The 55,725-nt window shown below is 43.4% G+C and overlaps 2 protein-coding genes across 2 annotated transcripts; both read right to left on the reverse strand.

Annotated features, from left to right (window-relative positions):
• Positions 1-6,843: 6,843 nt before the first annotated feature.
• Positions 6,844-11,898, reverse strand: LOC146420644 (cerebellin-4). Its single transcript, XM_085048056.1, has 3 exons — positions 11,030-11,898; positions 9,646-9,762; positions 6,844-7,163 (listed from the first exon to the last, which is right to left on the reverse strand). The coding sequence occupies exons 1-3, from the start codon at positions 11,300-11,302 to the stop codon at positions 6,966-6,968; spliced, it is 588 nt and encodes a 195-aa protein (XP_084904182.1). The 5' UTR covers positions 11,303-11,898; the 3' UTR covers positions 6,844-6,965.
• A 7,623-nt stretch (positions 11,899-19,521) lies between these two features.
• On the reverse strand, positions 19,522-48,274 carry LOC146420645 (uncharacterized). Its single transcript, XM_085048057.1, has 17 exons — positions 48,056-48,274; positions 40,188-40,292; positions 39,575-39,652; positions 38,481-38,654; positions 37,533-37,681; positions 35,627-35,803; positions 34,592-35,045; positions 34,229-34,391; positions 32,185-32,296; positions 28,170-28,260; positions 27,447-27,533; positions 25,934-26,086; positions 24,005-24,134; positions 23,495-23,527; positions 22,017-22,120; positions 21,118-21,201; positions 19,522-19,970 (listed from the first exon to the last, which is right to left on the reverse strand). The coding sequence occupies exons 1-17, from the start codon at positions 48,089-48,091 to the stop codon at positions 19,866-19,868; spliced, it is 2,235 nt and encodes a 744-aa protein (XP_084904183.1). The 5' UTR covers positions 48,092-48,274; the 3' UTR covers positions 19,522-19,865.
• Positions 48,275-55,725: the final 7,451 nt, after the last annotated feature.

The following is a 55,725-nucleotide window of genomic DNA, read 5'->3' on the forward strand; positions in this document are numbered from 1 at the left end:
AAATGAGAAATGAGGCATCTTTAGGGAGATCTGTGCCTCGGGTTATCTCCTGTCCTGGCTGTAAATCTGAGCTGCACTGAGCAGTTCCACCTGGGCTCTGATTCCTGCAGCTCTTCTGGATTTTTTTTTCCATTTTTCTGGTGTTGGAAGCTTCTTCAGGCAGCTGGTGGCTGTCTTTATTCAGTGCCTAGGGAGGTGAATTAATGAAAATAATTCATTAATAAAAATAAAGGCCAAAAAATCGCCCAACAGGAGCAAATTTCAGCAGGACCAGCACACTGCAGTGTTGGCTAACTGAGCTGAATTGGCTAAATTGTACCAATAACTGCTGGACTAAGCCATGTTTATCAATATTTCAGTATTGATTTAAATATTTCTGGCTGGCTGCATGTCCAGAGAGAGGACAGGAAAAGGTGAAAGGAGCAGAGATCCTCTCCCAGTTTTGGGGGTCTGGTGACACTTCTGGGTCACCTCTGAGGAGCTCACCAGACCTCCAGAATTACAGTTGATAGGAACCTTTAATTAACAAATCACATTAATTGCCCATCACCATCCTATCAGCAGGGACTGACAGGGAAGGTTTTAGGCACAGAGAGAATCCTCTTTGATGTGAAACCTGAACTTTCCTCCCACACCCTGAAGTGTCCAAAATCCTCCTGGAAATTCCCTGAGCTGGGTGAAGCTCTGGTGAAACTGATGACCAAAAAAATCCAAACGAACTTTCAAAGTTGTACCGTTTTTCCCTTAGTTAAATTTTGACAGCAAAACCCACAACACTTTGGAACAGTCTAATTGTTCTGTTTGCAAATACGTACTTCAAAACTTCAAATGTTTTATTTCAGTGTTAATTCTTCCCCTTTTCTCTTCGAACCAATGCAATCTTTCAATTAAAAAGCGAGTTTCAAATTAAACACAAATATTTTTGGATCCAAACCAACTCTCTCCTTCTTTTTTTTTTCTCCTGCAAAAATAAAAATCCATTTTTTTCCTAATGCACCTGCTTTTTGCAAACACTAATTGAATCCCAGTGGCATTTCTTGGTCTGGAGTGGTTTTGAGTAAAATTTTACAGCCTGCAGGAGGTAAGGACCTTGTGAGGGTTGCTCAGGTGCTTGGGAGGCTCTGGAGGAGGAAAATGGAAAATATCCCAACTCTGGTGCTGATCCTCCTCTCTGAAAATGCATCTCTCAGCTCTGTTTCTTTATATTTAGCAGCATTTATATACATATATATATATATAAATAATATATATTATATATATACATTCTATCATTTATATCTTTATATATGTGAAATATATTTATTTATATTGTGCAGCAGAGCACAGACAAATCCTCCTTTTAATTCATTTTGCTACTTAATTGCACAGCTTCAGAGAAATTCAGCCTTGCTGGATCTTTGGGACTTTTCCTTCCATTTATTTTAGGACAGTGTTCATTCCAAAGACAGCCTTTGTTGGGAAAACCCATTTGTTCACTGGAAATGAACTCCCTTTTACAAAGAAAGGGATGAAATGGAACCCCAAACATTGATTTTTGAATTCAGTAGGACTCCAGGATGGCTAACTGATGTCTGATTGCCATTTTCAGGCTTCCACACATTTTAACCCTTTTTTTCCTCCCCACAGCTGCCCTTGGCCCCCAGTGGGGTGAGGGAGCTGCTGTGGGCAGGAAATCCAGGCACTCTCAGGAATTCTGGGATAAATCTGATTTATTTGCTGTCCCCAGGGCTCTGCACCACCCTTGGATATCTCTTTTTCTCCAGCAGGAACACAATCCATGAGTTGGTGGTTGGAGCAGGATGGGTCAGAGCCATGCACTGCAGAAAATGGACAAAGAAAACATATTTAGGCAATTCAGTGAACTGGACAACAGGTCAAGAATGTATTTAGGTTAAATTATTTGTTATTTTGTCCTTCCCACCCCTCCACTTGGGTATTTCCCCCACATCAAATACCAGCAAATAAAACCCAATAAATCAACCTGTGCCATCCCTCTCCAGAAGTGAGATTTTCTCAGATCCTTTCAGATCCCTTTGTTCTTCTGCAGCAAAGGAGAAGCACGAGGCTGAAGGGAAATGGGGGGAAGGAGGGAAGGCAAAGAATTTGTTAAAAATGATGCAACTCTTCCCTTCCCCCAAACTGTGAGGATTAAAATAGTGATCACAACTTCCATGGAACTCCTCAGATCACAGCTCTCACTAATCCCTCCACTCCAGCCACTTCCCCATTAATCCACCAGCAGTTATAGAGCAGTGGCTGATTTTATCATTATTCTTTATATGAACTCCCTTAGGGCACAAAAGGGCTTCATTCCCCTTCCCATTCCCATCCAGATAAATAACTTCAGCTGAGGGTCTGAGACAATTTCTTTTCTCCAAGGAGCCTTTTCTGTCTGGACAGCAGCAGCACAAAAGAAATGTAGTTGTGGCACATGCCAGGCAATAAATTCCATCCCTGGGCATCCTCATTTATTTACATCATCTGGGCAAAGAAGACAAAGAGTTTGAATATTTTAAAGAGGTCTTACAACATCAAGGGCAACAGGCATGAATTTGTAAGGTAAAATGTGCTCCCAGCTCAGAACCTCTATGAGCATAAAAGAGGAGGAGAACAGCTTTCTGGTTTCTTCAGCCCATATTTCATGTGAATGGCTTGGCTCCCTTGGTGTGATTAGGACAAAGCTCCTGGCATTTATTTCTCTATTCTAAACCTGCTTGTAAAAATACTCTCTGTGCAGATGTGTTCTGCTGGGGGATTAAAATAGAGTTGGCAGATAATTGTGGATTTCTTAGGGCGTTTAAAATTGTTTAAACCATTCCACCTTTCTAGGAATGTTATTTTGATATAGTATGGAAGGGGAATATAGCAGAATGCCATTAACTCCAAAACCTTTGTATTTAAAAAATGATTTGTGTCAGAGAAAGGATTGATCCAGGAACTGAGCAGGACCAGGGTTGGATGTGTTGCCACCCTGGGAATCATTTCCCAAACTCTGTCTCCATTTTCTCAGCAGCAGCAGTGAGGTTGCAACACTTGCTCAGCCATAAAAAGGCCAAAGTGATTGAATTACCACTCATAAAATCTTCATGTGCTGCTAGAAAACGATGTAACATAAACCACACACAAAATGTTGCTTTAAAAAAAAAGACAATCTCTTTTCCCTCCATCTGCTTCAAAGTCGGTTTTTCCTTTTTATGTAGAGACAAAACAGCTTGTGAGAATTTCAAAGGTACCTTTTCCAAACCCCCTTGTGCCACCAGGCTCTTTTGAACAGGATTTTTTGGGCTCTGCAGTTATTTGGCAAATTCCTCACAGCACAGAGTCAACACACAGAGCAGATTTCTACTCTGGGTGAGGAGAGGTGAGCAGGGAGACCTGGCTCTGTCAACATTTACACCTCTGGGGAGGGAAAGAAAGGGAAATGGGGGGTTTTCCCTTCGTTTTACAATAAAATGTGGACAAAATATGAATAAAACAGATGAAAAAGCAACAGTGCTGATCTTGCTTGTAAAGAATTCACTGCAAATCACAATAAATCTGTTATTCTCAAAAAGTAACTTCTTCCTTTTGCCCTCACCACATGGGGCTAAAAGGTTTTCTTGCATGATTGACTTTGTCATCTAGAAAGTTCCCTGCAAAGTGGGAAAAGGATTTGGATATGGATCCTGATGTTGTGGAGCAGGAAGACACAGAGGGAGGAATTCTGCCCTGCCCAAAACCAGTGAGTCTGCTGGAGCTGAGGAGGATCAGAAAGTCAACTCTGATCGTTTTGGTGCAGCTCGGTGGAGGTTGAGGTTCTTTGGGCAAATCAAACCTCTCATCTGAAATACCCTTTAAAAAGTGAAATATCCTCTGAGCTGCTGCTTCTCCACTGCTGGGGCAGGACAGGGGAAGGGAGGAGGAGGAGAAGGAGGAGGAGGAGGAGGAGGAGAAGGAGAAGGAGAAGGAGAAGGAGAAGGAGAAGGAGAAGGAGAAGGAGAAGGAGAAGGAAAAGGAAAAGGAAAAGGAAAAGGAAAAGGAAAAGGAAAAGGAAAAGGAAGAGAAAATAGAAAGGAAAAGAAAAGAAGAGGGAAGAGGGAAGAGGGAAGAGGGAAGAGGGAAGAGGGAAGAGGGAAGAGGGAAGAGGGAAGAGGGAAGAGGGAAGAGGGAAGAGGGAACATTTTCCAGATGTGGCTCCATCCAGCTTGGCTCATCCTCTCTCCTCTGGAGCAGCTCTGCCAACCCAGCTGATGTGGGACAACACAGTAAAAACAATAAAAACAAAACAATAAAAACAATAAAAGTGAGGGCAAGATCTGGGAGCTCAAGTTGTGTCCAAGCCCCACAGTTTGTTCTTATTTCATTGTCTAAAGGTGACCTGCCTGTCCCCAGAGTCACCTCTGAGTGCTCATTGCTGGGTGATGACAGCAACTGCACTCCAACTCCTCCTTCAACCAGCAAAATAATTCTGATCTGAGAAGCTGAGCAGCAAAATGTAGGGTATTCCCATCAAAATGCATCTCCTTAATTGGATAAGTTCCCAGTCTCTCCAGCTCAAGTTTAAATAAGCATTAATGACTCTGAGGAAATCAGAGATGTTTTGCCGAGGGGAAATCAGCTCTGCATGGAGAGAGTTCAGGATTATTGCTGGATGCTAAAGGCAGCAATTAAAGATCATGTGTTTGCAGATTAAAGAAGTTGGATACATTCGATCATTCTGAAATTAAACTGACACCTTTAATGCCATTTTTCTCCTGTCTGTGTAGCAACATTTCTTTGACATTACAGAGATATCAATGGGCAAGGTGAGATTGCAGATTTTACCAGTTTTGTACAAAATACCGATGATCCCCTCTGAAATAAACTCTTCTCACAAGTAATCTCTTTATAACGTCATGCAAACTATGTTCTGCAATTCCAGGGATTTCAGAGATACATATATTTATATACACACATTTTGGGGGTACAGCAGGAACACACCTTGATTGGTCATCGTGAATTTTTTTAATATTTTTCAGCAATGTGAACCATTCACCTTCTCACCACGTCCTTCCACTTCTTCCCCAAGTGCAGTGTTCAGTACTGAAACAGAGTTTTGTCCAAAAAAAATCACCTCCTCATCTGATTTACCTCCCAGGAGTGCAAAGGTAACTCACCTATTCTCCTGAAAATGCCCCAAAAATCCTGTCTGGTGGGTGCTGAACAATCGGGAATTTGGGCACAATGCTGTGCCACCTATTCCCTGATATTTTCACGAGGAGCACCAACCTCATTTCAAATCTGATTTTCAAGATTTTAAAACATTTTAAAGATGTTAAATCCATGGAGTATCACCTGGCAAACTGCACCTGGGGAACAGCAAGGGAAGGAACTGCAAAGAGACCCCAAAAGCAGCAAATCCCAGCCCAGAGTGGCTCTAGGGAAGCTCCTGCAGGTTCTCTCACCCACAAACACCTTCAAGTCCAGAGAATATTTGAATTTAGAACCACATCCTCCGTGATCTGCAAGGCACAAAGATCCACCAGTTCCTGTATTAGGGGCATGAGGGATGAAGGTTTCCTTAGCAGCTCATGAGAAAATCATTTTATTCAACATTCAGTTGGATGGCACTGGAGTTTGATGCTGATGGCAAAACCTAAAGCACAGTTTTCACCCAAAATCCTTGGGAATCAATGGGATTCTCACCACTGACTCCAGTGAGGCCAGGATTTCTGCCTAAAATTGTTTAAAATGAAATGCATAGGTTATTTCTAGATCGCTCTGATTGCCTCTAGGATTCTGCCAGACTAACCCATGGCAGTTTTCCTGCCTCCCAGGACAGTTTCTGTGAATCCCAAAAGCTTCCAGTTTGCATATAATAATTATATCTAATAAAAAAATAGTATGAAGCGACTTCCAAAATCCAAAGGTCAAAAATTCAGCTAACATATATTACTCTTTATTATGTAACAATGAGATAATAAATAAGTTTATGAATTCACATGACCTGTACAAGGAGCTGGGAAGCTTTTGTACCAAGTTAGGTACAAAAGGTTATTTGGATTTCATATTCGTTAAACACACCATCTAAAATTATGTACAGTTGTGGAATTAAGGCAAAACCAGAGAAGACTTTTAACACAACAGAGGGTTGGAAAACACACAGAAATACAAACAAGGGGATCTCATCTCCAGCTGACAGGGGTTGTGTCTGAGGAAGGAATCCCTCCGAATGTGAACAAAGCAATTATTATGGATCATGTTAATTAAAATGGAAGAACAATGTGAGGTGTCCTGCAGGGCAAAGCTGTGCTGAATGATCACCTCTAGCCCTGGTGAGTTTGGTCTGTGTGGTTATAATCTGCTTTGTTCCGAAATCAGCACACGGAAAGGAGGAACACCTTCCCCATCCAGCTGGAATGCTCCACAACCCCTCAGACTCCTGGAGGACTGGATTGTGGCTGAGCTGGAGCCTTGGGGTGAACCATCTGACACACAACACGCAGAGGAGAACTCCAGTCAGCCACTTGGCATCAATAATGACCTTTCTCAAGACAACAGAACAGCTCACGGCAGTCAAACCCCAGGGACAGCACGTGTGACCAATATATCAACACACAGTTCTTTGGCAGCAACACACCAGTTCTTGATTGAAGGCTGAGCTCAAACTCCTTTCAGTTAAAGATTTGGGCGCCAGTCTTTCCTCAGTTGGAGAAAATCCCATTTTTTCACGAAGTCCAGGAAATGAAATCAGAATAAATCTTGCAGGCAGCTTTAGACTGTAACCCTAAGCACAGATATCTGTTGTCTGCTTTAGTCTCAGTCCAAAGATATCAGCTTTGAACACACAAAATTCTGTGGGGCTTCTGATCCAAAATCCATGGAGAGAGAATCCATATTCACCCACGAGGAACCCATGAAGAGCCATCAATCCCATGGTGACAGAATGATCTTCGTGTGACAGAGGGTGAGTCCACACCTGGATGAGTGTCACGGGAAAAGTGACTTTACAGGGGAAAGACCAGAAAGCCAGAGAATGTCGAGTACTGCCATCCACCCACCAGATTGCCTTTCTCCAGCTTCAGGTAGACCTTGTCCTCCTTGTCCAGGTAGAGCAGGACCCCGTTGGTGGCAGCTTCACGGGTGACGTCCTTGTCCCCAGCGAAGGCAGAGATCACTGGCTTCCCGTTCAGCATCAAATTCACCTGGGAGAGAACCACCCCAAAGAGCTCTAGTTAACAGAAAAACATCAAGAACCACCCCAAAGAGCTCTAGTTAACAGAAAAACACTGAGAACTACCCCAAAGAGCTCTAATTAACAGAAAAACATCAACAACTGCCCCTGAATATGAACTGCAGTGCAAAGGCTCGATCCTCAGTGCATTTTTGGGTTGTTTTAAACTAATAATGACATTTATTTGGCACAAGCACACTGATTTTCCATGGGTTGAACCTGAGGCATCACCTCAGTTTGGATCGCTTTGCCTGTCTCAGGGGTTATTCAGTCACACAGGAGCAAAAAAAAGAGATTTTCAAGGAATGTGGTCACCCAGAGGTGTGACATGAGGTGTCAGAGGCACCTCAGAGGGCTGAGGGCTTACACTGCACTGGGAATAAAATGTATTTCCCTCCCAATGCTGGTGGCAGCTCAGTGCTGAGGTTTAGAACAGATTTTCAGCTTTATAAACTGACTCTATTTTTCTATAAACACTTGTGCAAGGCAGCACAGCCTCTGCTCTGAGAGCAGCATCTCTAAACAAAGCTGGGCAGGGCCTGGGGGAATGGGCAGATCCTGGCATTTTGCATTTCCCCCATGGCAAACTGTCAGCTTTCCTCTGTTTTTCCCTCCTGAGCAGCTCTAATACAGTCAGAGGGGTGAATTATGGAATTCCTGCCCATCCCCACTGTGCTGGCTTTGCATTTTCTCCCATTAATTTTAATCACCACAGAATAAATTAATGCTCAGCAGAAGTCAGGGCAGCAGAGCCTGGTATTTATTTGGGATTCACCTCTCTGGGAAATCCACTTAATCAGCCGTTTCCAGGGAAGCAATTGCAGTTTAATGATGTTTAATGGCCCCAACAGATGCTGTGGGGGCAGAGGAACATCACTGGTGTAGGAAGCCTGCAGGTGATTTAGTGGGGATTCAGTCTGGATGTGGCTGAGACTCAATCCAGTTTGATCCACTCAGTTATCAAACACACAGGAAAAGGGCATCAGGATAAACCCAAACTCGTTGCTTGGTTTGGGTTTATCTCACTCCTTCTGGGTCATCTCTTTAGGTCGGGTTGTCCTGCAGTGATCTGAGAGGAGTTTAATCACAGCAGAAAACACAGCCCAGGTTTGTGAGGATCAGGCCTCACACTGATTATTGCAAAAGGAGCCAAGCAAACCCATCCATCACTCCAGAGTCTCCTGTCCATGAGGGATTCCAGGCCATGGCATGGGTTGGGACATTCCCTGGCAGGAGCCCCAAACTCCCAGGTTTGAGTTCCTGCTTTGTGGAACACCAAAGCCTGGAAGAGCTTGAATTCCAAAGAATTGGAATGTCTGGAAATTGGAATTCTGAAGTCTGGAAGACCTGGACTTGCAGAACCCAAGGCTTGGAATCTTTCTTGGTAAAGTGCATTTTATTTCTTGGTAAAGTGCATTTTAAACCAAGTGGCTGACATGCAGTTATTCAACCCTCAGCACTCAAGAGAGTGAAAAAAACACATTCTGAGCACATCAAACACCTTATAAGCTCATCATAGAGATTTTCATGAGGCCAATGTTTCATTTAAAGCTTTGCCATTGACCTGGTTGGAATTAGGATTTTCCATGGTAAACTGAAGGGGAATTTCAGTGAAAATCAGGGATTCTCAGGGAAAATCAGAGATGGGATTGTGGTTTCCACCAGCTCTCTGCCATCTCCACCATTGCCACTTTTCCCAAGAACTTCACCAGGAACCCAGAGCCAGAGCTGCCACAGAGAAATGTCTGATCTCTCCATCTCAGGAGGTGTCACAGAAACTGTGTGACTTGGCAGGAAAATTGAGGAATTACTTCAAGGAATTTGCTGTTGGCTCAGCAGGAGGATGTTCAGGAACTTGGAGGCTTTTCCCTCTTGCATTTAATTATTAAGCTACAGGAGAAAGTGCAGAATTACCCCTTTTTTCTATGATACATCTTTTATACCTTACGTGGTGGAAAAAAGGGAGTTTAAACAGCTATAAGGGTTCCCTAGAAGACATTCCTGTTGGGTTATAACCACCCTTGGTCCTCAGCAGACTGAGGTCATAACCAGGTTCTCTTCACCAGGAGCCAGGGCACAAATTGTTATAAAAATACTGAAATCTGGTACAAATCCCCAGAATTCCTCAGCTTAACCCGTAGCAAAATGCGACTCTTCAACAGCAGTGAGGTGAAATTCAGAGCTCTCTTTAACTCATTCATTCTGCTTTATGTCACCTCAGTTATTCATGGCACAGAAGTGATGCTCTGGTGACTTATCTGAGGTGAGGATGCTTTATTTCAGCTGTTCTGTTGCAATTATTGACTCTCCTGCTAGGAAGCCAACACCACAGGTTGCTGTAAACGAAGCTATTTTTCCTTCAAATCATGCTAAATGCTCCTGAGCTCAGTGAAGATCCTACCCCAAATAAACAATTTAAATAAAGGTTTTATAATCATGCTCGATCAACCTACCTGAATCGTTTGGCTCTGGTAGACTTTAATGACGTGAAAGTTGAAGCTGTAAATTCCTTTCCTTGGTGATACAAAGACAGACTCCAAGGTGAAAAAATTGCCCACGTTTACTAGGATCTACAAACAGAGAAACGTAGCATGGCAATGAGTACAGGTAGTGAGTGCTGAATAAAAATACAGATTATTAACTTTAGAAACTGTTCACCCATGGAAAAAATTTAATCTAGATCTATGCAGGTTTGTTAATTTTCTCTCAATTACTTTGGAAAAACTCAAAAAATGGGTATTTAGTTGTATTTATAGTACAACTTCACTACAAATAAACTAGGGTGGGAATTATTCCTTACTTTGCTACTATACCATGCCTTCAAGTCCTTTCTTCTATATGTCCTAAAGGAGTTTTTAAAAAGGCATTTTTGTCCATCATTGCTCCAAAATGACCTCCAAACACCAATTCTGGGAATGGCACACAGCTTTTGGCTAAAAAGCAATGGTCAAGCCAACACTGCCTTCCCAAAGGAGTGAGTGGGAGGAAGGACTACGTGAACAACACGAGACATTCCCGATTTTCAGCCAGCCTGGGTCACTGGAATACCTGGCAGCTCCCAGCAAAAACTGCCTGTGAGCCTGCAGTTGTTTTTATGAGCACCAATCACAATTTGGGTTTGATTAAACAGAGACAAGTAACAGAGGAGAACTTATTAATCGAGTTCATCATCCATATGCTACATATCCCTGCAATGGCTCCATTTGGCTTTTTTTCCCCTCAGTTATGCTTTATTTTTAATTGATATTTCCAGGCTCCTCCACGCCAGGCACAGCCCCAGGAGCCACCAGGGCTGCCCATGGAGTTGGGGTCACTGGCAGTGCCAGCACCGAGCTGGGTGACACAGCTGGCTCCAGCTGTCACCTCAACTCGCTGTTCGCTTCAGGAACCAGAGGAACCATCAGTCTCGGTGACTCCAGACTGTCCCAGGAGGTTTTCCACCCCAGCTGGTGTTCAAAGCTGTGTAGGCATCTGCACTTGGATATCGGCGCTGAGCGGAGCTGGACCGTGAAATGTGCTGGGAAACTTAAAGGATTTCCCCTTAAAAATCTCTCTTCTCCCTCCCAAAAAGCCGCACAAACCGTGAAACCCTCCACAGGCTGAGATCCCGCTGTCCCCAACCCCTCGGGGCGATGTCACCCGGCGGTGCCACCGAGAGCCGCCAGCCGGGCACCTCCCTGGCTCCCCGGGGCTGGGGGACAAACGGGGACCTCTGCATCCCCCCAGCTCCAGCCGCCCCGGGGCGGATTGCCTCTGCACCCCAAACTGAGCCGGGATGGGGAAGGGCGAGGCGGGAGGCGACACCTGTTGCTGCAGCGACATCCCCGCGCCGCTCACCTGGTCGAAGTAGATGATGCGCGTCTTGTTGCTCATCTCCGAGGGCTCGTGGTTGGTGCTCCGCACGGCCGAGAAGGCCACCTTGGAGTTGGCCGCCCGCACGGAGATGCCCAGCGGCGAGGAGGACGAGCCCTTGGCGTCGGGGGCCGGGTTGGAGTCGCACACCACCAGGCACTTGCCCTCCAGCACGATGGGCTCCGTGTCGTTCTGCGCGGAGGCGGCGCGGCAGCCCAGCAGGGCCAGCAGCAGCGCGGGCAGCAGCCTCCAGCCCATGGTCAGCAGCCGCCAGCCCACTGTCCGCACCCGCGGCCGCTCCGCGCCCCGCTCCGGCCACCGCGGGATGCTCCGCGCCGCTCCGCACTGCCGGCTCTGCGCTCCGCTCCTCTCCTACTCTTCTCCTTCTCCCAGCGCCACCACTTCTTCTTCTTCTTCTTCTCCTCTTCCCCCTCTCTTCCCTTTCTTTTCCTTCCTCCCTTCTTTCTTTCTTTCTCTCCCTGCCTTCGGCGAGCTCTTTAAAACGCGCCGCGGAAAGCCGCCGAGCGCAATCCGCGCTGCCCGCAACGCCCTTCCCTCCCCTCGCTCCGCATCTGAAAACAGCGTGAGAAGGGGAGGTGGGGGAAAGAAGGGGAAAAAAAAAAAAAAAAAAAAGCCTTCAGGTGAATTTATTGACGAGAGAGAGAAAGGAGAGGTGGCGAAGAAATAAACCCGTTCGGCGTTGCCATGATTGCCGCAGCTGGAGCAGGAGATCCAGGATGCTCGGAGCGGAGCGGTGGCACCTTCCCCAGAGCTGCTCTGTGCTCTGACAGCTCCGACAGGCTGCTGCACACTCCTCTCTCTCTCTCTCTCTCTCCTCCTCCGCCGCAAATCCCCCCTCTCCGGCAGTTATGTCATGACAAACCTGCCCAGCTCTCACCTAGCCGAGGTTTCGTTCCCTCCTCCCCGCGGAATTGCCCCCGACTCACTCACTCACTCACTCACTCACTCACTCACTCACTCACTCACTCACACACCCTCCTGCCCTCCCAGGCAACTTCTGCAGAGACTGCAAAGCGCCAGGAGCAGTTCTGACAGCGCCAGAACATCGCAAATCCCCGATTTTCGGGAGGAGGAGGAGGAGGAGGGGGAAAGCTCTGCAGCTTGCCCAAAGGCAGCACCTGAAGCTGCAGGAGTCTCCCGGCTCACGGAGCTGCTGTGCAGCTGTTTGCAGCTGGGATTTGGGCAGGAGGGAGCAGCTCTCCCCAAATCCCTCACGCCCTGAGGTCACCGTGAGCACTTTGCTGTGTGCTCTTTGAGGATCAGCCAGGTGCCACCCGATGGTGATGCCACGGGGCAGCTGCTGGCTGTGCTGCGATTGAACAGCTCTGTCTAGGATTAGTTCATTTTTGTAATGTGTGCTGGAAGGATTGGAGACTGAACAGGCACCTTAGCTCGGTTCTCCCATGAATTTTGGGGTTATTAAAACCACGAGGGGTTTGGTGCTGCTGATCTGGGTGAGATCTTTCCTGCATCACCTGGTTATTTTGAAATAACCTCATGGGAAAACCTAAATCCACTCCAGGGACTTGCAGAAATGGCACAGAGCTCCCAGAAGCAGAATTTCCACCCAACAGATTTCCACCCAAACAAAAAAAAGTGCCAATGGTTTGTAACAAATTGAGCACATGATTTTTAGGTGATGCCTTTCAGTACAGCAAATTTTTTGTGCCATCAACAGCTTTGCAAAAAATATATATCCTGAGTCAAAAACTAGCCAGCAGCAGCTTTCATTCATGCCCTGCTTGCCCAGAGGCATCTCGGGGTGCAGACAGAAGAAATTAAGCAACAGGAGACAAAAAGGAGGAATAAAAAGCACCAAAATCCACTCTCTGCTGGACACCAAAGCTTTCTGTAGGCAAATGTGAGCTGGGGCTAGTTTTGGCTGATGTGGAGAACTGAGGGTGAGGCATTAACCCTGCAGAACTCAGCAGAGCCTTTGAGAAGCCACAAAGCAGCCAAAATTCCTCTTAGCAAACACCAAGTGCAGAACTCTCCAAAATTCAGAAGGCCAGACTCAAATTTTAAGGAATGCCATTGATCAGGCAAGAGGCAGAAAGACACCACAATGGAAATTCAGTTAAATTAAGCTCACAACCTCTTTCCATTTCTGGACACATCCTGTGGAAGCCTGAAAAGTCTCCAGCTGGAGGAATTTTGCTGTCTCACAGGGAACTTCCAGTATTTCTGGCAAAGGGAAGAGCCACGGGGAGAATGAGGATAAACCACCACGTTTGCATTTACATTTTCTTTTACCTCCCGCCTTGTAAACCTGCATTAAATACAATTTCTGCATCAATATTGCATGATGCCTCCCGAATCTCTTTTGAAACAGAACATCTTGCTTTGTGTAATTAGTCATTTGCCTCACCAAAGGCAGGAATAATCTTCCTCAGACTTCCTCTCCTGCTTTTGAGCTTCACATTTGTGTCTGGAGGCTTCGGAATTGTTCAAACCCCTCGGTAACAGAGCTCTCCTTCCTCTCCTTTCTTCTTCAGCCTCATTATATTTTATTTCTGTCAGGCTGAGCTTTGTCTGGTGAGTGTGGAGAGGTTTTTCCAGGGAGCTGAGCACCCCCAGCCCCTCCCAGGATTCCACCCCAAGGAGGAGATGTGGGGATTCAAACCCCCAGTATTGATGTCAATCCCAAGCTGTGTTCCTGGAGCTCCCTGGTCAGGCTTTTCCCTGGGTTTTGACATCGTTCCAGGCTGGAATTGCAATTCCTGAGCTGGCTGGCGTCTCCATCTGGCTGCTGGCTCTGGGACAGCTGGCCTGCAGTGCTGTGCTGCTGAAACAGTTTGTTGGCCAAACCCGAGACAAATTCACCTGGCTAATGAGCCTGATGGGTCTGGAGAAGTAAATATTGTGTAAAGTAAATTTCACTTCATTTCTGTGAGTGTGAAGTGTACAGAGATCCTGTAGGGATAGAATAAAATCTTCAGCATGCATGTGACTACAATGAATTGAAATTTTTGGTCTTGAATTCACACTGATGCAGAATCAAGCCTAGATTTTCCTTGCTTTATTCTAATCTAAAATCCGATTTTCTTTGTTTTTTTTAAATTAGCCTTATTCTGTAGTTTGCCCATTTCAACCTACCTCTCCTCAGTCCATCCCATCTTCAAGTGTTTTTTAAAAATTTCTCCAGCAGCAGAACAGAGAAAACAATGAAAAACAATTGCCTCCCTACATTTGCTGGGCTGCTTTAGTCTCCCTGACACTGCTGTGATAAATCTGTGTTTGATGACCTCCTCGGGAAAGAGAATTTTACCATTCCCTGTGAATCTGAGAGGTGATTAAGAAAATGAGTCAGCAGGATGCCTGCATGTGTAAAGGTAAAACTGCTCAGAACCGCTGACAGCTCTGGCATTTGAGGCATTTATTCAGCATTTCTCTCTGCCCAGCAGTGCAAAGCTGAGCACACTCCAGACCCGAGCACCCTGTGAAAATTGGGGTTTGAAAGCTCCCAGGCAGCTGCTGCCTGTCCTTCCTGCTGGAAATATTCCAGTTATTCTGTTGCCCTGAGTCCAACAGAATTAATCTATTGAATTAATAAATCTGGGTTTACATCAGTGGAAAAACAAGAGGAAAAGGTGACCCTGGAGGTTCTGTTTGTCCCTCCTAGACCCCAAGTAGGATCAGTTATTTGCAGCATCAGTAGTGATGTTGCAAATGTCTGATTCCCAGTCCATGCCAATCCCAGTCGATGGAATTTCCAGTTTGAGACATTGTCTTCCAGCAGAAAACTGAATTTCACTGCCTGCACTGCACTGAGTTTGTCTCAAAGTTCCTCCTCAAAGATAAATGTTAATAAGCAGATCTAAGTCGCAAAGATTCAGATAAAAGCTTTAAGCAGAAGTTATTTTTTGCCTGAATTCCAGCCCTTTGGGGAGAATGCCAGAACAGCAGAAAGGCAAAGACATGGAGAAAAAGGATTTACACCCCTAAACCACAGAGTTTTGTGCATTTTGGGCCAAGGAGCTGGAGAGGTGTTTCATCCACTGCAGGCAGGGCTTGGAGAGAAGAGACATCCCAGCAGGGTTGTCCTTTTACAGGGCAAGTTCAGTAAATCCATAATCTAAAGGATTTGGATGGGGTTTGATTTACCTAATCAGCTTAATTCCTGACAGCAAAGGGAGAGATCAGATTGTTTTAAACGGCAGCATTCTAAGGAATGAGCTTCAATGGAAGCATTAATGACAATTAATTAACTCCTGTTATCTGGGAGTTATTTACTGACTGAGGAAAGTTCCCGGTTTGGAATCGAGTCGAGCAAATTTCTATTTATAATTTTAACCTTTCAGGCCAAGTCCTCTAGAGCTTGTTCAGGAAAAACTCTAGGAGCTCCAAGAAGAATTTTGGTATAAATCTGCTCATCAACACTTGATCTTTATGGAGAATAACCTTTGGGGTTTGGGGATTTTTTAGGTCAATGCTTGTGAGCAAATGACATCACCATAGCGGAGATCAGTTATTTACCATTGTGCAAAAGAGTGTCAGTGATTTATGTTTCAAAACACATCCCAGCACTTTTAAATTCTCCCATCCAGAGCCTTCAAATCTGCATCTGAAGCCTTTTGTTTCAAATGTCTCATTTATCAAATGAGCTTAAAGCAATATTTAGCTACTTTGTGGCTTTCTGTTGTTTAATTACTGCTGGCTGCCATTGAATAAAATGTTCCCAGTGGGCAAAATTCATCTCTGGGTAAATAGGCAGCGAGTGTGAAGCTTAAAGCTCATTTAGCAACGCTGCAATCATTTCAGTGTACACCCAAAAAAATCCCTGTGCTGCTCAGACATAGCACACCATGCTGGGAGGTGAAGGATTCCAGTTGGTGCTAAAGAAAATCTGATTTTCACTGAGTTTTCATACCTGCATGAGGCTGAGCTTTCAAAGGCTCTCCTGTTCTTTGCTGCTCTGGAATAAAGCAGTTGGTTCAGCTTTCAGCACATTCCAAACAGTGAAAAATGGGGATTTGCATTGGATTTGGAGAGAAAGCTGAGCAGTTGTGCATTTTGGCAGCCTGGTTGAGCCACTCAGGCAGAGACTGAGATATTGAATATTCAAAATGTGAATATCCACATCCAAATTCCTGGGAGTTTAGGGAAGGATCTGTCCAGGAGCTCTTTGAGTCACCTCAGCTCTCCATCAGAGCAGCTCCTGGTTTGAAGTTTCCCATCTGTTCTTCTCCAAGATGAGCAGTTTAAAACCTGTTTGTGGTTCTGCTGAGCCATCATTAGCACAGGAGGAATTTCTAAGAACACTTTCAGGCTTTAGCTGTTGTGCAGTGAACACCCAGCAGGTGCTCCTTTAGACACCCCATGGTTTTATTCTCTCAGTCTAACACCATTTTTCCCCTTCTAAAAGTGCTGTTTGGGTTCAAAAGGCATTAATTCTACCCAGAGATCAGCAAACATCAGTGATATCAAAGCTTTCCTGCATGGAACGTCTTCCTACTGACCACGATTTTTATTTTTACTGCTCATTTATACAAATTAGCAGGAGCACTCTGCCTGGTGCTGGCAGTTCAAATGGGAAAGAAACAAAAAAAATAAGAGGAAAACTGGAAAGCAAAGTTCAGCCACTGCCCTGGGATATAATTGTCCATTTATGGGAGTTAAATTTTCTCCACTGGCTCCAGTGCTGGATAATCTCTTTACATGACTGGTTTGAAGAAACCCTGGGAAAAATCTGCCCCTGGGGACAGCTATTTGTATTTCAACCTGTGAATTCTTGAAAAAGCCTCATGAGTGGTGCCCCTGTGGCACTCAAATCCCTTCAGTGACCTGTGCCTAAAGGAGCTCCATTTCTCACAGCATTTCCTGGGGCAGACTGAAACTCACTGAGACATTGGATAAAGCTAAGGATTTCTTCTGGGAGCTCCAGGCTTGCAGAGTGGAGCTGTTCTGAGCCCTGATGTTGCTAAAGGCCATTATTGTCTGATGTGAGATGCAGAAATGATCTGCCCTGCTCCTGCTGGTGCTGCTCAGCCTGCCAGGGATGTGCTTTGGAAGGAAATAAACTGTGAAAAGAGACCTTTTCCTGCTGGAAAAGCTGAGCTGGGAGGGGAGGAGAAGCAGAGCAGCATCTCAGCACAGCCTTGCTGAACAGAGCTGAGCACCAATTCCACTGAGCAGAATTTGTGACATCCTCACTAGGCTTTCATATTTTGGAATTTGCCAAAAGTCAGCTCTTTGCAGCGGTTAAAGCTCCAAAACCACATTTCTGGGCATAAAAACAAGTGATAGGGAATAGAGGATTATCACAGCATCACCCCAAGACATTGGGTTTTTAGGGAAACAAATAACCCAGGTGTAAAATTCCTGCAGTTCTTGCTGGTCAGATCCCTCCTAAATATTAATATTTCCCACAAAGAGAAGCATCACCCAATGCTTTGACTTTTATGAGTTTTGCAGGATAAAACCATCACCTGCTAAGCAGGAATTCCAAGGATATTTTCCCCAGGGAGACTTGGAGTTTGTCTATAAAATCTCAAATAAATGTCGAGGTGTAAAAAATATTCTTTACACCACTAAAACACAATAACACAATTTAAGAGACCTGGAAACCCCAGCCTTCTACCAAATAAACTAAGAAATAAAGAATGAGGCAGGGAACCAGGTCTATTTATTTTCATCTATAAATCAGGATGTCTCCAGCTCCCAGGCACTGAAGGAACAGCTAATTTGGGAAAAGTGAAACATCTCCCACTCCATAGCAAAGCCTTGTGCTCTCTGAAGGGGATAGAACTTCATGCCAAGGAGGTATTTGGGCATTAATTGTTTTAATTAATGCTCCAGGATGTTCACACAAAGGCACAGCTATCGACCACTGGGCAGGATATATTTTTAATTGCAGCAGGCCATGCCAGCTGAGCTATAAAACAAACACAAGCTGTTGGGTGGAATAACAGAGAAGAAAGACTTGGGGGAAAAGTAATGAGAAGGAAAAAAAAAGGGAAAAAAAATTTTAGTTAAAAGAGATTTCCCAGGATTGTGGAGCTAAGGTGGAAAACATGAAATTGCTCAGGAGCATCATGATTGCTGCTGAGGGATGCAGGGATGCTGATTCCATGGAAAGGGAATTTGTATCAGGATATCTGACAGGATTTCCATGCCAGTGAGGGTGGTGCAGGTTCTGGAGCTGCAATCACTCCCACCCAAAGCTGCAGGGCTGTTTGCAGGGCAGCAACATGCACAGGGCTCTGTGGGATAGAATTAAAATGGAATTGAATTCTCCTCTTTCAGGCAGAAATGAGGGATGGAAAGTGAAAATCCTGTAGATATCATTGCTGTGAGGCTGACTTGAGGCAAATACAGCCAACATTTTTGTCTGTAGAATTAAAAATTGCTTTTGTAAATATTTTTTGTGTAAAATAAGCCTCAGAGGTACTAATTTTGGTTCTTTTTTACTCCTTTTGCCTCTGAGAAACACAACTGCACCTGGTTAGCTGCTCCAACAAGACTGCTGAGAAGCCAAAAGGACACATTTGGCTGGTGCAGACATGGAAAAAAGAAATCTTCCATCCTCCCTTTGCAGTGCCCAAGGGTCTCTGCACTCCTGGTGATTGTGCTTTGCTGACAGCAGCACTGAAAATCTGAATATTGCAGCAGCCAGGCTCTTTCCTGGCCCTTGGCCTGAATCGCTGGTGTTGCAGGTCACACCTGGAGATGCTGGGGATGGAGAAATATTGAGTGCGAGCTGAGAGCTCTGTGAGGATGGAATTGGGAGGTGTAAGTGAATCTCAGCCCTCCAGAGGGATTATTGCCAACTTATCTCAGGGCTCAAGTCAGGCAGTGTTCAGCATTTCCATCAAAACTCCAAACAGACCCCAAATGAATCAGAAATAATTCACTTTTCTCTCAACCCTCACTGTTTGCAAAACTAGGGGAGAAAATATAGATTTTATCAGTGACCTTTTACAGTTGTTTTCTGCTGTTAATGTTAAACACATCCATTTTGCCTTTGCATTTCTAGACCTCCTTTTCCTCTCATACCTTCAGCTCTAGATAATTATTCTAATTAAAAACATGTAAAAACCAACAAACACAGCAGAAGTATTTTCTTTTTCAAAACCAACAGATAATTACCTCCCAGATCCATGACTCAGATGCCTCACAACACCTTTTCATTTTGCTTCTCTGACATTTTTCTCTTCCTGACATTGCAAATCTCACATGTTGATTAATTTCCATAGCATTTCACCCAAATACATGACATTTGCCATAAAAAACACTATTTTATTGTCTTATCTGGGAGGGAGGGCAAAATAAACCACTCAGTCAGATCCTTTCTTCATTACATACCAAGGTTGCAATGTTTTAATAGCAAAATAAACAAACAAGAATTTATTTAAATATTCTCTTCTGGGGTTTACAGCTCCCCAGTTCATTATAAAACATGTAAAGTATTATTTGGAAATTAGATCACCATAATTATGATCACCATAATTAGAAAGTTATTCATTGAAAACAATAGTTCAATCTGGGTCAGAAGTCTGGGTATCCAAAGGAAAAGAGCGGAAAGAGGAATAGTAAAAGGTCAGAAGTGTTTAATTCCTAAATATCCAGAATCTCAAGGTACAAAAGCACAAAACTGAGAGGTTCATAAGTGATCTGTGATATTACAGGTTAAATACCACTTTAAAATTACACATCATAAACTGAATTTTGGCTCTCCACATGAAGGTGTTCTGCTGCACAGGTGAGATTGGCAATGTGCTACTCATTAGTAAAGAAAAAAAATAATTAAAGTTGTTCCCAGGGCTCCTCTTTCCCTCACCTCCCCACAAAATTTGGGGTTTTATGGTGAGACTTCAGCACAGGCCTTCCTAAAATCACTGATGAACGAAGATATCCATCCAAAGAGCTCCTGGGAGTCCAGGTCTTGGGGCTCCCCAAACCTCACCTGGAATTGGAAATAGAAAAATACTTAGTATTGGTTCATCTGAGTGGTCTAAACCATGTCCAGGAGGGTAAGGAAATTTAAAAAGCAAAGTTAAATCTCTTCATTGTTGTTAATGTAAATATGAAGAGGAATAAGAGGGGAAAGAAGAAGGGGTTTTGGTTCCTGTGCAACATGATTTCCACCCAACAAAATCCCAAATCAGCCATTCCAGGTGAGCTGGAGTGTTCCTCCCCAGTGCTGGGGAGATTCCTGGTCTTTGATCACCCATCTCATTTTATATTTGTTTTACATTTTTGCTGCTTTGTAAATCTGCAAACAGATCTGCTCAGGAATAACATTGCTCAGAGGGAAAAAAAAAAACCCAAAAATCCATTCTCAGGGAGAGAAATACATCCCAAAATGTTCTTTAGAGAATATTTTAGAGAATATTTAGAGAATATCCCAGAGGGATGGGAAGGTTTCTCTCCCTTTTTTCTCACTTTTCCACGTTTTTCTTCTTGCTTTATCCTAATCCTTCAACCTTTTTTTTTTTTGGGATAGTTCTTTGTCTGTGTGCTACACACCAACCCAGCTTGCTGCCCTGACTGAGGCATTACTCCTGTTTGCAGGAGACAAACAGAAACCCTGGTGCCTTGTTAACAATATTACTTCTGGTAAAACATTTTTAATTACATTTCCATCGTCAAAACATCTCGTTAATCTTCAATGGCTGCTCAGGTAGCTCCCCAAAGGTCCTCCTGGGCTGCAGCTGCTGAATAACATTTACTTATCATGAAATTTCTCTAGTTTTAATGCCTCCCCCCTCAAAAAAAAAATTTTAAAAAATATATTAAAAAATATAAATAAAATATATATTATATATATATATAAAAGTAATAAAAAACACACAAAAAAATCACCACACTTTAATATTTAATCCCAGGAAAAGGATATTTTTCCAGTTTCAGAGGATATCACTGCATTTCAGCAAACCTGTCCCTTTCCTTAAGATCCCTGACCACTATTAAATTTGGGATTTTGTTTCTGTTTCTCTAGCCAGGATAAATATAAAGCACGTGGGAATTTCTTGCACTCCTTTCCACTCCTTTCTTCCCTTTTCAAAAACAAATTTGGGGTTATTTTCACTCCATTTTAATATGATATCTACCAGTACATTGCTGTAAAGCTTCTTCATTTCATCACATCTTTTTGACAGCTGGCAGAGATCCCCTTCGTATTTCTGAATTAAATCCTGTAATAAAAATAAAAAACTTCTTCATTTGCAGCACACCATTAAAGCAGGAATTAACCAGCAGCCAAAACAAGATCATTCAGGGCAAAATTGGCACGTCAGAAAAATTTCACATTTCACAAAAGAGAAGCACACAGATTTCCTTGCAAGAATTAAGATATCAAAGAAAAGGGAAAATAAAGGAAACATCAGCGTTAGAGAATTTTAACTGCATTACAAAACGACAAAACCTAAATCCATTTAAACTGGCAGAGCCAGAGAAGCATCAAGAAGTCCTAATTTCCATTGCATTTGGCCTTTTTGCACCTGCAGCAAACACTGCCGGTTTCTGGTTCCCAAAGGGCAGAATCAGAGCCTTGGGAACAAGTTTGGAAACAAAATCCCCCACATTTTGGACAACTTCAATGCTCTTAAAGGGCTTTTTCAACCAAATAATTTCATTATTCTGTGTTTCATGGCAGGGGGTGGAGTTGGATGATCTTTAAGGTTCCTTCCAACCCAAACTGTTCTGTGATTCTCTGATCCTCTCTGCGGGCAGAAGAAATCACAAATCCCCTCTGAAATTCCTATTATCCCAAGTTACTTATTGGGACAACCATGGGCTGCCTGCTGCTCATCCCTTTGCCTGGGAAGGAAAACCAGGAGGTGCAGAAACCCTGCAAACCCTTCCCATGCTGCAAATCACACCATGAGATGCTCTCAGGAGGGAATAAAAAGCCATTTTCCCTCAAATTCTCCCCATTTACAAGTCTCAGCACAAACTCCCAGCTTACTCATCCCTTCCTCCAGCTTGTAAGGTTGTGGTAAAGCTTTACCTTCAGCTCCTTGCAGAACTGGGACTCCTGGGCTGTCGCCTTGCTGGGTTTGGGTTTAATCAACCTCCTGCAGTGGATGATGTTCTCCAGTTCTTTTTTTAAAACTAACAAAAGGGGAAAGAAAATGAAGAATTTCACCAGCATGAAGAGGTGTCCAAAGGACTGGGATTGTCTAATTTAGGGCACAAGGAAAATAGAAGAGAATTGTAGGAAATGCATTCCTACAATGCATTTATCTAGGAATATTAACTTTCTGGTTTGAAGTGGAGTTCCTGAAAGAGGAATTTCCTTGTGGAAAAAAATGTGATCACACCCCAGCAGCTGCAGGATGATGAGGAGGTTGATAGTGTGGTAATGCAGCAGCCATAAATCTGACCTCTGCTGGCTCTGAGCACTGGGATTAACCACAGAAACAACATTCTTCAAATTTTGTGCAGGGAGTTCAGGGTTCCTTTACAGATTGGCACACCAGGAACCCACAGAGGGAAGAGTCAGTCCCTTCTGGCTGCCCCAGTCACCTCTTGGATATATGACTGATAATTCTGGTTCCTATTTTACATCTTTCCACCACTTTCCCAAAGTGTCCTTCAGATATTCCGTGATTTTGAATTGTCCCTGCAGCCTGGCAGTGACTGAAGGCAAACTGTTTGGTTAGTCATGTCTGCTGACAGGTGGGTTGGAATTCCCTGGAGCAGAATAAAACTGTTTTATCACTTATGATAAAACACACTTGAGCTACTAGCCTTGAGCTCCTCCCAAAGCTGACCCCAAGGCCAGAAGGGGTGCAGAGCTTTGCCAAACCAAAGTGAGAGTGACCAGCATTCAGATCCCTTGTCAAAGGCTGAATTTGGGAATATTGGTCTGGAGTTACAGCCAACACCCCATCACACCTCCGAAACACAAATTGTTATGAATTTCAAAAGAATAAACATCATTTCCATTCACTCACACTCCTCTAGCAGCTCTCAAAGGGTTCAGTCCAAAACCCACTGAGCTCATGGTACTGTTCCATGGGGAGCTGTAAATCTCTCCCAAAACCCATTTTCTATCTGAACAACCTTTTCCTGCTCCCTCCTGTCGACTTCACTGGGGTTGGAGAAGGAAACCAGTTTGCTACAGGGAAGTTGTGGAGCTCCAGGGCTGAGCTGCAGGAGGTTTTGTCCTGCTGCATTCCCATTCCAGCTTCCAGAGACTCTGCCTTCGCTTTAATGGAGCACCTGACATCTGTATTTTATGATAAACTCTATTTACCACAGACAGGACTTTTGTTTTTACCTTTCTGAACCACCTGGACACGCTTGAATTTTTTTTTTTTTTTTTAACAGTAACATGACAGGTTAAGCATCACCATGGCAACCCTTCACCTCAATGTTTTGAACCTTTAACTCTCTTCACAACCTGCAGAGGTGCAGTGAGGAGCTGTTCCAGATGTCTGCACAGGGTGTGAAAATGTGAATGGAGAAACCACATCTACATACCATCAACTTCAGCACTGAGGCCCTTCATGGATGCTGGAAGGGAAGAGAGAGGGGGAAATAAATATATATTTATATATATATTTATATATATATTTATATATTTATATATTTATATATTTATATATTTATATATTTATATATATATTTATATATATATTTTATATATTTATATATTTATATATTTATATATTTATATATTCATATATTCATATATTTATATATTATATATTTATTTATATATTTATATATTTTATATATTTATATATTTATATATTTATTTATATATTTATATATTTATATATTTATATATTTATATATTTATATATTTATATTTGTATTTATTTATTTATTTATTTATTTCTATATATATTTTAATATATATATAACGTCATAAATATAATTTTCCATAGTGAGGATGGGAGTTCCCACATTCCACATTTCCACTTCCACTGAAGTTGAAGGATTTCATTTTTCATTTGTTGATTATTTTCCCCCCCTTCCTGGTCTCACCATCAGGAACAGCTTCAAACTCAGTCAGCTCCTGAGGAAAGGCAGCCAGCTCGGGCTGGTGCAGGAGGATCTGCTCCACCAGGGCATGGAGCAAGGTGAATGTCCTCTCCTTGCCCCTCAGCAGGGGCAGCTGCAACAGAGCAGAGCAATGATCCACACACTGAGCTATTATACCTCAAAAAATAAATATAAACCAAAAAGGGAGCAGCAGGGATGCTGACAGATCCCAGGTTAATTTGACAAGAACAGAAAGCAGAATTAAACCTCTCCTTTTCATTTTGCTGTTTCACACACATTCCTGATTAAAATCATATCCCACTTTTTTTTTTTTTTTGGTGTCTTCTCCTTCACACAGCTCTTGTTAAACTTCAGGTGCCCTCACTGATTGCAAGTGATTTTGGACCTCCAAAACTGTCATTTCTCCTTTCCCCTCAGCATCACTGTGCTGTGTTCACAGAGAAAAGTTCCTTAATTGAATGGGGGAAGATGCTCTGTGGCAGAAAATGACTTTGCAGGCATTCTTCATTATGATAGATGTGCTATTACAGCCATGATATGTAGAAAAATAACAAAAAAAGGATGTGAGTTGTGTTTCAGAATTGTCACTAGAGTTATAAATCACTCACTCCTATATTGAAGTCTCCAGATGGGAAAGATACCTTTTAAAACAAAATAAAAACCCTTTTCTCTTCTATTTACAGCTCAGGCATCATTTTACAATACTATCAAAGACAGATGAGGAAATTTGTATCTATTTCTAGCTTTTTAGGATAAAGATATGATGTTCTGCAACTGCTGGGAGGAGGAAGGAAGAAAAGCTGTTTTCAGCAGCAGCATTTTCTGATGGCCAATTCTGATTAAGAGAGGCAAGGAGGTGGCTTAAAACTAGTGGAAAATTCAGCGTGGTGGGTCAGTGAAGAGACCCTTAATTAGAGAATTAAGAACTAAATTATATTTTTTTTACAACAGGAAAGAGGAAAGATCACAAGTGCCACCTCTGTAAAAGCACTGCAGGCAAATTTCACCGAGCATGAAGCACCAAAAAATTGCTCTGAGGCCACAGAAGTGTTCCCAGAGTGGAAGAAAAGCCCAAATTCATCCTCTGAGCACAGGGAAGTGAGAAAAGTCCACAAAACAAAACCCAAACTTGTGTCTAACCAGCACCTGCAGCTCAGCCAATTCTTCCCACCGAGGGATTTTAATATCAGAATTTTAATATCAGAATTTTGATGTTCTGCCCCGTTAGAGAGGCAGTGAGTTCAGCACCACAGAGGCAGTGCTGCTGTGGGAAATGGGGAAACACAGCTGGTTATCACAGCCAGGGAAGTTTTCAGTTATGTTCTCAAGGAGAAAAGCTCTTCTTCCAGTCTAAATCTTTGTATTTTTTCCAAAATTGAAATTTACAGCTAGAAACGTACTATTTTCTTTAAATGTGTCCAGAAGAGCTGTTGCCATTATCTCGGGTGAAAAAAAAAAAATCAACTTGTTGATACTTTACAGGCTATAAAATGTAGCTCAATTCAGCACCACAGAGGCAGTGCTGCTGTGGGAAATGGGGAAACACAGCTGGTTATCACAGCCAGGGAAGTTTTCAGTTATGTTCTCAAGGAGAAAAGCTCAGCCACCTGCACATCCCACGAGGATGGACAAGTCCCTTTCCAACGCCTTGGATAAATGAAGGGATGATTTTGGGCACGTTTGTGGCTAACCTGCTATTGGCAGCTCACGCCAAGGCACCATTTGATTGCTCACCAGGGTTTGGTTCTGTGGGACTGAGGGCAGGCAGCAAAATGTGAGCTCCTCGTTAGGAATTAGTGCCTCTCTGCATGTTAATATTCATAACACACAGTTAATAGTTAATATTCATAGCTAATATTCATAACACACCTCAGGGATGATGGTTTTAATGGCAGGAAAACACTGACTCACTTTGGCCAGGGATGACAGCCGAAATCCTTTAGCCACCTCTTTCCCAGCTCTCTCATTCAGATGGTTCCCAATGGCTAAAATGTACTCCAAGACAGCAACAAACCTGGGGCTGGACTGCAGCTGCTTGCTGGCTTGGATCTTCTGGATTATCAGCTGGAAAACACAAATCTTCCCTCAGACCAGGCTGAAAATGTGGTTAAATCTGTGGTTCTGTGCCTTCCCTGTGCCCAAGGCTCTCTGTCCCCAGCTGAGGGTCACAGCTCAGCCCGAGGATCTCTCCCTCCCCAAATTCCCTGGGGTTTCCAGCAGTTTTCAGCAAGTTTTCAGCAAGTTTTAAGCAAGTTTTCAGCAAGTTTTCAGCAAGTTTTCAGCAGTTTTCAGACTCCCCAGACAAAGCTGTGTTGGCACAGTCACCCCAAAAGGAGTCACACCCTTTCTGGCTGCCAAACCTCAGCCTCCTGGGCACACCAAGGGTTTGGCTGTTAATTCCCCAAATTTCAGGGATCAGGGGAAGCAGAACTCCATCCCTCACCTCCCTCCCTTCTCTGCACAGCAGCTCCAGGCTCTTATCAAAATTCTCAGCACAGTTTCCCCACAAGGAAGAAGAATAATTTCCTGTGCGCCAACTCAGGATAATTCAGTTTTCCCAGGGAAGGCACCTCCCTTTAGGCACAAGAGGTGGTTTTATTCTCAGTTAGGAAATTTGTATTTTTTCAGCACCACACCTCTTTTCATCAGTCACCAATACACGGATTTAAAAACAGGGAAAGGATGGAACACATGGGAGAGCTGAAAGCTGTTGTGAAAACATTGATAGCTCAGCTCGGGGCCAGAGGGTGCTGAAAGCCAATATTCACATTGTCCCACAGGATTTTAGGTGTATATTCTGGGGTTTAAAAATAGCTGTTAGTGGGCAGAAATAAAATCATTCTTAGACACTAATCAGCTCTTCAGTGAACTTTAAATATCCATCAATACTTTGAACATCAAAGCCAACAGTACATAAAATAGCTTCCAAATAGTCAATATTTGGCTTCAGTGGAGGACAACAAAAATGTCATATTTGCATCTCCCACCCTTAGGTCATCCTTAAAAAAGGCAAAGAGGGACTTGAGCTCCCAAATATTTCAGTTCAGTGCTGCAATCCTTGGGGGGAAGAGCTGCTTCAGACTTCAGAAAATAATAAATCTCCATGAGGTTTGTCAAATAAACTTCCTCCATGCCTTAGATTGATTCTTTCAGCTCACAGGGCAGAAATCTCCCCGCAAAGGGAGTTGGATTTTAATGGTGAAATTCACTTCTGACAAATCACTGGCCAAAGAAAGAGAAAAGTTTAACAGCACCAAATAAAAATTTGAAAATCTTCTCCCATTCTTTTCTCCCTCCTTTGTTAAAGTCTATTCCATGCCAGGCTCGTTATTTTGAGCCTTGGTGGAATAAGGATGATATTAAATGCACAGATGAAAATAAAAGGGAAAAAACCACCCAAAAATAAATATTCCTAGTTACTCACAGGCTCCAGCTCTCTCATGCTCTCAGGGAGCTCCCTGACACTGAGCAGCAGATCCAACCTCTGGCCCAAGTGAGGCATTTTACACATCTGCACAGAATTGGACAGGAAAGGAATCAAAACTCACATTCACACCAAAATGTGCGTAAATGTTTAATGATTTATCGAGTAATTCAGCTGTGCTGTTGTTTTCCTAATTTCTGTGCTCATTTATTCATTTTGCTCTTTGGATGCACTATGGCACACACCTGAAAATTCAAGAGAACACTGTGTGCTTGTGTTCTATTTTAGTCATTTTAATCATGGGATAGACATGATTAAAACCAAATCCCTATTCTTTCTTGTGAGAAAGAATGATGAAATACCATTTATGGTATTTTATTATGCAATTTTATTGCATGATGTTATTTATATATTGCATTATATATATATATTTTTTTTTTTTAATTATGCAATGTTATAGGTTACAGCTTCTAGATTTTGGGAATCTAGCTCAGGATAAATCAGCTCCTACTTTGGAGGTTTGGATTTTGACTTGGAGATGTGAAGGGATCCATGCAGTTCTCTTCTTGTTATCTCCCAACTTTTCACCAGAACAATCCCTTTGCACTGATTCTGGGTGAGTTCATCAATTTGAGTTCTAAACAACAGCTTCTTGTAGTGGTTTTAGCTCAGAGAATGTCCTGCAAATAGGGTGTGGAGGATTTTAAGGCTGCAGCTCCTCACCTCTAACATGAACTGGTCAACCACATGCAGCTCTGAGCAAGAACCCCTGAAGGACAAATACTTCTCTGCATCTTTTGCTGTGGGCAAATATCTGTGAAGAGAAAATGAAAATGAGATGTCCTCTTCATTCTGAGAAATGAGAAAATAATTCTCCCATTCCTTGCACTGGAATCTCTTTGATTTGGTGTGTTTATTTATTTTTGTTTTGCGTTTATTCTTTATCCAGTGGGACTTTGCAGGTGTTTGAACCATTTGAGATGGAAAGCAAAACTGACCTGCAGTTGCATCTGGATAGCTGGAAATGCTTTTAGGTACGTAAGGAAAATAAGGAAAATACCATAAGGAAAATAAGGAAAATAACATAAGGAAAATAACATAAGGAAAATAAGGAAAATACCATAAGGAAAATACATAAGGAAACTAACAGCCAGAATGCTCACCTGCAGATACACAGATTATTTACAATGACAGGATTTTTGTTTTACAAAAGGTAAAACCACGAGACAGAGGCATTTCCAAGGCAATCAGGATCCACTCCTTCTCCCTGTTATCACAGAATATCCCGAGCTGGAAGGAACCCACAGGGATCACCCAGTCCAACTCCTGGCCCTGCAGAGACACTCAATAATCCTACCCTGGATTTTTTAAAGGGTGAATGGGAATATTTATCCTCTTTCCCATGATTTTAATGGGGTTTTTACTCGTTTAAGCAGTCCCAGCACAGAGCACAGCCCCACAACTCCCTCCCTTCCCAGCAAGGGCACAGAATATTCTCCAGATTTTTAGAAAGTGGATGTCTTCAAATATTCCTCCACTTGGAAAAACAAACAGAGCACCACAGCTCTCCTCCTTTGGAGATCTTCCTGCCTGTCTGAGTGATCACTGTGGGAATTCAGAGCATTGCTGAAGAGAAGTGGAATCGATGGCAGAGCCCAGGTGTGAGGAGGAGGGTAAGGAATCCAAAATGAGTATTCAGGTCTGCTCTCTTTTCCTTTCTCTTCAAACAACCTTCCAAATTTGCAGCAACTCTGATTAAACATTCATGGGCATTGCTATACATTTCCATTAAAAGTCAGGAAAATTACTCAAAAATGGAAAAAATAAAGCAAATATTTTAGCAACTTAAACACAGGACAAATGGTTAAGATTTATTTGACTGTTGTCGATAATTATTATGACATTTCAATTGTAAAGTCGCTGGGGTTTGAATTATTCCATCTGTAGTAAAGCAGATTACAATGTAATCCTTTCTGCACACTTCACCCTCAAGAAAATAAAAGAATTTTCATTTAAAAATAAGCTGGCTGTTGGCAAATGAAAGGGTGTTTGTTCATCATTAAAAATAGTTTGAGTTTTCAAGCAAATTCATAGAACATATTGCAAAAGGTGAGAGCAAACATCTTCATTTAATCAGAAGTCTGATACCCCATAAAATTGTCTAGCTGCATTATGCATAAAAAAATGAGCTAACAGATTATCTAGAAGGTTTAAAGCTTAAAGCATTAAACAATGGGAGCCATGAGAATAGAAGCACAAAAACACGAGAGTGCTTTCCATAAATATCTTTTCACATGAATGCAGCTTTAATGGAATTTGCACAATGAGAAAAAACCTCTCCTTGCTCTGAAAAAAATGAAGTTTAGAGAGACATGAAGTGCTTTGCTATCAGGACAAAGAATCACTCAGGGAACGATGGAGAGGTTTCTGTATCAAATGAAGTCTGAAGTTTCCAATAAATTGAGAGGTTTCTGTATCAAATGAAGTTTGAAGTTTCCAATAATCACCCACGTGAGCAGAACACTCTGCTCTGGTCACAGCCTGGGAAATGCAAGGTTTACTTTGCCTTTCAGTGTTTTTCCTTCTAAAGCAGCAGATTTAGCCATTCTGCCCAGGCTCAGACACCCTCAGGTGCAATTTGCCCAGAGAGGAATTTCCCTGGGCTGTCCTGTCTGAACTCCTGTCCTGCCCAGGGAAACCTGGCAGTGCTGATATTCCATGAAAACATCTCTTTGCTCCTTCAATTCCCACTGCCTTGGCAATCCAAACCTTCATTTTGAGACGCATGTCAACATTTCAGTCACACTTAAAACTCTTGGGATGGAAAAATAAATCTTCCTTTCAGTGCAGGATTTGCATGTGGAAATGCAAGCTTTGCTTTGCCTTTCAGTGTTTTTCCCTCTAAAGCAGCAGACTTAGCCATTCTGCCCAGGCTCAGACACCCTCAGGTGCAGTTTGCCCAGAGAGGAGTTTCCCTGGGCTGTCCTGTCTGAACTCCAGAGGTTCACAATTAACAGAAGGTCACAGATTTCAGAGGTAAAATCTCCCACTGTGACACCCAAATCCAGTGGAAAGGTCTGCAGAGGTGTTGGGTGTCCTCCTTAGGTTGTCCCAAATGCACCTCAATACTTTGTCCCAGGGAAACCTGGCAGTGCTGATATTCCATGAAAATATCTATTTTCTCCTTCAATTCCCACTGCCTTGGCAACCCAAACCTTCATTTTGAGATGCATCTCAACATTTCAGTCACACTTAAAACTCTTGGGATGGAAAAACAAATCTTCCTTTCAGTGCAGGATTTGCATGTGGAAATACAAGGTTTGCTTTGGCTTTCAGTGTTTTTCCCTCTAGAGCAGCAGATTTAGCCATTCTGCCCAGGCTCAGACACCCTCAGGTGCAGTTTGCCCAGAGAGGAGTTTCCCTGGGCTGTCCTGTCTGAACTCCAGGGGTTCACAATTAACAGGAGGCCACAGATTTCAGAGGTAAAATCTCCCACTGTGACACCCAAATCAAGTGGAAGGGTCTGCAGAGGTGTTGGGTGTCCTCCTTAGGTTGTCCCAAATGCACCTCAGTGCTTTGTCCCAGGGAAACCTGGCAGTGCTGATATTCCATGAAAATATCTATTTTCTCCTTCAATTCCCACTGCCTTGGCAATCCAAACCTTCATTTTGAGATGCAGCTCAACATTTCAGTCGCACTTACAACTCTTGGGATGGAAAAAGAAATCTTCCTTTCAGTGTAGGATTTGCATGTGGATTCCTAGTTTTGGCTTTCAAAACCTAGTTTTGGTTTTCAAAACCTATTTTTGGTTTTGAAATAATAATCCCAGGGAGAGAATCCATGAACCCACATGGCTTAGTTTGAATCCTTGCAATTTTTATACAACATAGAGCAATACAACAATCAATATCCCTCACACATTCCACTGCTGGAAAAACTCCCTCAGCGTTATTGCCATCAAAGAAAGACTTCAAGGGAAAAAATACAATATTTCAAGCTTCATTGCCATCGTTATTATCATTATTGTGTGGTGGCAAAGAGCCCAGCTGCCATAAATCAGTGATTTATGTCCCAGCAATTTGGGCAGTGTGGAGGTTCTGAATCTGCAGTGTCAGGATTGAGTCCTGAGCAGCACAGTGTGGTCAGTGTTTCCTTCAAAATTACTGATTCACATCAGGATTTTAAGGCCAAAATTAAACTGATTCCTTGAGAAGTAGGAATATCAATTAGATACTTCCTCACTTTCTCTGTCAATGTCTCCTTTTTCCCTGTTTTTGAGCAAAACTCTCAATTTTTTTTTCTCATTTTGAAGCAAGAGATGGTTCCACATCGAGTTTTCACAGGTAAAAATGTTTATTAAAATGGCCCAAATATCCAATGGGGATTGGGATGTATAACAGATCCTACTTTGGGGATCTCCTTTCCTTTCTCTCTTCATCTTGAATCATTCAAAAAGTTAAAATCTCCTACAAATTTCACACACCAACAGCTTGCTTTCACTCCTGAAATCTCTTCAGTTTTGTGGTAGCTACAGAAATTTGCATTCTGCCTTAAAACCCACAAATTTCTGCCACTCAGACACACAAATATTCCTAATATTACTAACCCCAGAAAGCTCCTTTAACACTTGTCTGCCTTCCTCCTCTCCAAACCAACTTTCCTGAAATTCCCATTATTTGCAGGAGATTCTGCCTTCTCCAAAAGGTCCCAGAAACCAACAATTCCCCCCAAAAATTACCTCCTCAGTGCTCTGATCTGCTCATCGGTGAGCCCACCGCTCTCCTCGTGGATGATGTACAGTTTTTCCTTCAGCTCGCTCGGTTGGATCCGGAAACTTTTAAGGAAAATGTCTGGAGAAAAAGGATTCTTTGATCACTCAGAAGGAAATGGTCAGGGGGAAGGAAAATCAACAAAATATCGCATCTGTGCTTAGCCGATTTTTAAAAGGAAAGCAAAGAAAAATAACAAACAGAAAAAGATATCTAGCAGCTGCTATTATAAGGCAATAAATCAGTCTTTGTATTTTTGTTCAATTTACGTAGCAGTGGTCAAGGAAAAACAAATCTGAGGATGTTTTTCTTGTCTCTTATTGATATCTGCTCCCTGTATGGCAGAAATTTATTTTTTTTCTACAAGAATCCATGAGATAATTCAGCTTTTTTTTGTATTTTCCCATACAATGGTCTTGAATTCAGTGTGGAGATCTCCCAGAGCTCTCATTTCCCTCTGCTGCTCACAACTCCACTCCAATTCTCCAGAATTTTTAACCTGCTGGCATTTTTGGAGCTTCATCTTCTTACTCATTAATTCAAGGACCATGCTTTGCAGCACTTGCAGGAAGATTAATCAGAATTCTCAGGATCAAATTAACTTCTGATCTAAGTAATGTTCATTAGAATAAGGATCTGGCAAAACTCTTGCTGATGAGGATAGGATTAAGAAATGGATGTAGAATGTCCCAGTGAAAAACGTTGTAAGAGGAACAGGATCAAAAGGAAGAATGGTGCAATTTGCAAAGCAAAAGAAAGACATTTCCTCAAAGAAACTGCAATGATTTAGTAGATAAAAGTGCTGTTACAAGGTTCTTTTATCTGCAGCAGCACTTTCCTATCACTCTTCCTTTTAACCCTTCAAATTGTTAGTCAAGGGATGCAATAATTCCAAGTTATCTCCATTTACATTGCCCAATTAAAACTTTACCCGCTCTCCAAAACACATTTTTTTCTCATTAATATTCATCAAGATGAAATAATTAAAACTCCACGATGAACTGCCCCAAATTCTTTACATGTGTAACACTTCTCAAAGCATCTCTAGCTTATAGAAATTTTTGGGAAAGGCATCTTTGTACCAAAAATCAGAGTGATGTCTGGAGAACAATTACTCCTGCTCCTTTAATATCTGCTGCTTGTCATCAAAGGAATGGAAAGACCTTTACAATATTTGATTAGGAGGAGCAGGACTGGGCATTGAGCTGCTTCATTAGCTCTGCTCTAGCTCAGCTTTTGGGAAAATCCCACCTGAGATGGGAGAGCAAAAGATTCTGATCAGGAAGAGGATTCTGCTCACAGCCTGAGGGAAAAACAGGAATTGCTGTGTCCTGAGCTGGAGCTGCCCCAAAGGCTTCTCACACCAACCCACCTTAATTATTAATTATAATTCTCCTGAATTATTATTATTAATTATAATTTATTATCCTCCTTAATAATCAAGGCCCTGTCCTTGTAATTCAGCATCAAATTCAGCAGGGAGACCAGGAATTCTCACTATGAGCTCCTTAGAGCAGAAATCCCAATGTTGATGGAGATTAGGGAAGGTATTGATTTGTCACAGGCCATGGGGTTTGCTCATTCTCACAGGGCACTAGGAGAATTTCTTGACCCCAGAGCAGCCCAGAACTCCAATTTCTGCCTCCCAACCTGCTCCTGTTGACTTTGCAGCCCAGAGAATTCGGACAGCCTTTGAAGGCAGAGGCTGAACTGGATTACCCAGGTGTGGTGGGTGATTTTACACTTCTGCCCCAAGGCTGCAGCATCCCAGCTCAGTGCAACCCCCAGGTTTTGTAGGACAGAAGCAGCTTGAGGCTTCATCTCTGCATTATCAAGGACCACGTTGGGAGGAACTGAGCCACGGTTGCCTTTCTTATAAAGAGAATTAAAAGATGATTTATACACGACCTTGGTCACTGCCTGCTGAATGGCAGAAAGCACAAATAGAAAATGCAGGCAGAGCTCAGCCCAGGGCTGCAGAGAGGAGCACAGAGCCCTCATTCATCCACTCACTGAAGTTATGTGCAACTTTTCTGTCCAGCAGGATGTGCTGATTCACTGCAGGCTCACTGCCCAAAAGCACTGCCGTGTCCTGGATCTGGAACTGCTCACAGAGCCTGGGAACATCTATTTTCCTCTTGCAGGGGTCACACCATCCCCACACCGACTTGGGAATCTAAAAATACAGCAGGGACACAGGGTAAACAGAGAGCCAGGAGAACAGAGGCCTTTTGTTCCATCCAAGCACGGGAAGGGCAGCCAGGCCGTTTGGTGGCACAGCTGGATTTTATAACTGCCTATTCCATCTATTTTTATGGAATACAGGGAAGGTATTTCGGTTTTTCCTTTCCCAGCTCCCGTGGGGTTCATGCTCACCTTGTCACAAGGAACAACATCCCAGTGAAAGGCTTTGGTTCTCTTGGCTGCTGGGGAGGGGCTGCAGGGCTGGGGGAGGGCAGGGGGGGCTGGGGGAGCCTCTGCCCTGCAGCTGGGAGCTGGCAGGGCTGGCACAGCTGGCACATCTGGCACAGCTGGCACAGCTGGGGTTGCCTCTCCCTCCTCAGGCTGTGCCAAGGGGATCCAAGGCTTGCTCAGGCTGCTCCTTGCAGAACTCCCACCCAGGCAGGGAGTGTCCTCTTTCTCCTCATTCACAGGCACAGTAAATTCCTCATAATCAGCTTCGGGGCTGCTGCATCCTCCCGAGCCCTGCTGGGGCAGGGTGGCAGTGTGGCCCAGCTGGCAGTGCCTTTCCAGCAGAGACACCCACTCCTCCTGCAGCTTGCCAGCAGCCCCTGGCCTGCTGTTCTGCACTGTCAGGGGTATCCGGAACCTGCAAGGGAAGGATGGAAACTAAAACCAGCAGGAATGTGGATAACTCCTGCCCAGCCCAGCCCCAGCTATTCCTGATGGGAGCAGAGTGATGCTCAGCAGCTGCACTGGTCAGTGCTGCTGCTCTGACCTTCCCAGAGTTAGTTGTTGGTGTGTTTGAGGCTGGAGAGGTGAGGTTTGGCTGTGTGTGACTCTGCAGCTCCTCGCTGTCCCTGCTGCCCACCCTGGGCAGGGGGCAGAGTGCCACCCCAGCCCGGAGTGTTGCCCAGGCACTCACATCTGGCCCAGCAGCTGGACCAGGATCTCCTCCTGGCTCCTGACACGACACCTCCACTGCTGCTGGGGACAGGATTTCAGTCTGTCAGCTCAGTTCCACTCGGGATTCCTCCCAGAAATCCTCCCCAAATCTCTGCAGAGCAGTGGGAGGAGTGATCTGTGTAATTCTGGTGTAATTCTGATGGCCTCATTTCTCCATTTCTCAGTGTTGTTATTTTACCCTGGAACATTGATGCCCTCTGTTGCCTCACCTTGCCCACAGTATAGCTGTGCTTTAACACATCATTAATTACCACTTGTACTCACAAGTAATGGTGCTCTGAGGTCTGCAGGGAGAAGCTGGAGCCCCCGGTGTCCCTGCTGACACCCACACTGCCAGCTGCCAGGGGAATGGTGGCTCCTGCAGGCTCGGCAGGGTGGCTCCTTCCCCCCAGCCCCAGGCAGTGCAGAGCCAGCTCTCCTTCCCGCAGCTGAGCCAAGCACCTGCAGGACAAGGGAAGGGATGGATGGAGACACAGAACATCCCTCTTTGACTCCTCATTCACACAGCCTGGCCCTGGGGAAAGCTTGGAAAAGTATTGACTTCCTAATGGCAATAAATCCCCCATGGAACAGCCCAAAATATCAATAGTAAAGCATGGAATCTCTGAGATGTTCTTATTTGAGAGTTTCTTCTTCTCATCTGACACTGAAATAAAGTGTGACACAAAATCTAATCAGCCTGCCATGCCCAGCGAGAGCTACAGCTAAAACCTGACCAGCAATTAAAAATCACCCAACTCCTGATAATATTCTAGCCAAGCTCTGTCCCTCCCACTCCATTTATTCCTCGTTTTTTTAGATAGTGGATCCTTTGGACTCTGAGCTTTTAAAGGAATCCACTGTGTGACTGAACAGTGCCTGATGTGACAAGATTTCAGAGTTTCTGTGTCTTCCAGGTTTCACTCCAGCAAGCTCTAAACAAACAACCAAACTGAGCTCCCAATCCATTACCCCAATATCCCTCTCTCCTGGAAATCCTGTTACTCCATGGAAGCTGAAATTTGGGGAAAACCTCTTTAAATTATAATTAACCCTGGAAGAAATTGTCTGTCCACACAGAGCTTCCACTCCAGCAGAATCCTCTGCTCCAGCCTCTCCTCTGCAATTCTGCCCTGTCAGGTTGGGCTTTACTGTATGTGGGTTTTATTCTTATTTAAGCATTTGCCTCCTCATTTTTCTGGAGGGTTTCTGCCTTTCTTTATCATCCTGACAGTTCTATCAAACCTCTGCTCTCTCCTCGAGGTGTGGCTGGTTGATTAAGATGCTCTGTGAGGAATTTAAATAAGTTCAGCTGCTCCAGAACGAATTAAACATAAAATATAAACTGCATCTCTTCCCACCCAAACAGTCACAGTGATAAGAATTGTTTAATGGAGCTGGCAGTTCTATTGATCTCTCCTTTCTTCAAGGCAGGGACTTATGGTTTAATCGGATCTCCAGATGTTTCCACCATCACTTACTTGGCCAAAAATAAAGGAGAAAGAGAGAGGATTAATATCAAGAAGAAAACAACAAAGGCTTTGCTTCACGAGATAAACAAAAATCAATTTTTGTTTGTTAACAAACCCGTTCAGTGTTGCAAGGTAACAAATCCCAGACACACTTGAGGATAGTGCTTACAAGACATACAGTGGTAGCCTTTTAAAAACAATTAAAATCATCTTCTGTGAACTGGGAAGGCTTTGGAGATAATTGCCCTGTGCAGATAATTACAACGTGAATTCTTTTTTCATTAGCTTTTGCTAGACAGAATTCCTTTTCCTCTCTCTTTCTCCCCTGTGATGGTAAAAGCAATTTCCAGGTATTTTAGGAGCTGTCCCAGGGAGGAGTGGTTTGTCTGCAGAATGAGGAGCAAACCATGGAAAACCATTGCATTCCTGAGAATGGAGGGAAAAATCATGAGAAAAACCAAGTTCCAGCATTAAAATTTTCCTGAGCATCATCAGCATCACAGCTTTGTGATGCCAATGCTCACAGCAGCTCCAGATCACACCACAGCTTTGGGTTTTTGGGTCTCACTGCACTGACAGCTCACTGCAGTGCTCTCATCTCATCCAGATTTGCCATCAACCTTTACACTTCAATAAGAAAGTCAATAATGAACTTATTATCAGCTCAACGAAATCAGAATGCATCCATCAGAAATGTTAACAAATCCCAGAGCTCGTACTTCACCCATTCAGAGGAGGTTGAGGAGTTCTGCTGCCAGTCCAGCAGCCCTTCGTGGATCACATCACACTCTGCAGCTCTGCCAGAGCAGGACTCTGCTGCTTTCTTGTAAGAGTTGCTCTGGAGAACTCTGCTCAGAAGGTAGATTATCTAGATAAAAAGGGGCAGCAGAGAAAAATACTTTCCATATTAGTTCCCCTTGGTAAGACACCAATAGTTGGATTTTACAAGTACAAAGATGACAGACGACACCATAAGCCACAGCCAAATGGGTAAAATAAATCAACATAAAATAAATCAGGTCTGTCTGTGGTGCAAAACTACTTAATTGCAATTTGGTTTTATGCCCACAATTCTAAAGCTCTCAGAGTAAGGAGAACAGAATTTTATTCTGGAGGGGTTGCTGTAAACCAGAACTTTTTCATTCATACACAAAGCAGTTGAGCACAAAGTCTCTGTTGAGCTCAGCTCAAGCCCAAGCAGCACTCGATTGATTCAGCCAAAAATCTCAGGCAATGCTCAAAGATGAACCAATGGCTCTTCTCTCAGCATGAGGATGATCCTCATTCACCCTTAAAATCGAGCATTTTAACAAATATCTTATTCAGAGAAGAAAAAGCGCTTAGAAAATTCCAATTTGGACTCAGCTGTGCACATCCCCATTTTGTTTGTTCGTTTTCACACACTGCCAGAGCAGTTCTACCCAAGATGGAGCTGCAGAACTGTCCCCACTTGGACACCACATCTCAAGCTGGCTTTACCTCCCCATGAACTGTGCCAAAATCCCGAGGCCAAACTCCACCCTGAGCTCACATTCCCATTTCTCCATCCCCAAACACCCACGGAATGAAGCCATCCTTGTGCCTGCACAACGCTCAGCCACGCTGGGACCTGCTGGGTGCCACCACCCTGCCATCCCCAGCCTGCCAGGGACAGGGGACAAGCTGACCTTCCTCTTGTCCTGCAGGGACACAGCCTCCAGCTCGTAGTGCTGCCGCCCGTGGAAGGCGATGCTGAAACGCCTCCTCTCCGAGTCCTCGCAGCCTTTCACCTGGGAGAAAGGGAACTGCTTCTTGATGATCCCCTTCTCGATGTTAAAGATGGTCCTGGTGTTGAAATCGAGCTGGAATGGAAAATTCTGCATTAATTGAGGCTATCACTATTCATTGTTAGAAGGTAAATGCAGCATCCCTATGTTACCGTGTGAAGGTGTTTAGATAAAATAATAGAATAAACAGAATTTTTAAATTCCATTCCATGACAAAAATACTACTCAATGTTTTAGTCACCAAACAAACAGATATTCTTCATAAGCTGTGCTCCCACATCTCTTCTGATGAATAAGCATCAATTTCTCATCACTCTGAATCATTGCTTCTTTTTAAATTCTCCTCATCTCACCAAACCTAGTGCAGAAACTTCCCCTTCAGCACAAACCAATGGCAGAACCACCTGGGCAGGGATTGAGTTCCTCACTCCTTCAATCCTCACCCCAGCAATGCAGGGAAGGTGTTTAGAACATTTCTGAGTTCAAAACTTGTTCGTGCAGATCACACCCCAAATGTGGTCTTTCCCTCCGTCCTGTTTCTAGCAGGAAACCTCCAAAGCAGAACCTTTCTCCTGATTATCTCTGACTTTTGAAGGCTGCTGGTGATTAGAGAACTGAAATTGAGCTATTCCAGATTCCCAGGCTGATAACCTCCACATCTGCTACACCTCTCTTCATTTTCTTCACGTTATGTCTAACCAAATGATCTTTTAATTAAAAAAAAAAAAAAACTAGTGGATATTGATGGAAATAAGGAGATTATATCTGCATAGTTAAATTGTAGCAAAAACCACCCTCTAGCTTACTCATTTGGACTTGCTCATTATCAATTTTTGTCCAAACGACAAGAAATTTTATTAAAATCCCAGAAAAAAATATGAAAACTTTATCCCTGACTTCATGGAACCAGGAAATCCCCATCAGGTGCTGTTGACACAAGTTTGCTTTAATATATTTTTATGTGCTGCACCAAAAGTGAGAATTTTCCAAGTTACCTGCAAAATCCGTTTCTGCCAGCGGTAGTGTTTGTATTTGTAGATAATGAAGTTGAATTGTGAGCCAGTTAACAAATCCTGGAAAACAGAACAGAAATCAGCAGCACATCCAACACCAGGATAATGTTTGGCCAAAAAATCCTGCTGTTCTCAGGGGAAATCTGTTTTTGTGAACAGAAACAGCACTGGAAGCTTTGCAGAGGAATTCCACGTGGAGATAGATGGAACTTGCAACTTGGTTTTATGCCCACAGTTCTAAACCTGCCAGTGTAAGGAGGATGGAATTTTATTCTGGATGGGTTATTGTAAACCAGAATTTTTAAATTCATACACAAAGCAGTGGAGCACAAAGTTTCTGTTCAGCTCAGCTCAATCCCAGGCAGCACTCCATGGATTCAGCTGAACATCTCAGAGATGAGACATCTCTGCTGGGTGGGAATTCCACCAGCCCTTCCTCCCTGTCCTGTCTGCTTACAAACTGGGGATGTTTGAGTTTTCCCATCCCTGAAGCAATCCAGAGATGCTCCTCACCTCAGCAGATCTCTCTCTCTCTCTCCAGAATATCCTCAGATATCTGAGCATCTCACAGAACAGATCAGAGGAGTTGCCTCACCTTTTCAGCACACACCTCCCTCTGTGCCAAGTGCAGAGCTCCCTCAATGCTCACTTCTTTGTTTTTCACCATGTTCATAATTTTGAGGATTTTTTCCTGGCTTAACTGAGGGGAAAAAAAAAAGAAGAAGAAAGTCAATCAAATGTTTTTAGAGACTGGTTTTTCACCTGGCTATGGAGGATGCAGAGTGCTCACAACAACCACGGGAGCTGCCATGAAATTCCAATTTCATTCATATTTGATGCCCTACTGACCACCTGCCCAGCCAATAAAATCTCCCTTTGAAACCTGCTGAAAGTCCACAGGATATCAAACCCACAGGGGTTTTTACAACTGTGGAAGATGTGGTGGAAATAGCTGGAGACAGAACTGCCAGGGGGAAACCTTTCCCTGTCAGAACCCCTGGCGAGAAGTGAAAACATCCATTTTTCACGGGTCTGTCTTACCCTGAGTGTGAAGTCCTGCATGCAAGACAACATGAAAGACAAATCAGGAGCATTGGAAATTTTCAGGGCGAAGAGAAGGTAAATTGTTGCTGGAGTGAGGAGGTGCAGCTGCCACGGGGAATTAGTGAAGCACGTGAAAAACCAGCTCTGCACTTCCCCTTTTTTCTACCCAAACAGGAGGTTGAGCTGCTAATAAACTCACACCCGAATTTCTGTCAGTTCTGAGTGCAGCAGGTGGGGCTGCAATGGCAAACAGGAATCCAGCAGAAAAAAAGAAGAGAAAAGAAGAAAAAAGAAGAAAAAAAGAAGGAAAAAGAAGAAAAAAGAAGGGAATTTAGCAGGGATGGAGAGCTGCAGCTGTCACAGGGCAGGAAAGGCATTGCCACAGCCTTTGGAGGGGAAAAATTTCATTTTTTAAAATTTAATTTTTAAAATTTTTTTTGTTTTTTTAAGTGCAGAAAGGAAGGCATTCAACTCAATATTCAACTCTTCCTTCTCCTTACCTTCACCAAAGTCTCCTTTGGACTCAAATGAATTTCTGCCCAAGACATGAAAGCAACAGGGAACATCTTCAATTGCTTAATAATGGATGAGGGGAAAAACGTTTACAGAAGAGAAACAAATCATTCTGTGTGTTTAAACTCAGGAAGGTTTGTTAGGAAGTCAGACCCTGACAGACTCCACTCCCCAGGGAGCACACAAAACCTCTCTTTTATTTTTATTTATTATTTATTTTTATTTATATATTTATTCTTATTTATATATTTATTTATATAGTTATATGTTTATTATTATTATTTCTTATCTATTTATTATTATTGTTTTTATTTATATATTTATTTATATATTTTAATATCATTATTTAACCTCTATAAAAGGTTATTTCCAACAGCCCCCTGTTGTTTTACACCTCTCTCAACCCTCTGCACATCTGTAAGCAGGAGGGAAACATTTCCAAAGGCAAGAGAGGCAAAAAAGGCATTTTTCAGCCCATGAGAACTGTCAGAATTATTTGTCAGAAGCCTGTCTGGCTCACTTAGGCTGTTGACAATCTCATGTTTTCATGGTGTTTTTACTGGCAAACAAGACTCCAGGATCAAACCCTGACCTTTATCAGTTTGTATCTATTGGTCTTTTCTCTCAGCATGACAGAAATTCTGTCATGTGTTTGTTTTGGTCCTATTTTTCTCAAAAAGAAACAAAATTTGTCATATTATCCCCCAAAATGCCACTTAGCCAGCCTGTGTTATACTGCCTAACAAAATGCGACTGGAGCAACAAAACTAAATGTTTTTTTATACCAGACTGGGTAACAAAACTCAGAAAAAAAATTCAATTCTTCTATTATACAGCAGGCACATTAGGGAAATCCACGAGATTGTGTTAATAATGCACTCAGCCACCTGCCAGGGTCAACAGCTTGTTGAAAACATTAATTAAACTTTCACCACCCACCCCAAACTCAGTCGAGCCACACAAGGGACTTGAAAGAATTCACAATTGCAGGAAGAGTGTGTGGCTCCAGATATTCCCTGGGAGGAGAGGTGAGCTTTGCATGTTTTTTTTTTGCATATTGACCTGGAGTAAAATGTGTTGAGGGGGGAGAGAGGAGATTTCTGGCTTGTTTTGGGCAGCTGCCCTGCACTGAGCCTTCTCTCTCCATCTCCCAGCACAGCCCCACAGGAGCCCCCCAAGGACCCACAGAGGGTTTTCCTCGTGCTGGGGAAATATTCTGGAATGATCCCAGACTTTCCAAGATCCAGTGAGGATAAAGGGATTAAAAACACATCACCCAAATTGTTCTTGAGCAGGGCAGTGGGAGGAACAAGGGATGTGGAGGATTGCTCAAGGATAAAACACCAAATGTGCTCCTCTGGCTCTTCTTCCTAAATCTTACCCCCCCAATAAACCCTGCTTCACACCCCCAGAGGGTCACAGAATGGCTCTGAGTCTTGTGCAGCCACCTGAGACCCCTGGGCTTCTCCAGGGGACAATTCAGACCTGTCCTGTCACCTGAAAATCCTTTCCCTGCACTGCCTGCAGAGGAATTTGTTCTCATTCTTTGACCCATCCCACCTGGATCCAGATTATATGACAGCAATTTAATGCAGAAATCCCCCTGGAAAGTGTGAATGTCCATCCATGGAGACACCCAGCAGGAAGGTGGCCCCACAGCCCTGCACACAGTGTCACCACAGTGTCACCAAGCCCAGCACAGCTCAGTGAGACATCATTTCAGGGCCACCTGGGAGATCAAAGCTCCTGTGCCCCCAGCTCCATCACCTCCTGTGCCCACAAAGCCTGCTCACCCACAAATCCTGCTCACCCACAAACCCTGCTCCCTGTGCCAGAGAGGAGCAGTTTGGATTCCATTCCAGCCAAGCTTTTCACTGTTGAGCATTCCTGACACTTGTCCTGATTCAACATTGAACATCCTCATCTGCTCAGGAGGTGCAGCAGCTCCTGGGTGGGCAGAGCCCAGGAGGGAAGAGTTCTGAGAGGGTTTGTCCCAAATTCTGACAGGGTTTGTCCCAAATCCTGAGGGGGTTTGTCCCAAATCTTGAGGGGGTTTGTCCCAAATTCTGAGAGGGTTTGTCCCAAATCCTCTGCCCTGCCAGCAGCATCTCCCTCTGGCACTGCCAGGGCAGTGCTGCAAGGAAAAGGAGGCTCAGCCCAAGAGGAAAGGGACAGGTCAGAGCTACACAGTTTTTTACAGAATTCTCATTAATTTAGGGACATAAATCTGAGTGGACTTCACCCTGCCTGCACGTGGAATGTGCAATTTAAGTGATTTCAATCTGGATTGCTTTAACAGACACAATCTGGATTTTCCTTAAAGCCCCAGCTTGGTGAGATCAACTTCCTAATTTATTCCCTTTCACCAGGTTGGAATTTGGCCCAAAAGGTGCTGAGTGCTCCCAGATATTTCCAGGGGAGTGGTTTTCTCCCAGGACTGGGGAACCTTCACCTTTAATTTCCATGAAATATCAATGCAGGTGACAGATGGGATATTTTTATGTGGCAATGCCATCTTCTGTAGCCAGGCCTAGAGACAGACTAATATTATTTGTCAACCAGAGCTGCTATTCATCAAATAAATTACCCATCTGTAATCATGTTTTGCATTATTTTTTTTTCAGATCCATATCTGGCTGAATAGTATCTGTCAACATTTATTCAAAGCAGAAGGTATTCATCAAGCACCAGCTTGATTTCCTTGAAAACCCTGGGAATTCTGCCACTTCCAGGAGGAGCTGGAGGAGGCCAAAGATATTTTATTGTAATTTATTTCTTACTGGTGTAAAGGTATGGAGGGATTGATTATAACAAGATCAAAAATCTCAAAGAACTATTCTCAAAAATACGAAGATATAAACTGGTGCTCAGTGACACGTCCACAGCACAGCCATGTACCAATAATTTTACCTATTTTCAGCATTGAAAACATCACCATATTGAGGAATCTCTAAGCCTTAACATTTCTTAATTTTATAAATTAAATTTATAAATTTATAAATTCTTAATAAATTTATAAATTCTTTATCAATTCTAAATTTATAAATTCTTAATAAAAAATTTCTTAAAATTCCCTCTGAAAAAAAAATGACATTTTCTAGGTGTCACATGAGGCAAACCGTTTAGATTTTCCCTCAATCACCACTCCACAGACCAGCATGGACTCTCCTGCTCCAGCAGCTCTGAGAATCCATCCAGAAATGAAAATTAGAAAGTAATTCCTGGAATTTCACTGTGGAAACTCCAAAGATAAACTGAGTATTGCTGCTTGCACGGGAGACTGACTTTGTTCTGTATATTCACTGTTCCATCAGTGACCTGCTGAAGGACTGGAGATCATTAAATTTACAGATTTTGTGGAAAGAACTGTGAGGTGGATTCCAACTCCAAACAACCTCGACAAAGGAGAGCAGCAATAATCTATAATTCAGCAAGAAAGGGGGAAAAAATAAAATCTGGATGTTCAGCAGGAGCTGCCAGCTTCAGAAGCAGGGCTGAAGAACAGATTTTTTTTTTTGCAGAAAAAGCCCAGAAGTTGGAGCAGCTTGCAAAGTGACACGAGCTCCCAACATTGCAATAAAAGGGAATTTCCCTCTGGGAGACTCCAGGCAGCAGCAGAACACAGAGAGCTCAGCAGTGACAGAGGATTCTGCTGGAATAAGGGGGAAGTTTTCCAGAAAAGGGTTGGAGGAGAGCATGGCAGGACAATGAGGGTAATCAGAGCTCTGGAAAAATGGGATTTATGAGGGAAGAGAGGGAGGGTTGGGATTTCAGACCTGGAGGAGGGTGAGGCAGGCAGGAGGTTCACAAATACCTGCTGCCAAAAGGGAAGGAAAAGAGGAAATAAAAGATAAATTACAGCCAAAGAGGTCCTGCTGAGATGCTTGGGAAACAGTCAGGATAACACTGAGCCATCCAGGGAAAACTCAGGAATCTCCCAGCACTGAACATCCTTCGGAACAATTAAACAAATGCTTTGTGCCACATCTCAGCTGCTCCTTCTCTGAGCCACGTTTTGCACACTTGTTTTGCACTTTAGCTCAGAACAGGTGATTTCACTGCTTTCCCAGGGGAATGGGGCAAGCAGAGATTTCAAAATTTTGGAAAACTCCACCCAGCCTACGAGCTTGTGTTTCCAAGGCAGAGCTGCTCCCTGGAAATCTCTCTTTCAAGGACCATGAGCTGCTTTAGCAGAACCAACAGCCTCAGCATCACCACAGCCTGGGGCCTGAATATTTTAAATTAGACTTGATTTCAAAACAACACTTAGGAGTGAACCTACCTAGCAATTTGTTGGTGTAGTGAGGTGTAATTTAAATGCTCTGCTAAAAAAATGGACTGAAATAGAATAAAGGTGGCTCAGAGAGGAGCAGTTCAGTTTGCTGCTAAAATAATAACATTCTGTGCCTTTAGCTGCAGGAATTGAAATAATCCACAGTGATGAGGAGTATCAAGGATTATCATATTTGCTTATTAATGTGATAGTCAGATTAATCTTGTGAAGAAACAAAGATTGCTGGGCTACTTAACAGTGACATCTAATTATTTTGGAGAAGAACAAGCATCTTCCTGCTCACAGGCTCACAATCTCATCCTGTGCCCTCGTGTCTTATAAAAAAAAGATTCCTATCAAGCAAGAACTGGGCTGCTAAAATTATTAAATGCTGAACAAGACTCATTTCATTATGCTGGAGGTTTATTAAATCACATTAACACCTGCTAAGCAGCAGGTATGAAGTGCAGCAGGGAGGATGCAGCACTGATTTAATGCATGTTTAACTGAGGGTGCAGGGGCTCCACGAGTTTCACATTAATTAGTTGGAACATTTAATGAACAAACCCTTCATTATGTTCTCATCACAACACGGACTAAGAAATTATCCAAAAAAAAAAAAAAAAAGCATTCATCTGTTGATGTAACATTTCTGACCTGACTTTTCCTTTCTCCAGGATTCTGGTTTGTTAATAAATCATCCTAGCAAAATAATGAGGTAAAAATAGGACGTTATTTCTCCTAGTGCATCTCCTCCTGAACTCCAACAGATTTTGTGTAAATGGTTTTGTCATGTTCTCAACACTTGCCTATAAAAGACACAAGATTTTCCAAACAGGGACAGATTCCTCAGGAAATGGAATCATCTGGCATTATTTAAATGGAATTGATCCCTCGGTAAGTATTCACTGAAAATCCACTTTAAGCTCCATTGGAACAGACCAGGGAAGTCATAAAAAAAAAAAAGGGGGGGAAAAAATCAATCACTTGAGAGAGGTGGCCTTTAAGAAAAAGCCTAATGAAAATTGTAGGGGAAAGCCATGGGGATAAAGCACTTTAAAGGAGTTGATTAAAGGGAAGCAGGGTGGGAAAGGGAAAGGTCTGACAGCCATTCCACCTTGCACCATGATCTTCTCAGCTCTCAAAGGCTCAGATGAAAAGCCTCAGCAAGACACCGAGCCAGCTTTGAAAAGCAGTTCACAAAAAGTTGAACACACGTTTCTCTCTCTCTTTTTTTTTTTTGGTGGATATTTTGGTCCAAGCTGAGCTCTGTGCTTCGCTGCAGGCCTGGGGGAGTGAAAGTCAGTGCAAAGTGGCACCAGCTGGCCCTGGTTTCCTGTTTGCTGCTCCTCGCTCATGTAAAACCCTTGCTGGTGGCAAACATCTGGCTGTTCCCACATCTGGGCTGCCCTGACCTCCCCAGCAGCACGGCAGGGAGGAGCAGAGATCCACGAGGTGCCACTCCTGCCTGGGTCTGTGCCAAGCCATGACAGCCCAGCAGAGACAGGGAGGACATTCCCAGGCTGGGGCTGTGCCTTTCCAGCCCCTGTGACACCAACAGCTTCTCCTGACACATCCCAGCTCCTCAGCATCCTCCCTGCTGGATGGCAGCTGTGAGTTCATCATCAATAATTGCTGCAGCAATTATTGTCTACCAAGCTCCAGGATTCACATTTGGATCCCCTGTGCTGCTCCAGACCTCCTGGGGAAGGAGGCTGCTGGGTCAGGGAACCACAGGCAGCCCTGCCCTGTTCCCCATGACAAACCAAGGAGCAGGAAATAGGTTTCCCCCTCGTTTATTGCTCTGGGGCTCTCCAGAGCCTGGGACAGCAAATCTCTCATTTTGGAGGAGCAAGGAGAGCCTTGCAAACAGGGCTGGATCTCCCCAGAGCTCACCCTGTGCCAGCCAGGAGAACTCAAACCCTTCCCAACCCACGTGCAACACAATCCTTCTTCTCCCCAATTATTCTTTTCCCCAATTATTCTTTTCCCTAATTGCTCTTTTCCCTAATCACTCTTTCCCCTGATTGCTCTTTTCCCTTGCCAGCCCCATCAGCTGTCTCAGCCAGAGAGGAGCTTTGCACCTCTCAATTCTCCAGGTAACTCATTTCCAAACATGCAAATATTGGAACAAGCAGAGAGCTACAACTCTCCGTGTGTGGCAGGAGCTCTGACAGACCCACAGCGCTGCCAGCTGATGTATATTCAATTCTGGCATATCAATCACTTTAGATTCCAGTGGGATTATCCAAAGACTGCTTTTGCCTACAATACAAACCACTTTTTCTCCCCTCCAATTACCTTATGGAAATTTTTAGCGCAGATAAGATAGAGTGTGGATAAATCCTCTCTAGCATGGCAAGAGGAAGACTGATTTTCTCTCCTTGCAGCAAGGAAAACTTCACACATTTCAACTTCCTCCAGAATAAAGCACAGCAAAATATCACCTCCTGCACATCTCCTGCAAACACTGTCTGATAGATGAGAGCAGTCTGAGCTCATCTCCCATCACAGCCCATTACACCAAACAACTCCAAATTCCTGCCAGTGGAGCTCAAACCATCCCCACCTTCTGACAAACCACCTCCAGCTCTGCTCACTTCCACCCAAACCACATCACCTTCTGCCTTTACCTGCGAGAAACTCTCTTGTGTTCTCGGGTTATCCATGGCTGGGGAAATCCTGTTTGTTTCATCAGAATCCTACAGGGTGGCAAAGTGCAGTTTGTTCAGGAGTCACACCTGCTTTTCCACAGCATGCTGCTCGTTCTTTCCCTCTGCCTCTCTCTCTCTCTCTCTTATGAAATCTTGCAGCCAATGGCTTTTATTAAGTGTTACTTCCTTTTATGCTGAGAACTGAAAGAAACAATAATGATGCTTTGCTTCCTCATGGCAGCTCTGTGAAAAAACAAAAAAATGTCGAAGTTATTTGTTTGCTTTTCCTGAATTGATATTTATGTTCCAGTGACTCCCTGGAATCACTGAGCTCTGAAAGCTGCAATTATGATTTATTACTATTTGTTAGGATCTATTCCATTGGATCTGTCTGAACACCCAACATCTGTTAGTTACCCAAATAAATTCCATGCTAAATGTAAGGAAGTTTTCCTGAGGAGCCACAAACACAGTGCTCAGTGGGTTTTTATGCACAGCAGCAATTTCTAACACATCTCCAAACTCCAGCATGAAGCTGTGCCTATTGGATGGGAGCACAAGGCACCTGCAGCTCAATGCTCAACATTCCCCTAAAAATAAACAGCATTTTAAACTCTTTCTTTGCTGTCTGTATTAGAAGAGAGAGCCTAGAGATTAAAGAGGGAACCGCCAGCAAGGCATTCCTGAAATTCCTGACCAAAATTGCTCAGGAGCTACAGGGAAAACACACCTTGGCTTCTCCACCTCTGCATGGTGACTTCGGCAAGATCACAAAACCAGGTCAAAATCAGTCTGGAGACTGAAAGCTCTGAAGAGACACAGCTGGGAGGTGAACTCTTCATATTTTAAAATTTCTTCTTCTCCCCCAGGCAGAGGCAGAAGGGAAAATCAGAAGCTCTGAGGCATCACCTGCAAGGGAGAGTTTTCAAGAAGGGACAGGAATTGAAAACGTTGGGTTTTGCTGACGGCTCTCCTTCCTCTGCTGCTCTAAAAACAGCTTTTAACAGAAGCAAGAGAGGAAGTTGAGGAGGTCAGGGCAGAGCAGGTGGGTCACCCTGAGCCAGGGGTGGTTCTGGCAAACCCCACAGCCAAACCCCACAGCCAGAGCTCTGCAGCTGAGATGGGGAGAAGGGATTGGGATGAACTCTCCCAGATCCCTCGAGGCAATGGAAAGTAAGTGGAAGGTCAATCTATGCTAATATAAACAGGGTTTAATCATCTGGAGTGATTAAAAGCAAGTCCTAGTCTTTGAAGGAGTGTTAGTTTAACACAGGCTGATAATGTAACAGGGCTCAGTCCAGATCTCCTGGAGAAATGTTTAATAAAGATTGGCTTTCAGTGCCCTCAATTCTGCTCCATGTCCAGCATGACAAGATGGAAAATTTTCACTAAACTGGGAGAAGAAATCACGGGAAACATGTTTCTTTGTCAGCTGTCTGAAGCCATTTGGTTCAAATAAAACAGAACTAATTCACTCAGAATCAAATCTGTCCATTCCCCCTCAGAGTCCTCAGCCCTTGAGGAGCTGCAATTTTCATTTTCAATTAAAGAATCCCAAGGAACTCTTTTTACAATATGATTATAGCGGCCCAGGACATTTCAGGATGGGAAAATAGGTTTCTTTCACAAAGGTTCTGCAGAGATGGGAGATGGTGCTTTCCCCTCTCTGCCTGGAGAGCTGCACGTCCTGCAAGGCTGCAGAGCCTGAGAGAAAGCAGTTAATCAGAACAGAGCTCAATTGCAAACATTTTCAATTAATCTGAAGTCGTTAATTACACCTTCCTTTAATAAAGGTGTAATTTTCTTTTTTTGTTTTTGCTCTCAGTTAATCGATTCCAACACATGCTGCAGCAAATACAGGAAATTCAGTGCTGGAATAAACTGCCCTGCAGTGGGGGTGGAAGTTATGGGGAAAGGGCTTGGAATGAACGGGGAAAAACAAGAATTCTTTGTGAATTGTCTGGGAAATGCACAGGGTGAATATTGGACCAGAAATTCAAGTTTTGCTGCAGAAAAACATCAACAACTCTGCCCAGCCTGGCCTTGGACACTGCAGGGATCCAGGGGCAGCCACAGCTTCTCTGGGAATTCCATCCCAGCCCTCCCCACCCTCCCAGGGAGGAATTCCTTCCCAATACCTTGAAAAACGAGAGCTGAATCAAACCATTCTTTAAATAAATAAATAAATAGCAACAACATGAAGTTCACAGAAACATTTTCATCTCTCGTTCAAGCGTGAATGTCCCAGCAGGGCTGGAATGCTCTCACCAGGTAGTTCTGATTGAAAAACAAAGCCTTTCCCTGAAAACTTCCTTCACCTCAGAATTACTGCCTAAACCTGTTTTATAAGAGGCCTCTTTCTTCTTTCTTTTTTTTCTTTTTTCTCTTTTTTTTTCTTTCCTGTGGAATGGTGCTGAAACAGAGAGGAAGTCAGAGCTCCTCGTGACTTCATGGGGTTTGGCCTCAGCATTCCCCTTCATCACCTCACATGGTGGAGGTACCAGTGAGGTCTGAGCAAAACTGGAAAACCAACCAGCCACGCTGGGGAGAAACCCTTTTCCAGGGGGTTTTGCTTTTTTTCTATTTTCTCAGTGCTGATCTGGCTCAGAAATGGATTGTATTACAAAATTCTTTTCGATTCTGGTTTAAAGCAAGAGGACTAGTGATGCACAGCTGTTTGTGCCACACTGCAGGGGAAAATGCATTAAATGCAAGGTGGGGGGAAAGGGGTGTGTTTGAGAAGATGAGGAATTTCAAATTATAACTTCTGACAAGTCTGGGAAACTAAATTCAGATCGAGGGTGACACCCAGTGATGCTCAGCACGAATTCTGCCTCTTTTTGCAATAGCCTCACTCATGCAGAAAATATAAACTTTTACCATGTTGCACAAGATACACCATAAAAGAAGTATTTTCCCATAAACTGTGGGTTTAAAAATTTTTTTCGGGTAATATGAGTTAGTTTTTTAATTAATTCACTCTTTGGAATGAACAGTGGGAGAATCCAGAAAAGGAAAAAAAAGATAAAGTAGTAACTTGGAGACAGAGAAAATATATCTGCTCATTACAATGGAGAAGTTGGTATGTGAGGTCTGATTGATGGAAATGTAATTTTTTGGTTTTTTGTCTTCTTCTTGCTCGCTTTTGTGTACAATACATCTGTAAATCACAGAGGTAGCTTGATACTAAATAAAACAAATCAGTAATTAGCAATGGAATTATTAGTAGTTCCCTGTGGTTTGGCATTGCACAAACTACTCAGCTGATGAATTTTGAACAACAAAATGTTTCCAGCAGTTTCTGCCTTTGGCAATGGTTCATGGTCACCATTGAGGAGAGGAAAAGAATAATGGATATGTTTCTAAAAATAACAATTCTACATCTACCTGAGCAATTTCCTTGGAGCTTCTCACTGTGTGCAACAAACAGTGATAAAGGAAATCACAGAACCACAGAGGGAAGAGAACTTAAATCTCATTTCACCCCTGCCATGGACACCTTCCACTATCCCAGGGTGCTCCAAGCCTCACCCAGCCTGGCCTTGGGCATTCCCAGGAAAATCCAGAGTATCACTGCACCAATTCATTCTTTAATTCATTTTTAAAACACATTTTATGTAAAACTCTCATCCCTCTGCATCTCCCTGGTGATCTCACCTTGTTAACACAGACCAAAGCTGCACCTCAGATTCCAGAAGTTAAACCCACATTATTCCAACGCCAAAAGGAGGTGACAACTGCACAGATCTGCCCCTCTGGGACACAAGATGGCACCAGACACTGCCTTCGTTTCAGGCTGGTAAAAAATGGACCATAAAGCAAAATCTTTGAGGAGTTTGTGGGTTTAAATGAGTCAGAACACCAAGGACTCTCCAGTGACTGTGCCCAGGGACAGAACCAGGTTCTCCACAGTCCAGGGAGCTCTTTTCACTCTGGAAAGAGCTCTGTGACCAAGGGCTGCCTCTTCTCCTGCAACCTCCCTTTGAAACCTCAATCCTTTCATCAATCAGCAGATATTCTGGTTTGGGCAAACCAAATATTAGAAGATTAAAAAATAGGACAAAATTAAAAAAAAAAAAAATGACAGTGGATTGCAGCTGCCTCCTCACCTTCTCCTTGTTGGTCTGGTCTGGACACCTCAGACTGGGACAGCTCTGGTCCAGTGCTCTCCTCTGTTTCCAGTCCTGGGCAGCAAAATCAGAATAATGTAAAGCCACAGTGTCCCAGGTCAGTGATGCTCCTGAAGCTCCTCATCCATCCCCTGCACAGGGATTCCATTCTATTCTATTCTATTCTATTCTATTCTATTCTATCCTATCCTATTCTATTCCATTCTATTCTATTCTAATCTATTCTATTCTATCCTATCCTATTCTATTCCATTCTATTCTATTCTACTCTATTCTATTCTATCCTATTCCATTCTATTCTATTCTATTCTATTCTATTCTATCCTATTCCATTCCATTCCTTTCCATTCTATTTTATTTTATTCTATTCTATTCTATTCTATTCTATTCTATTCTATCCTATTCCATTCTATTCTATTCTATTCTATTCTATTCTATCCTATCCCATCCCATCCCATCCCATTCCATTCCATTCCATTCCTGCAGGCCACAGCCAGGGGTGCTGCAAACACAATATCCAAGCACTCCCCAAAATCCTCTCCCTTCCTACTCCCCGTGGGGTGATTTACAGCCCCAGCAAGGCACTGAATCACCCAAACCTCAGCAAGCACATTCACAGGGCCGTTTTTCTGACGCTGTGACACGGAGAGCTAACAGCAGCCAGCTTCCCTCGATGCTGGCTCTAAAAACAACTGACAAAATTGCTGTTCAGATGGGGAAATCCATTGAGGTAAACCTTTGGGCAGCTCCTTTTGGCACAGCAGCTGGCAGAACATCCCCAAGGGAAGAGCCCTGAGGGCACAGAGTGGGCAGCAGCAGCCACAAAACACCCAAATGGGCTAAATTGAGCTCCTGGCCTGGCAATGTTCCCTCCAGGAGGGATTCATCATTATCCTCTCTTCACAATGAGCACTCAGCTGCACTCTCTCCTGGATTATTACCCAGAGATGCTATTAGGGAACCTCAGTCAGTGCTGTTTGCCAGTGGCAGGTTGCTACTGAGAGCTTTTTGAAATGCCAGCCTCAGCTCCAGTGAGTTGTTCATCACCAGGAATGGTGGATGGCTAAGGAATGGCTAAGGAATGGCTAAGGAATGGCCAAGGAATGGCTAAGGAATGGCTAAGGAATGGCTAAGGAATGGGAGGAGCAGGGGGACATCTGCACAGCTCTGCCCTGTAAATGGTATCTAGACACACTTATCATGCATATATTACAAAAATTAATTAATGACTACCAGAAGACAATAACAGAGCACAGATTGCACAAGGGGATTCAGACTCAGGGGAGCAGGAGGGGATTGGAGGTTCATTCTGCCCTTGTGCAGCAGTTTGTGCAGCAGTGACACAAAAACACCCTCCTGGGACTGAGGAGCTCCTCAGGTCAGCCTTGATTGCCTGCAGGTTGTGTCACCTGAGCCCTGCAAGGGACAGCAAGGCTGCAAAACATCTGGGGAAGTGTCTTAGCAGCCACAAAAGTGTGAAATCAGCTGTGATTTCATTATTTCTGCCACCAGAAGCTGTGCAGGATGAGTGACAGATGTAACCTTCCCATGACAACACCTTCTCTTGTCAAGCCAATCTTCAGAGCAAACAAGACCTCAAACCTCAGCTCCTTCTCTTGTGTTAAATAGGAAAATGTGCTATTCAGAAACACCTAACCATAGGTTATTATTAAACTCAAAGATGTGTAAGTAACCTTGTACACTTCAACTGAAAAGAAAAGGGAGGAAAAGGAAAGAAATGCTGAGAATAACTAGTTGTCACTTCTGTTTTCCACAATAAATTCTTACAGGGTTATGTGAATCATACTGGCTTTCCAAATCTGTTTTGCTTTCTAAATCAAGATGATTCTGTTTCTCACTGAAAATATTCTATATTGACACCCTGGAGTTTGACAAAACAACTGTCACGCTGTCCAAACAGCTGCCTCACACTGCAAACCTCAGAATCTAGAAAAGGGAACCTCTAAATCCTATTTTAATGTTGAAGAGAAACATTTTTAAAGGGCAGCACATTCTTTGTTATCCCCAAACCATAACAAGTAAATAAAGATTGCCTCGCTCTGCTCTAGAAGTTATTTGCAAAACTGATGTAAATAAAAGCACTGAAGTTGGATTTTTTTTTTAATAACCATAGAACAGTATCTTCAAAACACAAAAGGATTAGAGCAGGAAACCCTTGGACAGAATTAGAAAGGCAGAAGTGAGGTCTAAGTGGTGAAATGAAAGGATTGTGGGGTTTTTTCTGTGTTTTTTGCGTGGAAAGCAGCAACACTGGACTGCAATGCAGCAACAAAGTGAGGAGCTTTGAGCATCAGCAGAAAATTTGTCTCAATATCCATCATCCATCCATCCATCCATCCATCCCTTCATCCATCCATCTATCCATCTATCCATCTATCCATCCATCCATCCGTCCATCCATCCATCCTCTATCCATTCATCCATCCATTCATCTATCCATCCATCCATCCATCCATCCATCCCTTCATCATCCATTCATCCATCATCCATCCATCCTCCATCCATCATCCATCCATCCATCCCTCCATCATCCATCCATCCATTCATCATCCCTCTCCATCCCTCCATCATCCATCCATCCATCCATCCATCCATCCATCCATCCATCCATCCCTTCATCCATCCATCTATCCATCTATCCATCCATCCATCCCTCCATCCATCCATCCATCCATCCATCCCTCCATCATCCATCCATCATCCATCCATCCATCCCCTATCCATCCATCCATCCATCCATCCACAGCCACCTGACAGCTCAGTAAAATCACCTTTAAAGCTCACCAGCCTCCCAAATCTTACATTTCTCCCTGGTGCCAGGAGGGAGGTCAGCAGCAGCAGCAATCAGGTTTTCAAAGGCCAAATGCACACATTGCTCAGCCCAGAGCCATGAGATTCATGAAGAAAAGATCATCCAGGGAGAGGAGGAAGATATTCCAGGGGGATTTGGCGCTGATGGAGCTGAAGAGCAGAATGCAGGTGGCTCAATCACATCTGCTTGTCTCTCGCTGTGTCAATGAGAGAACAAAACTGATTCTGAGCATTATTAGCCTAAAGCACTAAAAATCCTCTGCACATGAGGAGCACCTGCAGCTGCTGGGAAGTGTTTTGCAATCAGGTCTGCTTTGTCTCCTTTCACCCAGGCGTGAGAAGGAAAATCATCCAAAATATCCCAAAGTTGCGTCTGTTTAAAATAACCTTTTAACTGGCTGGAATTATAGCAACCCTCATCTGAAAGGCCCCTCATTGCAATCACAATTTCGTGTTCCTTCTCCTCACTAATGGCAGATTTTGGCACTCCTCCCTTGCAGTGCTGCTGCTGTTGCTGCAGCCAGGATTGGAGGAAAATTCAGAGCTGAATTTCCTAAAGGATGCAAACTCCCAGAGCTTGGCTCCAGGAGGGATTCAGTTGGTGGGATTGGGTGAGGATTTACTCTTCCAGTTTGAAAATCTCTGCCAGCAACCTGCTGCAGACGTTTAACTTCCACTGACCTCAGC

Source organism: Lichenostomus cassidix, unplaced genomic scaffold, assembly GCF_008360975.1.
Source record: "Lichenostomus cassidix isolate B80296 unplaced genomic scaffold, HeHo_3.0 HiC_scaffold_578, whole genome shotgun sequence".
NCBI lineage: Eukaryota > Metazoa > Chordata > Aves > Passeriformes > Meliphagidae > Lichenostomus > Lichenostomus cassidix.

Excerpts from the sequence above, each read along its gene's own strand:
- LOC146420645 (XM_085048057.1), bottom strand. The coding sequence starts at position 48,091 with ATGGATAACCCGAGAACACAAGAGAGTTTCTCGCAG. Across the intron at positions 40,293-48,055 it reads CACAAGAGAGTTTCTCGCAG|TTAAGCCAGGAAAAAATCCT; the intron begins GTAAAGGCAGAA and ends TTTTCCCCTCAG. Across the intron at positions 37,682-38,480 it reads CCCTGCAGGACAAGAGGAAG|ATAATCTACCTTCTGAGCAG; the intron begins GTCAGCTTGTCC and ends CTTTTTATCTAG.
- LOC146420644 (XM_085048056.1), bottom strand. The coding sequence starts at position 11,302 with ATGGGCTGGAGGCTGCTGCCCGCGCTGCTGCTGGCCCTGCTGGGCTGC. Across the intron at positions 9,763-11,029 it reads GCATCATCTACTTCGACCAG|ATCCTAGTAAACGTGGGCAA; the intron begins GTGAGCGGCGCG and ends CTCTGTTTGTAG. Across the intron at positions 7,164-9,645 it reads ACCAGAGCCAAACGATTCAG|GTGAATTTGATGCTGAACGG; the intron begins GTAGGTTGATCG and ends GTTCTCTCCCAG.